General features: G+C 37.8%; 2 protein-coding genes across 2 annotated transcripts; one reads left to right on the forward strand and one right to left on the reverse strand.

Moving 5' to 3' along the window:
• Positions 1-5,086: 5,086 nt before the first annotated feature.
• On the forward strand, positions 5,087-15,888 carry LOC139713518 (uncharacterized). The gene is made up of 6 exons (XM_071625245.1): positions 5,087-5,322; positions 8,570-8,644; positions 10,488-10,559; positions 11,050-11,149; positions 13,653-14,288; positions 15,655-15,888. Exons 1-6 carry the CDS (start codon positions 5,087-5,089, stop codon positions 15,886-15,888), a joined length of 1,353 nt encoding a protein of 450 aa, XP_071481346.1.
• An 8,655-nt stretch (positions 15,889-24,543) lies between these two features.
• On the reverse strand, positions 24,544-54,666 carry LOC139713519 (uncharacterized). The gene is made up of 6 exons (XM_071625246.1): positions 54,293-54,666; positions 49,395-49,722; positions 46,386-47,557; positions 39,885-41,414; positions 31,236-32,691; positions 24,544-24,864 (listed from the first exon to the last, which is right to left on the reverse strand). Exons 2-5 carry the CDS (start codon positions 49,590-49,592, stop codon positions 31,254-31,256), a joined length of 4,338 nt encoding a protein of 1,445 aa, XP_071481347.1. The 5' UTR covers positions 49,593-49,722; positions 54,293-54,666; the 3' UTR covers positions 24,544-24,864; positions 31,236-31,253.
• Positions 54,667-72,089: the final 17,423 nt, after the last annotated feature.

Genomic DNA, 72,089 nt, shown 5'->3' on the forward strand with positions numbered 1-72,089 from the left:
TTTCGCTTAGCTCATTCTTGCATTGCACCTTTTTTTTTCTGTTTAGGCTCCTGGAGGGCATTTCATGAAGTGTTTTGGTCGGACATTTTTTCTTGACAAAATGTTACAACCTACTGAAATCCTTGCATCTGATTGGCTGAGAGCAACTTTGTGCGACAACTTTGTCGGACAAAATGCCCCCTGAACCTTCCTAAGACAAATTCTTACTATATGCATACTACTATACTATATGCATGTATATTATATATATATATATATATATATATATAGCAATAATAAAGTCACAACAGAGGAATGCAGGGAATGCATTAATAGCCAATCTTGATTTAATTCATTAAATTGTGACTTTATTATTGCTATTTCTAGTACTGCCAATACGCGGAACAACTACAATGCGTATATATATAGTATATATATATATATATATATATATATATATATATATATTCATTTATTTATTTATTTATTTATTTATGGCTCCTGAACAATTCCAAGACTTGCACCCGTATAATATCTTCTCCCCATTAGCTTCATTTATACCTTCCCCAAGTCAGACTTCGCCTATATTTTGTCTTCTCAACTCAGATATCGACTTTGATGACCAACTTCCCTGATATTGATTCACATAGTATGTTCCCAAGTAGAAACTACATTGATTCCACCTTCTCCATTCCCAAATCTACCTTTGTAAACACTCTGTTTATCCCTTTTATATTGCCAGCTCCTGGGCCTTTACGAGACTTGCATCTACCTTCTCCTCACTATCTGTAATAGACAGAAAGATACTACACAAGTGTACAAAAAGATACTACAGAAAGATACGTCTGTCCGGAGGAATCGTTATCATTATTATTAGTATTATTTTTTTTGACGTTATCGCTCTCCTGTACAGGAGGGGATCCGTGAAGCAGACGCAGTCTCCGCGGAACGTATATAGGGTCCGGTAATACTTTAATAGGTTATATCCCCGACGACCAGATACAGACCAACGATCTTACGGTCAACTCACTATCTTGCTTTTCCCCGAGTCCAACTTGGTATATAACATTTTCCAACTCGCATTTGCCTTTCACCAGTGATATATACGATGACTTAAATTTCCCTGATGTTGAGTCAAACTTCCCCAGAGGAGCCTATTGATTCCACTTTCCCTGTTTCTGACTCCTCCAGACCTTCTCAAACTCTGACTCCACCCTCTGACTGACCCAGCTTCCATCTTTCTCAGGCGCTGACTCTGGAGCATGCTGCCTTCCTCTCGTGAGCTAGCTCTGCCTTCATCCGGAGTCTGTTTAGAAGGCCGTCCGTGATCTGGAAGCCGGAAGCGCTTCAAATATTGGATATTGCTCAACCCATATAGATTTGTGTAATTATGATCTTTTCTCACTCATTTTTATCATACGTGTAAATGCTTTATTTTGTAACTGTCTGAATGTTTGTATTACATTGTCTGTATAGAGTATTTGTAATGTTATATGCAATTTAGCCCCTGGGCTACGAGATAATGATATAAATGAAGAGTTTGTTCGCAAAAACCGATAAGTCCATTTTTGAAGATTTTGAAGTACGGTCTATATCATAAAGTACAAAATAATACCTTTTAAATTATATATTGGTCACTACATATAAAGGTACAGTTTGAAGTTATGGTCAAAAGAAGCAGAAATTTTCTTATTATTCGCATTATTTTTCTTGACCTTTAATCGCAAATATCTCCATTTGATGGACTTATCGGTTTTTGCAAACAAACTCTTAAAATAAACTTTTCTATATACATGTAATATTAACGATTGGGCTCATAATGAATGCTGCCCAGCTACCGCCTTCAGTGAATAGTAGCTACAATTGTATTTTATATTCTGCTGTGAAATGGACTTAAGAGTCAGTTCCAGTTCTTACCGATCCAGGCACTCTGCTGCCCTGTGCATCATTAAATTGGTATACATGTGTTGACTGTTCTGTATCATCCACTCCCGTTCCTCCCGAGGACGTGCTATAATAGCCTTGTCTTCAGACTGATGCTTGCAATGTGCATTCATCTTGATCTGATTAAAAGAATAGCAGGTCTAATGAAAATGAGCACCACTGAAAAATACTGTATGAGCGTGCATATAGGAAGTATAAAAAAAGTTGTAGTGATTTGCTTGCGGCTTTCACTTCTGGCCAGCAGTTGACGGACATCACACTATTAAAACCATGCGGTGAGAACATGTTCAGAAAAGAAACTTTTCCCAATAAAAAGAAACTTTACAGTAAGGTAAATCCCCTCTAGATATGGAACACATTTCAATTCGATCATCAGTAAATACTAATGCAACTATAGCAAGCCTGTATGCATTATGAACATGAAGGCATCGGGCTCTTGAGCCTTGCAAGGAAAAATCATTCTCATCTGCACTCTCTTTAATAGGCAACATTTTTAAACAAGAGCTTCGCTACTTCAATCCGTGCTTGCGTCGAATGCAGATAACTAAAATGGCAGAGCAAATAAGGATTTGTAACTATCATAGGCCTATGTGGCTGTGGTATTTTGTATCTCAGACCATATAAAACAAACTACTTTGTAATGTATTCCAAAATTAACACATCTGATTAGTTCATCAATTGACACCTGACAGTGCTGTGCACCTGTTTATCATAATCTATATTACTGTTTGCTGGTCCTTGGGCATGGAAGAAGCAGGGAGGTGGAAAGAGAGAAGTGAGCGAAAAAAGTTAGTTTGTACATCAATCAGGCACGTCGACAATGTAGCAGCTATTGAGCATTCGTATAAGTTTGCATCACAGACAGTTACTGTGTTAAATGGTCTTTTTTATTAATATGATGGTGATCAGTTAATCTAAGCTTTTTCTAACCATCATTGCAAAATTGCCATTCACATAATGATGTCCATTTTTCGTCGATCATAAAGTAAGCCTATACATAATCTTATAAAGCTTTTACCCGAGATTTATGCCCTTACTAAAATAAAACTTTAAATGGAATGCAATTAAACTGCAACTTTCTGTGTCGCTATAGGCCAACTTTATAGTTCTCAGCACACTAGATTCATTTGCTTTTCAGAAGTTTATTACATGAAAATCAGTTCTGGAATTGCTGAGACATCCAAAACAAAGTAAAACAATAAAGCGATCCTAATAAAAGGTGGGTCCTGCTTTTCATTAGGCATGCTCTTTTTTGGATATCTTAGCAACTTTAAAACCTATTTTCATCAATAAACATATTGAATCCCTCTTTGAACCACAGGCATTTTCATGTTTCATGAGAGGTTTTTCATTATCTCACCAAAATATTAGAAACCTGAGTTAATCTGAACCAAAACGATACACTTCCTTTAACCCTATAAAACTTTGTTATTGTTTGATGTTTCATCATCATATTTTGGCACATGGGTAGAGCAACTCGTACTCTATATGACCACATATACTTGAAATTTTTCAAGGTCACCCATAGAGGGCGCTATTTACCAAAATATAAAGAAATACATAGGAAATATGCTAAAAACATGATTTTTCTGTATAACTTCTTTATCCCCAGTATATATGTCTTATAGACCAATATTTTTCATATTTGCCACAAATGATGTGCAAGTCAAAGCTCATTATTTTTTATGGTTGAAATTTCTCAAGGTCGCCACATGGGGGCGCTATTTATAACAAAATAAAGAAATACATTATGAGACCTGTGATGTATTTCTGGGATAGGTACATGCATAGTTATCATATTTCATATTCCCATAATATTGGAATTTTAAGCTTGCAGATTGATAATGTGATAAACAAATGATACTAGAGGTATAACTTGTGTGAAGGAATCAAAATGACACAAAATAGAACTGCGGTCTTTAGAAAATACAGTTATTTTCAAGTATCTCTATTATATCTATTGTTTTATGCCGTTGTCATAGAAAAACAAAGGAAATAATAGGAAAAACATTTCAGGGCCATAATTACTTCACATCTTCCTTCTTCAGCAAATTTCAGCCAAGAAACGCCCAAGTTCATACATTATAATATCGTTTATTGGAATTGGAACAGAAAAATACGCAAAATCTGACTAACATGGTTGTCAGTTTATGATTGCCATGGCAACCAGCAATATCAAATATTGCTAAATTATATATCAAAATGTTTGGAATAAGATTTTAGGAAAAGTCACCCGGAAATTTGGTTAAAATTGGATTAAGCGGGCGAAGGAGTGGCGAATGAAAATCTGGTAGGGGGGGGGGAATGTGCCCCCTTGGGCTTTATAGGGTTAAATTGTGTTCAAAAGTAATCGATGGATTTGTATATGTTTTCTTTTCTTTCTTTTTTTTTTTTGGGTTTGCCCTGGTGTTCCAATATTATCGAGAATCACGTAGTATATCCATGTAACAGGATTAGTCCTGTATACCTTTCCCAGTTAAAGCCACTTTTTTTTTTTTTTTCAACGAATCTATCGTACGCTGATAATTCTTATCGCGGCCATATAATCATAGGCCCATTAGGTTCCACGCCTCTTTTTTATTACAACATACACCCCCGCGCACCGTCGATACGTTGGAATATTGATTGCAAAACAATTTAGTATTCATGCACGCATGATATTACACGGTATTGTTTCATACATAATGATATATCCTGCATGTACATATCTGAGTGTGCACAGAGTACATTGAATGCACTAACTGCGAGATATTACATTTCTACATGGAAATGGGTAATCTTGCCACTGATGTTCTCGATCGTCATTCAAAATTATGATTCACAAAGGGAGATTGGTCGCTCAAGCACCTATAGATCGTTACATTTCATGCATTTATGTCAGCTTTGGTGAGTCACACTGCATCGTAGATTGCCCTTTTGATGACCCGCAAGTGGCTTGTATATATCCGCGTGGTCGACGCGTCCACGTATCGTCGAATATACCACGTACTCGCAACACACATAATATGTAACGGCGAGAGAGAGAGAGAACGACAACACACATTACATTTGCTGTTTGGGAACCCGGCCACGAATGTCATATGAATTTATGATTCTTTCAAAGCGATAAACTACTGTTTTCACAATTACATTTCAGGCTGGATACTGCATTCAACGTACGGAAATGGAAGACGATTATCCTGCAGCGAGAGTAAAACGCAAAAGAAAGCGACGCGTAACAGACATCATCATCAAGAGGAATAAGAAATCTCGCGATGCAAGATACCAGAGCACCGTTCACAGACTACCCATTGACAAAGACGTGTGGAAGCGCTGGCAAGAAGTATCGGCGGAGTTAGATGTAACACCACGGGAGCTGGCTGGGGTGCTACTGGACCACTTCGACGCTACCCAGCCGTCGTGAGTACATTCATTCAGGGGGATCGCTTTGTGGTCCTATCTCTGACCCGGGGTGTAGGGGTCTGGGAATTGGTGTCATGATATCATTAAATGATGAATAACTTCCAATTCTGGAGGTATACACGGGTTACGTGCCTATATTCAACCTGGGCTTTTGTGAATTATCGCTCGCATAGCATGCTTTGTCAAAATAATTTCACGCAGGTTGTTGTGGCTGAATAGGAGCAGCTCTGCTATATGGTACACTGTTGGACGGCGGAGCGGACCCGCTGGCGCTATACATGATGGGTTTGAAGGCGAACATAAACTCCACTTTACTCCACCGTAAAGCATTCCTTCTTGTACATTTAGGGAAAAAATTTAAAGGGTATCCGTTGTTCAGTTAATGAGCTAGTATAACTGTTATATTAATCGAAGGGTGACGATGTGTATAAACTGCTTACAATAACAGGGTCAGGTGAAGAGACTAGCTATCTGTTGTGAGAGAAGTTCGCATAGCTAGTGCGTGTCAGTGACCCCCTGTAGTGTGACCTACATGTACTTTATTACCAACACTCGAGCCCTCCAACCAGGGAGGTGGGAACCAGAAAGTGTGCACACCATAGATTTATCAATATTAATATGTCAAATTTTCAGATAAAAGTGTTTTCAAAGCTAAATACAAACTAAAGGACAGATAAACTCGGCTAACAAAAATCTTGAAGAGATAGCATAGTGCTGTGTGTCGTACATAGGCCCCTTTGCATGTCTGTGAACGTGTCGTCTGTGTGTGTGTGTGTGTGTGTGTGCGTGCGTGTGTGTGTGTGTATGTGTGTGTGTGTGTGTGTGTTGTGGTTTTGTGTTTAATATAATAGAAATTTTATTTCCTGTTTTTTAGTGTTTGGCTAAATTGCTTACAATTGCATATGAATTTTTCTTGTTTATTTTGTAGTTAAAAAGGAATGATCGGATAATTCATTCTATTTTCTTTCTTCTGTTTGATTTCTGCCTTAAAATGAATTGAATGATTATTCTTGTTTTATGGATTATGGATTATGTCTCATAACTGTAGGAACATTTACATGATTTATGACAGATGTTATGTAGAATGTGTGTATTTTTTTTAATTGTTATATTCTCAAAGGAAATGGAATTAATAAAAAGATCACAGTTGAAAACAAAAAAAAAGTGGGGGAGGGGGTGAAAGGGTGAAAGAGTTTCATGTACAGGGTCAGCAGGAAGAGTGGGTCAGGGTATAGGACATACAGGTCTACATATTCTAGATTTAGATTTGTAGATAAATTTCCAATGTCCATTTCATCCCATCAGGTCTCAAATCACATTGTGTTGTGAATGTGATACTTGCTTAAATTCATTGTAAAGCCTATGAATTTTTTATTGCTATTCATTTTCAGTATTATACATAATTGTATGTAAGGTAGATTTAGAATCTATCTTTTGTTTGAAGCCCTTTTTTAGGTTGTCAGTTGCAGAATCATGAAAGACATTGAAGTTGCTGGATTAATGACAGATCCTCAAATAAGCAACGCATTCATGATGACTAAAGTTTGCGATTTTGCATCAAATTAGCATTTTGATCTTTGCTCTGATAGTGCACATTAAATGCATTTTAAGACTAGCTCCAACTAGTCTTAACAATTGCCTATAGGCATCCATAATGATCCCAGTTTTTATCATCATTGTCGTCAGCTATTATTATTTTTTTACAATCTTCTATAGTTATGTATACAGTGTAACTTTGTGAACTTTAATCGACTTACTGGAGAATGACACCCATATATATATGTATAGATACTCCCTTTATAACAAAGTCCTTGGGACTGGCAGGTATGTTTTGCTACATTGAAATTTCGTCATAACCTTAAAAAAAATAAACAATAAATATCAAAGAGTGGACTGAATTTTTACTCTGATGTAACCAGAATTTCATTATAACTGTGTTCGTTACAACAGGAGTGCACTGTATATAATAATATATCAAAACATAGGCCTTTTATCATACATGTATGAATCCCACTATACATACGTACTCTTGTGGATTGAGTGAATGCAGCAATATAACACATACAATACAATACACAGACAATTTCAGGGCTGCCAACTCTCACGCATTGAGAGTGAGAGTCACTCATTTTGGTCCTTTCTCACTCTAAAACTTTATTTCATTTGGATGCATTTCTATTGATCTCACTCATTTTGACTCCTAAATTACAGCATTGACCTATGGGAGTCTCACTCTCAACTAGTTTCCAATGTTGGCAGCCCTGCAATTTATTCAATAGTTCTTAATTCTTTAAATATTTTGTGCCAACATCACTGGATGAGAAGACTACAACATTTTGTGGTGGTTTGCTTGGACAATGATTGAAGAAAATATAAAAAAGAATTCAACATATTTTCATCTTTATTAATATAGCATAATAAAAAGCACCTGATTTAGCTTTTTCATAAAATGGGGAAACACAAAATCATATTACGCTCAACATTATATGGAAGTATCAAGAGAGGGAATTACATACTTTTTCTCTTTAAAAAAAAGAATTTTGTACCTAATTTTGTGGAATTCTTGAAATATTATATATCATCATCCACACATGACATCCAAAGACGTTGTAGTCTTCTCATCCAATGATGGCAGCATGGAAACTTACATTGCACAAAATTCATAATTTTTCAACAGATTGTCCTACTTCCCTCAAAATTCACTGTGTTTTTAAGATATTGCCACAGATAATCAATCCATATGTACCTGTACATAATATACATTTGGGTTTCATTTCCCTTTACTGATGGGCCTCACATGCCTTGGGAGGAGTATATCAACAGTTTTTTTTTTGTTTTTTTTATTTTTTTTATGCAAAAGCATCCAATTATCATACCACCTGATACCCACTTCCTGTGCTATGTAATTGTGCCAACTGTCATCCATTTATACTGTAATGTCAAATCATTTTGGCATGTACACAGGAAAGTACTGCCTATTTTATTGCTTTGTTCAAAGCATGTATTCTATACAGGCTGTTAAATTGTTAAATATATATGTGCTGGCATTGCCAGGAATCCTATCAATGTAAGCTACATATTGATAGACAATTTGGGGACAGAGTGCATGGTTTTGATGGCTCTGTGGAATGGGTATCCCATGGTTACTTTGTTATAGTAAAAATGTAGTGACTATAGTATGTGTAGCATGAAAGCCAAATACTATAAAAGTTATTCCAAACTTTCACTTGTGTGTATCATAAAGGAAAGAAGATGGAAAGGTACCACCCAAACAGGAAGCAGAGGATTCAAGGAAGCAACGTTCATCAACAACTTCAAGGTAAGCACATAAACTCTTGGTAAAACTTGAGAGTGAAGTTTACCCAAGAGGGAAGTGATAACTTAAAGGGTGTGTACAGTTCTGGTTGAGGTGAGGATTTAGCTTTTAACGTTGTGCGAGATATTCAGAAACCACTCCATGAGATGTCAAAGAGCATGCAATTCTAAGGGGTATCAAAAGTTTATTTGATGAAAGTCGGTTTTGAAATGGCTGAGATATCCAAAAACAAGGTGAAACAATTTAGAGATTCTAATAAATGGTGTGGCCTGTCGCCTTTTATTATTATCACTTTTTTTGGATATCTCAGCCATTTGAAAACCAATTTTCATCAAAAAGTTGAATCCTTCTTGAAATCACATGTTCTTTCTTAATTCAGAGGTTTCTCATTATCTCACTTAGGAATGTTCAAAACATGAATCCCCACCTCAACCAGTACTATACAGTCCCTTTAAACTATTTTCTCTTTGGTTTCTTTTGCTAATAATCTTGTCTGTCTGATCTTCTTGATTTCAAAACACCAAGTATTTAATGGGACCTGCAACTGATTGAACTGGTTTGCTTTTATTTGAGCCCCATCATATTTCTTTAACTTCCCTTGGTACTCAACATTACTGTATCACTGAAAACTTTGCCCATTTTTTGTTTCTGCTCGATTTCAAAACACCAAGGATTTAATGGGACCTGCAACTGATTGAACTTTCTTGCTTTTATTTGAGCCCCATCATATTTCTTTAACTTCCCTTGGTACTCACCATTACTGTATCACTGAAAACTTTGCCCATTTTTTGTTTCTGCTCAAGATTATAGAATGCAGCTGTGTTGTATCAATTTTGTCCTTGAGATATATGAAAAGAAATTGAATGAAAAAAAATGAAAAGAAGATCATTTGTAGAAGAGAGACTTCGAATTATAACTGGATTTTTTTATATAATAGATTTGGACAGATGTTAACAGAGAATGTTAGCAAGTGATAGAAGACGGTGGTATTTGGGTACATAGAAGTGATCAATTGTCTTGTTCATGTGCTTAACTGTGCTGCTGTTGTTAGACTCATATGGAGTGTACTACATTGTTGCTTATCTTGACACCAACATATTGTCTTCATATTTTCTGCTCAAGATATATCATAAACAGTTTAGGCAAGGCCAGGAGGTACACTACTGTACTGTAGGTCAACTTGGCTGGTACCTCTTTGGTTTAAAGGCAAATGAAGTCACCTCCTCACTAGAATGAGTTTCCACTCATAATCATATTTAAATATTTATGCTTTTACACAGCAGATAAGAAGTTCACCAGATAATTCAGATGCTAATCATTTCTTTCTTTTTTCTTCTCTGTCTATGATATGGAAAAATGTGATCTTTTCAGAGATTTACAAATTCCTAAACAAAAAAGAAGAAAACAACTTTTATATTAGAACCTAATCATATGGAGTTCCTAGCAAATTTAGTGAGATAATTTTAACTAATAAAACGGGTAAAAAAGCAAAGAAAAATTGGATGATATCAGAAATTCAGTTTCCTTTGCTCATGTTTAATTCATATTGTATACTATATTTCTGGTCAATTTCCTTTGGTTTGCATTTATTATAATTTCATTAAGTATACAGATGTATTGTCTCAAGGTACATGTTATATAGCTTAATTCCGATTGAAGGAACAATAATGATTGCATGGCACTTCATTCATCGCAGTGAAATCACACCTTCATCTCACTTATATTGTGACATTTCTTGACACATCAACCAATCCACACACAATATATCTTTGCACATCACAAATCTAAATAATATGAAAAAAAAAATGCAGAGTCTAGGAAATCTTTCATATGTTATCTCTTGCAGCAAAGAATTTGCACAGGAGTCTCCTGCAACTCTTACTAAAGAAGAGAGCATTGCTCCAGCTCCAGAACCGTGGTAATTGTAATAAGAATGGTACAATTTCCTTGGTAACCAGCACGACCAATTTTTATTGTTAGCTCTCAAACTTCCAATGTGCTTGGCCATAATACGCCACATTATGTCACATTTCTTCCACAACACCATATTGGTTACCAGAAAATGAGAAATTTATTCTATCTATAATAATTCAGCATATACATGTATAATGCTCCTTAGCTTCACATCCTAATCAGTAATTCTTCAGACTTTAATAGAATTTGATGAGAAGGATGTAATTAAAAAATCAATTATTAGTTGACTAATCATAACTTTCTTGAATACAGATGAAAAAGGAAGAAATTTAGTCAGGATTATTCAATGTGTATATAAGTAAGGCTTGTAAATCTACAGCTCAGTAAGAATCTATGTCATTTCTTTTTCTGAAACTTAACTCTGAAATAGATATAAACTTTAAGATAGAGTGGTAGTTCTCTCTAAGTGGCATGTATGTCTCTTTTTATCACAGGAAAGCAGTCCCAAGAGTGCCTGCTCAGGGAGTCCCTGAGGACCAGTTACCTCTAACTTTCATTCCAGCCAATTTCCCAGAGGTACCAAAGAAGAAAAAGGTATCTTTTGACATGCTGAATATATTTCAATCTTCCTTTGTGTTCAGTTTTTAATCCCAGTGTCTAGCATGAGAACTTCCATTTCTTTCTTTTTTTTCTGAATTTTCATCCTCTTTCTCATCTTCAAACTTGTTCTTTTGTCATGGAATGAAGAGAAAAATGAGGGAATAATATGTATTTATGTATGTATGTATGTATGTATGTATGTATATTATATGTTTTTTTCTTTCTATGTAACTATGGATCAAGCTTGAGAGAATTTGTGTCTCCTCAACATTTTTTTTTTTTTTTTTTATACCCCCGCCAAACGAAGTTTGAAGGGGGTATATAGGAATCAGCGGACGGTCGGGCGGACGGTCGGGCGGTCGGTCGGGCGGTCGGGCGGTCGGTCGGGCGGTCGGTCGGGCGGTCGGGCGGTCGGTCGGTCGGGCGGGCGGTCGGTCCGTTGCAAATCTTGCGTCGTGAACTACAGCAGTTTTCAACCGATTCCCATAAAACTTGGCACAGATGTGTGCCTTGGGTTGTAGATGTGCAAGACGTATTTTTTGACAGTACCCAAAAGTACGTTGCCATGGTAACGGCATATTATGGGCAAAAATGGGTACAAATCTTGCGTCGCGAACTCCTCCCACAGTTTTTGATCAATTTTTATGAAATTAGGTACAGATGTTCATCTGAATATGTTAATGTGCAAGACACATATTTCTGCAGTGGCAAAAAGTGCGTTGCCATGGTAACGGCATGTTATTGGTAAAATATAGGGCAAAATGCTTCATGGCAAAACTGCTTCATCAGTGTTCTTCCAATTCTCATGGAATTCATATTGAATGTTTGTCTTAGGATATAGGTCAGCATGACACATTTCTTGACAGTGACAAAAAGTATGTTGCCATGGTAACAGCTCACATATTATGAGCCAAAATGATGGAAAATTTTGTGTTGCAAACTACTTCCTCAGTTTTTGCCCAATTTCCATGAAACTTGGTACAGATGTGTGCCTTTGGTTGTAGATGTGCAAGACGCATTTTTTGACAGTACCCGAAAGTACGTTGCCATGGTAACGGCATATTAATGGCAGAAGATCAAGGAAAGATCTTGCGGATTTAACTACTTCCTCAGTTTTTTGACCAAAGCTTATGAAATGTGGCACACACCTTGATCTTGGTGGGAAGATGTGGAAGACATATTTTTCGGACGTGTCGGAAGCTGCGTTGCCATGGTAACGGCATATAAATGGCAGAAGATCAAGGAAAGATCTTGCGGATTGAACTACTTCCTCTGTATTCGACTGAAGCTCATGAAATGTGGCACACACATTGGTCTTGGTGGGAAGATGTGCAAGACATTTTTTTGATGTGTCGGAAGCTGCGTTGCCATGGTAACGGCATATTAATGGCGGAAGATCAAGGAAAGATCTTGTGGATTGAACTACTTCCTCAGTTTTTGACAAAAGCTTATGAAATGTGGCACACACAATAGTCTTGGTGGGAAGATGTGCAAGACATATTTTTCAGACGTGTCGGAAGCTGCATTGCCATGGTAACGGCATTTAAATGGCAGAAGATCAAGGAAAGATCATTCCTTGGGTAAGACTGTCGTCACGGGGCGGGGGTATTAATCACCTTCAGTGATATTTTTAACTGCGGTATGTTATCATTGCATTCAATAGCATATTTTAATGCCGACATTGCTTATCTAGACACATTGTCTCCCTAAAGCTTGATCCATAGCTATATCTTTTAATACATCTATACGGTCTGCAGGCAGTAATATTCAGAATATGACTCCTTGAATTCTGCCACTGAATGGCATAGCTGTATGTACACTGTCAAGGAAATGCTTGAGCAGATCAGGGTAATTGCCCCCCCCCCCCCAAAAAAAAAAAAAAAAAAAAAAAAAAAAAAACCCGGCTAAATACTGGTTAGTGGTTAGGTTAGGGTAAAGATTAGGGTTAGGATTACAATGTATGTTCAGGACTAATAATGATAATGATAATAGAGACTCTTATAAAGTGCTCATTCTACCTGAAAAGATACTCATGGATTAGGATTAGGATTAGGGCCAGGGGAAGGGTCTGGGGTAATTGCCCATGGAATAATTGCCCTAGACTCATGCTTGAGAGATGCATGAGCAACTAACTACAATTTTGCTTGAAGCATGAGCCATATAGACCAGATAATGTTGCATTGTTTCTGCAGTAAGAAACACCAAGTTATGATGCAGTGGCAGATCTAGGGGGCGTGCACCAAGCATGCATCCCCTTTCATTTTTGTTTAAACATAAAAAAGAAAAAGAAAAAAATGGGGGGGGGGGGTGTGCATGTTCCCCTTTAATTATGTAAAGGCGCCCCCTCTTTAAGGAATTCCTGGATCCGCCCCTACAATTGGATATTTTAAGCACAAGCAGATCCCACTATAATGGTATTGTCACAGAGTTGCTTTCATCCACATTTGCAACTGGAATGTTGGAGGAAAATTGAAGTCCCTTTTTGATTGCATTTCAGAGAGGCCGTCCAAGGAAGCACAAAAGGCCAGAGGATCTTGGCCTTCCCAGCATAATCTCTAGCTTTGACCAAAGACTGACCCATCCAGATGCATGGATGGCTGGTGCAGGGGTCAGCCTCCCAGCAGAGAGTCCCACAGTGGTTGGGGGACTGCCCTCTGTTCAGTCTGCTCGTCTTACTTTTTCCAGAGTCCTCCAACAGTCATGCCAGGCCATCCAGGGGGCTCGAGATTCGTCGGTGCAGCCCTCTGTAATCAGCCACACCAGCACTGTAGGCGGGGACAGCGAGGCCTTGTTTGTTACAAGCTACCAAGATGGAAGCGAGGGCCAGGCTACAACGCATCTGATGGGCATAGTCCAGCAACCAAACGATGGCACGGGACACCAGAATGAAGTCCTGCTGGTACCAGCCATGAGTGTTGCCGGTGTAAGCGAGGACCATATTAATGTCATTCCTGCCATAGTCTCAACAGAGACTGAGCCATTATTCCATGCCTTGCCCCAATCAGTTAGCCAGACTGTTTATGACCAATCGCAAAATGGCAGATCTGAAAAGGACATATTCCAAGACAGCCCCTGTGAGAGTTCTGAGTCTTTGCCACCCAGCATTCAAGAGAGCAGTGAAGTGGCAAATAGTGTAAGTAAATAGATTTCTCCAGCAGGCTAAGAGGAAACACTCCATCAGGAAATGTATATTCAATGTGTACTGTGACATTACAGATCATATCAATTGCTAAACCATGCACAACAGCAGTAGAGCAGAGAAATATTCCAAAGAGTGCCCCATGTATGCAAAAATCACAACTGTATATGTTACATTAATAAGAATTTTAGTAGTTATACATTCAATGTATTTTCAGCATGAACTTAAAAAAAAAGCATGACATAATGAATGTGTTCTCTCAAATCTAAAGTAAGGGCTTCTAAGCCTCTAGGTTGAGAATATCAAAGGAATTTTCACTGATTATACGAGTTAGAATGTGTTCCATCAGGGGGACTTTACTTCAAAGGGACTTGTGTTTAAGTGAAGGCCATGAAGCATGAGGATAAGGTTGGTTAAAATTTTGTTTGAAATCAGACAATTCAGTATAGTGAAGAATTTATGATGATTTAACCTTTACTGTACTGTGTTCACCCATTGGACAAGGCAAAAAACAAGAGATGTCTCACCCGTATATCACAATTTGTGATTATAGATTTTTTCGGTGTCAGTTCATTGGCCCCCTTTGACCTGTGATCTTGTCTGACACATTTTAATTCAATCTGTAGGGTAACTGAGGTGTGAGTTTGGTGGTCCTTGCTCAAAATTGTTGGAAAGTATATTGAGAGCACACAATAATATGAAGCTTAAATCAGGGGAGTTCATCGACATTTCGACCTTTCACCTTGTCAGAACCCTCCAGTATTCCAACGTGAATTATATATCTTCAGGTGATGTAAATAAGATGTGAATTTGGTTGTCATGGCACAAAGCTGTAAAAAGTTGTCGGAGAGTAAACCACAATGCTACTTTACAATGCTTTATCAGGTAAAGTTCTTTTTGGTAGTTCAATCCGGAAATTTTTATAGATTTATGAAGGATTTTCGATATTTTGGCAGGTAGGGTAAATGAACTTGGAGTTTCAAGCTGCGCATTTTTGAAGTTTTCAGACGCACACTAAAGTGTGTGCTCTAGTTTCTGCTAGGGCAAGGCGTGCCACACAGCTGAGGGTTTGTTTAAAAAGGCTTCTATGGGGAAATTGGGTGATTTTTCAGCATGCATACGTATGGGTGAACAATATTGAAGTGCACGATCATCGATGGAAGTAGCTGCTTAGTGGAGGTTTGTGCTCTCAGTGATTTTCTAGTCTACTGCATTTTTAATAGTTTGATGCTTTCAACTGACCTCAAGTGAAACCTGAAAGCAAATCACTTTAACATTGCTCCCTAAATACTAATTTTCTTCAGTTTCTGTGGTGCTCACCTTTTTTCAACCTACTACTTTTCTTCCTTTAACTATACAGGTCAAGAGGAATGCACTATTAAAGCAGTGTGGAGACAAAGCTAGCATGTCCTTGGGAGCAGATGACACTGGACAGTCAACAGAGGATAACCTGCTACTCATTGAAGATGGTAGCTCAGCAGCGTTCAAGGTGCCCAATCAAATGAGGCGCTCCCGGCTCAACCAGATCACAGGCGGCCTCCTAAACAAACTCCAGATGAAGGCAGAATCTCACTTGAGAAAGACAGCAGAGTGATCAGTCCCTTGGGAGAAAGATGGTGCCAAGGTCAGACAGGTCAAGGAGGGTAAAATTGGAGTTTGAGACGGTGGAATCAGAAATAGGGAATGTGGAATCAATAGGCCTACTGGGAAAGGTTGACTCGACATCAGGGAATTTTCAGTCATCATTGGTATCATTGGTGAAAGCCAAATCTGAGTTGGGGGATACCAAGTTTGACTTTTGATGAAAGGAGAAGGCAGGTGACAGTCTTTGGGAAGCCTCATAGAGCTGGAAACAGAGAAGGGGTATAGTGAGAGCATGGGAAGGCAGATTGGGGATAGAGAAAGGAGACATCAGTACTAGGGAAGGCTGACTCAACATCAAGGAGGATATGTCATTGATAGTGAAAGCCCAATATTAATTGGAGTAGATCAGAACTGACTTGAAGGCAGGTTAGGTAGGTAGGGAGATTGCAGGTGCAATTCTGGGAAGGTTCAGGAGCCAGGAACAGAAAAAAAAAATGGTTATTCAGTAAAGTCAGAGTGTTGGAAGACAGATTGAAAGTTTGGGATGGTAGATCAGGATTACAAGAGTAGAGTTGAAGGTACAAACAAATTACAAGCTCTGGTTCAGGGAGCACTGGAGATGGTTAAGGGTTCACAGTTTCAGATTTGCAGGAAAGGAGGTTTTTAGTATGGTGAAGTGAAACCTGCATTACTGAAGGCAGATTTAGAAGTCAATGTGGGAGTCATGGGACACTTCGGAAATTGAAGGCAAGGTCAGATTTGGTACTGGACACTCTAGACCTGAGGTTGCATCGAACATCACTCTAGTGAAAAGCAGAATTAGAGAAAAGGGAATAATGATTGAATTGGAGTGAGAGTGAGTGCTGGTACTCCAGTCTTTACAAGAATCACACTTTTGGAGTCACTTGTGGAATTTCCTCTGCCTGTAGTATTGCACCATGAATGAGAAAAAAAACCCAAAAACTCAGTGATTTTGTGCACAAGTAAAGTGCTAAAATATTATACAAGTGTATGAACAAATGAAATTAATTATGTTCCCTGCTGTTTCTTGCTCAGTTATAAATTGTACTTTCTACATTTTAGTTGTTGGCAAATATCCTATATTTTCAAACCTTTATTATAGGGGCTGATACAGAAACCACAAATTGTTATATGTTTTTAATTTGTATTGAAATGTAGTTTTCTGATATCTTAATGATTTTTTTCATATCCTTTTATGTCTCTGCCATTACAGGAAATAAAAAAGGGCATGTTAGAATGCTTGCACAAATATCTTACGTTTAGTAATAATGCCTTGATCGTTTGTTCCCTTTACTTGCCTTGGGAGTGAAATTCTTGACATGAATCATTAAGTTGTCTACCAGTTAAGCACAAAGGTTCTTTTTGCACAGTCTGCAGTCTACTGTAATGTGGTGCTAACTCAAGAGACTCTATTAAAAAAACTTGTGAAAGAAGATACCCTTGGATTATTTCTCTAGTGTGATTAGGGTCAACACTATCCTTTCCTACCTGTAGACAAAGGTCATCAGTGTATCACTCTTTCTAGGTACACCTGTACATTCATGAAAGCGGTCATGTTCAGGTCTCCGTCTTGAACAAAAGTTGATAGTAAAAATGCGACCCATTGAGGACAAGATGGTTTTGATGTTTTCCATTGACACCTGCCCAAGTATCCTCAGGACTTCCAGTCTTCAAGAGGTTTAAACGCAGTAAACTATCAACGATAATAAATGGTTGATCAAATAAAAAAGTGATTACCTTTACAATGTATCAGGTATCCTTCTTGTGTCAATTACCTCGCGATGCAAATCAGGGATATATATATTAGAATACAAAAAGGAGTTGGACCCAAACACTTTTGATTTGATTTGATTTCTACATCCCATACATAACACAAAGTCATTTGAACAAAAATTATCTTTAGACTTTCTCTGTACTAGGTCAGTGTTGCCCACTATTAAAAGTACAGTTAAACTCGCATAAGTCGATCTTCTCGGGACTGAGCAAAACACATCGACTTAGGCGAGTTTCGACTTGTGCGTTAGTCAAAAAAAAAATCGACTTTAATACAGTTACACCACGCGTACACACGTATAATGTACATGCATGTTGTCTACTCTGGAGCCTAGAGCTGGAGCGGTGTGCCCGATATTTGCCCTTCAGCAAGACACTTTATCCACATTGAATATTACCGTCATTCATTTCCAAAATTAAGAGCAAACATCTGACATTTATTCTAGCATCTTATGGAGCCGATTGTTACCGCTGTTCATTTCCAAAACTGAAGGCAAAAATCTGGTTTTTTTGTTGTTGTTGGTGTTATTAACCATTCGCGAAATTGTGATTCGATTCGCGAAAAGACTCCGCTAAGTACATGAGGCATAGATGGCTACACTCGGCAGGGGCGATACGTCGTCCTTTCACCAGGTCTGGGTAACGGTAACCAAAATCTTGCGTGAGTTCTTGCGTTACCTATCGTTAATGTCAACGAAACATCATTAATTTGCGCTTGGGATCGTTTCTACAAACGTTAATTTTCCCGATCGTTAGTTTGTGTTATAATATCGATTCAGGTGAAACCACTTGCGTTAATGAAACGTCAATGTTTATTAATGCAAAGTTTCTTTTGGTATATACTGTATGTAAACAAAAACTGGCGTCTTGTGATTTTGACAGTGATTTATTACACAATAAAATCTTATTCAACTTAGGCACAGTGAATTCAATGGTTTTTCCGTGAAAGTGTTCTTGGAATTTCATCGACTTGGGCGAGTATTCGACTTAAAAAATTCGACTTGTGAGTGAATGAATACACGTAAGTCAATGGGGAAAAATCAGGACTTTTTAAAATCTTCGACTTGCGCGATTATTCGACATATGCGACGTCGACTTAGGCGAGTTTAACTGTATGTTCTTTCATTTTCATGAATTCTAGACAAGTAGCTTTGTTTGAAGGCATATTGCTTGTCGAATGAGTTCTTTATCACTGAATCTGATGACTTGAAAAAAAAAGCCATCTGGCATGGCCATCAGGTATTGCAGGCAGATGTGATTAATACTACATGTTTCTATTATTCATTTATCATGGGCATAATCTTATACATTTTTTTTTAAAAATCCATATTGTGTGCAGGTGTGTATTGTACAGTATATCGCGATTCATATGATTTTCCAGAAAATTGAAGCAGTTTGTAAATTGGTGAATGGTTTGTTAAAAATAAACAGACACACATGAACATGCTATAATGAAATTTTCATTACAAGAAGTAAAAAGTTAGGGCCTGTGTCTTAAAATTGTATAATCTTTCTATACCTGATTGTTTGGTTCATAACAAAATTTCAGCATAAAGAAATAAAACTGCCTAGCCCAAGAATTTTGTCATAACACGAGTCCCCTTTACTGCACAATGAAATTTGCCACTGCCATATAGTGTATTTGAAGTTGATTGCAGGAATTTTGGCGCTTCCCATTGAGATGCAAACATGCAACTTATTACGACATTATGTGGGAAGCAAATACATGTAAAGCCTTGTGAATGGAGAATAATAAATACATTGTAATTGTATGTGTTAAAACACAATCAATGCCTAATTTTGCATATATTGTATGTCTGCCTATATCCACTGTCCGTGTTTGTTATGATGTGTGTGTGATTGTATGCTCCCCCCCCCAAAAAAAAACAAACAACAACAACAAACAAACAAAGATGTTTATTTTCTGACATTTGATTTGCTCATGGCAATGTACTGTACATTGTACTATGAGACCCAGGGCTCTGTAACTATTGCATAAAAAAAACAAACAAACATGCACTAACATAAGTCAGGCATCAGCCAGTCAGCATGAGTATTCAGAGAGTTCCGTTTGATTTTTCTAACTTACAGCTGTATGTTTGATCTCAACTTTTATGCAACAGGACCACAATTTCTACATTCCCCCCCCCCCCCCCCGCCTCTTTCTCCATCACAAGTAAACTGTAGGCCCTATGTACAAATAAGCATAGACACACACCCATTCATAATCAGCAACACAAATAAGCAAAATTCAAACAAATGCAGCAGAAATGTAACATTTCTGGCAAGATCGTCCATCTTGTCTATAAATTACATGTTAGCGACATAAAAGGAAATGATGGAAAGGCAAGAGACAATTACTCTACATAACTTTTCAATCAATTGCCTGATTACCCTCACATTTTCACTGATGTTTTCTTCTTATGTATTGCTGCTTTCACTCTATCATTTAGTTTCATGTAAACCCCTCAAACTTCTCTTCTACAAATCCTCCCTGTATCCTCACATGTATTTGCACATACACACACATCTATTCACACTTCACAACACATTTATGCGCACAAATAAATGTAGCAGACATGTTACAGTGCTTTGTTTCTGGCAAGATTTTCCATCTTTATCTCAAACGATGACATGTTAGCAACGCAAAAATAAAATACACAGACCTACAGCCAATGAGGTAGTATGAGAGAGAGAGAGAAAAAAAAAGTACATAACAATGTTTCCTTTGCTTCATGCTTCTATAGAACATATCCATAAACTTGCACAAATTGCAAATTGCACTCTGACAACATTTCCTTGACAGAGATTGACATACTCTATATGTGTTTGCGAAGTCAACAGAATATGGGCAAGATAGAGATGTGAATGTAATTGTACCTTCGGTCCCATGAATAGTGATTGATGCTGGCACATTCTTGCATACACTCTAAAATGTGCTAACTATAGAAAACACTCTTGGAAATTTTTGTTGTTTGTTCCCCCCCCCCCCCCCCCCCCCCCCCCCCCCCCCCCCCCCCCCCGGCGGAAAATTGAGAACATTAATTCTATTTTTGTTTTTGTTTTTTTGTTTGATGTAACAAGAACTTACCATTTGGGTTTCTGAAAAAGTGGGTTGACACAGAGGGGTGATTGTCTCTCACCTAACTTAACTCAAGGATGCACATTATTATGTCACATTAACCAGCAAAAAAACAAAACAAAACAAAACATAAAATGATAGACAATTTGGCACCTATTCAAAGACCAATTATTGACATACAATACTATCAGAGCCTATGAGGATTATCTCTGTGTACTGTATTTGTATGCAAGTGACACATGAAAAGTACAGGAACTCAGTTACATGGTACATGTATAATGAGGTTTCCAGGACTGTCAATTTTACCTTGTAATAGGAGGTACATGTACCTTGTTATAAGAGCTAGAGTCAACGGACCTCTCCTAAGTCAAATCTATTTGGACTGAAGAAAGCTTCAACTTTGAGAAAATTTGGCTCATGAGGGATTAAAATCACTAGGATATGCTGAAGAGGAGGGAACTTGAAAAGAATTTTGCCTTTAACATTATGTAGGTGATTATTCAACTTCTGTGAGGTCGACTTCAGCAAGGTTCTCTATACACTGTACCTCGATCACTGCAAAACATATTACGTCAGACCAACAAACCAGTTTTTAAGGAAAATTGGGACCATCAAATGTAGTGATACACATGTACTACATTGCAAGTTTAAATAGCTGGTTATGACAAAATTTCTTTGACTTGGGCAATTTGTCGACTTCTTTGAAGTTCACTTGAGCAAGGTTCTCTATGCATTGTACAAGTACTTAAAGGGATGGTACAGCATTGGTGGAGATGAGAATAAGAATTGGATTGTAACTTTTAGCAAGATATCAAGAAAACACTTATGAAATAATACAGAGCATACCAATTTAAGAGAAACTCAAAAGTTTATTTGATGAAAATCAGGTTTGGGATGGCTGAAACACCCAAAAACAAAGTAACACAGAGCGATCGTAATAAATTGTGGGTCCCACACTTTATTAGAATCATTTTTTTTTCATATCTCAGCCATTTCAAAACAAATTTCCATCAAATAAATGTGAATTCCTCATAGAATTATGTGCTCTTTCATATTTCATAAGAGGTTTCTCATTATCTCACCAAAAAATGTTAGACACCTGAAATTAAGTCTCAACCAAAACTATGATCCCTTTAATTGCAAAACATATTACATGTACTGTACAATTGAAGAGACCAACAAAATACATTGTAGTTTCATGGAAAATTGGAACAGCCAAATTCCCTTTGTTACTAGTGATATTGCATTGCTAGTTAGCTGGTGATGACAAAGTTTCTTTGTAAAAAACACTGGTTAAGTGACTGTGACAGCAATTCTGAACAGATCACTGCTTTTCCTGTTAGAAGAAATGCTACACATGCATATTATTATACAAATGCAGCAGTATCAACCTGCTGAGAACTAGATGACTTTCCTTTAATATGCATTTCCCATGAACATCTGCCCAAGTATACTTGGGACTAGTGTTCAATGGACTAACCAAACCTCAACTGACTTATCATGTTGGTCCTCTAGGGGCTTACATGGTTATCTTCACTAGCTTTCATTCATTTGGAGAAAGTCAAAAGAAGATGTCCTGATTTTTCTCATGAATTAAAACTTTTGTTTCAAATGTAAAAAATAAACTGCAGTAACCGCTGTATATCAAAATGTACCACTAAAATAAAAGAAAAAGAAAACATACACACACTACATGTAATATACATTGTGAGAGTTGATATGCAATTACATAATATCTTATTTGAATACATGGCTTTTAATATGTACTGTACAACGTACATAAAAGTGACTTATCTGTTTGGTAAAAAAGAGGCTGAAATCAAATCATTCCCAAACTTTCACCTCCTTGTAAGTATAACTGGAGAGGAAATATGCTTTACTTATAAGACTGAAGAACAGCTCTTTAGTTGCACATCAAATTTATCAGCTTATTCATTTCCTCTAATAATTAAATATGAATCTGAAAAAATATACAGAAACTTCAGTTGAAACAAGTACAAATGATCTTTTTTACCCTAGCTTGTTGCTTTATTTAAAAAAAGAAAGAAAAAAGCTGATACTTGATTGACAACTGCCCATTTCATTCAAAAGATGTCAAGTCAAAAGGTATACAAAAAAATTGTAGTTGATGAAAACCCTAATACATTGTACAAACTTCAGGAAACATTCGTGATAGGAGTTGACTGACAAAGAATACCAAAACTGATTTGGCAGTATCTTCTAAAATGGATAAGAGAGCGATTGTCTGTACATTACCTACTAGTTCATAATACTGTACAGACATACATATAATCACATATTTAGTTTCAACTAATTCAGGAGAAAAAGGCATCAAGTTTGATGTTGAGATATTCAAAGCACACATCACAGCTCGAGCTGTGTGCACACCACTGTGATGCGCAAGAATAATAGATTTATTGAGCTATCAATCAGCAATTAGCGGGATATTTCTGTCTGTGCGAATGCTTGCAAAATATTGTGAGATCAGGAATGCAATCGTTATTCTGCTCTTTTGTAAGAGTGCATGCAGCTTATGTCATACATTAGTAAAAAAGTGACAATAATTTTAAGAATGACTTACAGCGTGTATGCAGCACTTTCCATGTTACTTTCCTGTTTGTCTTCTTTTCTATCTATCTAAAGCGCATAGAAACACTGCCAAAGGTATTATGTGACTATATAAAGAAGGTAATAAGAACGATGATGGTGATGATGATGATGATGATGATAATAATAATAATAATAATAATAATAATGATAATAACAATAAAAATAATAACATCAATTGTGATAATAATACATGTACATGTACATCAATCCTAGGAACAGGACATAAAATATCTAGCATTCTACCTGGGTGGCCCTAATACATGTACATGAGTGTGTGACTTGAACTAACAAATATGTAAGCAACGTGGGAAAGAAAACTAGCCACCAACTATATTTTCTACATTTCTGTTTTTCAGTCAGCATCAAACAGCCTCTGTTCTACATTATCAAATTTGAAGCAGTACAAAGAATTTGAATTTAAGTGTGCAGTTTGGAAACAAATTTGTGATGATCATAAGAATTATGAAGATTCAATGCAATTCCATTGTGAATACGTGTAATTCTCAGTTTTCTATGCAGAACTCAGTAGTAACTAAATTCCACATGAAGTTGAAATATTCAAGTCCAGAGATAAGCTTCAGTACATTTTACATAGATTTTCATCCGTTTTTTAATCGTGTCATGTAAAACAGGCATATGCCAACAAACAAAAAGACTGGAAAGCATCAGTGTGTATGAGTTCTAAGGTAATGTACAGCATGGAGCTAGCAAAGTCAGTGTGATACATGCACACATCATGCAGTATATGGAAATCAATACCATTCATATACTTAAGCAGTAAATAAGCCTGGTGGGTAAATGTTTGATGTTATTGTTGCAACTTTGATACTGCCATCACAAAGGTCTCAACCTATATACATGTAAACCTTCACTTTCAAACAGAACTTGAAGCCAATACATTGTACATTGTCGTAATTCATGGAAACTGCAATCAACTTCCCGTGCTACAGAACCTACACGTATTTGACATTTATGTAGGCCTATAGCTTATGGGTAAACAGAACGAAAATGAGAAGAAAAAAACACACATATATCATATGTAAACAAATGATTGTACATACAGTGTACATAAGAACTCAAAATGAAAGAGGAAAGCTCAACCAACCATCGCCTTCTACTCTTAACACTTCTCTGCTCAGAGAGAGATTTGCCAACATACATGGCATCATTTGTGCATGTAATATATTATTCTTAAAGAGTCATGAAAGTGTGTGAATCTTTGAACACACTCTGAATCAGGCCTGGATCCAAGTTGCACAAACTTTGACTGTACACTGGCTGCATCTGACACATCTGCATGGAAATTCAGGTATTGGGCAGCTGACCAGAAATGATCCTGGCTCAAACTGAAGACGTTGTGACTGGTTCAGTGGAAAGCAGTCATATGATGTCGGCTCATGCACATGCTTCTTCTTCAGATGGTAGACTTCACTTTCACTGCTGAACATACTTTGTTGATCAGCTAGTACAGTGGTCCCCTGGCTCCAGCATTTGTCATCTCTGTATTTGATAGTAAAGGATTCTTGTGATATCATTACAATTCAAAGGGACTGTACAGTTCTGGTTGAGGTGAGGATTTAGCTTTTAACGTTTTGCGAGATAATTCAGAAACCACTCTATAAAATGTCAAAAATTCTAAGGGGTACAGTATCAAAAGTTTATTTGATGAAAAGCGGTTTTGAAATGCCTGAGATATCCAAAAACAAGGTGAAACAGAGATCTTAATAAAAGGCGTGGCCTGTCGCCTTTTATTATCATCACTTTTTTGGATATCTAAGCCATTTGAAAACCAATTTTCCTCAAATAAATGTTGAATCCTTCATAGAATTACATGCTCTTTCATATTTCATTAGAGGTTTCTCATTATCTCACTAAGGAATGGGTTACAGCTCGTTATTCCGAAGGTTCGTTATTCTGAAGGCTCTTTATTCCTAAGATTCTTTATTCCGAAGGTTCATTGTTCCAAATTTCATTTTCAGATTAACCAATCTTCGGAATAACGAACCTTCGGAATAATGCCACAATTTTCGGATTAACGAACCCCTTTTCATTTTTGGATTAACGAACCCTTTTCATTTTTGGACTAACGAACCTCTAAGTATAGGGAATTTGCGTGTTTCGGATTAACGACCCTTCGGAATAACGAACCTTCGGAATAGCGAACCTTCGGAATAACGAACACCACCCGAGGAATGTTATAAACCTGAATCCCCACCTCAACCAGCACTGTATGCCTACATGTACAGTCCCTTTAAGAAAAGAGCCGTGTGATGAAGATTCAACATTTCTTCATCTCACTGTTACGAGGAATTTACAGAAAGACATACATACAATACCATGCTCAACATCCAAAATTAACATACATGTACAATGTATTTTTAGGTGCACACCTCTGGATATTGTACAGTGGACTATTATTAATAAGGAAGTCCTCGGGACTGGCAGTTTTCAGTCGTTATATTAAAATTTAATTCAGATAAAAAATTAAAACATATAGAGTGGATATGTAATAAATGGCCTGCATTCTTACTTGTAACTGGAAATTTCTTATAACTTTGTTTGTCATAACAAGAGTGCACTGTGTCTTGAGTCATTTCCAAGATATGGAGAAAAAAAGGTCAAATTCTAGCAGTTTTACTTGACCTGTGCAATACTCCCCAAAACTAATCATTTCCATCTAGTACACTGGATATACAAATACGTGCACACTAATACCTTCAGGTATTGCAGAGACACAAGAAAAATAGAAAAATTCAGAATTCATCTTGAGTATGTGCACTCAGAGGCTGATGGGTGCAGCTGCATCCATATATGTGACCGTGCACCTCAAAACGAACATAAAGTCGCACACACTGATTTTGCGTGAAGACCGAAAATACGTGAAATGGGTCAACCTAGCCGATCTTGACTTTTTCATATTTTCTGAAAGAGCGGGTCTTCTTTTACATTATGCTAACATGTGGTATCATAAAACGGGCAGGAAAGTGTGCTTTTTTAGCAGTTTATCTCGAACATTTTTGGTAGAATAGTGTGATTAGGTGTGTCTTTAGAATCCCTTTTTCATTTCTGAAAAACCTTGTCCACACTCTTCACTTTCAACTCTAATAACTTTTGAAAGGATAGTGCTACTGCTTTGAAAGTTGGCATTAATTATGAACAGAGTGTGTTAATGAGGCATGCTTAATTTCAGTTTAATCTGATAATCCCTGCATTCTTGTTACTCTGGTGGTTTACTTCCTGTTTTTTGTCCCATTCATCGCACAGCCAGCACGGTTTGGTAAAGATTAGGTGCTTGAATTGACACTGTACTTCAGAGCCTCTTCTCTCAGTTCACACTTTTCCTGAGTTTGTGCTTTCTTTCCAATATTTAGATAGGTTAGGAGAGTCCATTTGATTTGAGTTATACATCATTTTAAAGCTTAAAGTCTGCTCTTTCAGAATATGGTCTTAACTAAAAATTCATGAATGGCGACTTTTTGTTTGTTTTGAGGTGCAAGGTCACATATACCATGTAAAAGTTTAAATGGTTTAAAATGGTTCATAAGTACAATACTTTGTACACAAAATTGATTACAGATGGCAGGAAGGATGGACTGAAACCTGAAGCATAAAACCTCCCATGACACTTTGTGGCAGAAGCATACCGGTAATTACACTGTATAGTGACTACTGTCCATAACCACCTAAACGTAGCCACTCTAATGTTTACACAATTGTCTATCTACATACATTGTATGTACTTTTTAATTTGGATAAAAAATTTATCCTAGTGATTGGTGGAAAGAGCTTCACAACATGTAATCATACGCAGTTTCAGCTACAGTCAAACTCGGATACCTCGAATTCGTCGGGACTGAAGAAAATGGTTCGACGTACGCGAATTTCGAGGTACGCGTACGTCGAATTTTCTTCGACTTATCCGATGTTTATCGATGTTCGACGTTTATCGATGTTCAACATGGTGTCTGTTATAGTTCCTATACAGATTGTTTGCATGCTTGTCAAGTGGAATTGAATCAACTTTTATATGAATGAATTGAGTGAAAATCGGAAATGATATCAAAATTTCAGAAATAAAGACTTTGGTGGCCCGATCGCGCCGCCAAAAAAAAAAAAAAAAAAAAGGAGTAGGATGTTTGCCTTTACTTTTGAAAATGAACAGCGGTAACAATCGGCTCCGTAAGATGCTAAAATAAATGTCAGAGGTTTGCGTTTAATTGTGGAAATGAATGAACGGTAATATTCTACTCGGTATGATACTAAAATAAATGTCGGAAGTTTGCTAATACTTTTGGAAATGAATAACGATAAGACTCATCTCCGTATGGTGCTAAAACTAATGTCAGATATTTGATTTTGCGTTCGGAAATGAATAAGGATAACATTCGGCTCCGGAAGACGCTGAAAGAAATGTCAAATTTTTGCTATGACGTTCGGAAATGAAAAACAATAACATTCAACTCCGTACGATGGTTAAATAAATGTCGGATGTTTCCTTATACTTTCGAAAGGAAATAGCAATAGCTTTCGGCTCCGGAAGATGCTAAAATAGATGTCAGATGATCGTTTTTATGTTCGGAAGTGAATAGCAGTAATATTCTGCTCCATCATGTCCATACGATGCTAAAACAACTGTCTGATGTTTGCTTTTATATTTCGAAATGAATAACAGTAACATTCAGCTGCGTTTAATGGTAAAATTAATGTTTGATGTTTGCTTTGACGTTCGGAAAAGAGTAACAATAATATTCAACTCCTTGCGATGATAAAACAAATGCTGGATGTTTGCTTTTACGTTCGAAAGTAAATTGCAATAACATTTAGCTCCTGAAGATGCTAAAATAAATGTCAAATGTTTGCTTTGATGTTCTGAAATGAATAACAATAATATTCAACTCCGTACGCTGACAGAATAAATGCCGGATGTGTGCTCACCTGACGTTCGAAAGTAAATGTCAATAACATTCAGCTCCGGAAGATGCTGAAATACATGTCGAATGATTGCTTTTACGTTTGGCATGTTTGGAAGTGAATAGCAGTAACATTCTGCCCCATACGATGATAAAAAAATATTGGATATTTGCTATGGTACATTTCGAAATAAATATCAGTAACATTCAGCTATACATTTGAAGGTCCAAAAATGTCTGATGTCTGCCTTGACGTTCAAAAATGAAAAACAGTAACATTCGGCTCCATGCGATGATAAAATAATAATAGTCAGATGATTCATTTCACTTTCGGAAGTGGACAGCAGTAATATTCGGCTCCGTTCGATAATAGAATAAATGTCGGATGTTTGAAATGAATAACGGTAATATTCTGCTCCGTACGATGCAAAAATAAATAACAGATTGTTGCTTTAACATTTAGAAATGATTAATGGTATTAATCCGCTCAGATACTAAAACAAATAGCGAATGTTTGCTTTCACGTTTGGAAATGGATTAGGATAGCAGTCAGCTCCGTAAGATTCTAAAATGAATGTCGCTTGTTTGCTTTTACATTTAAAAATGAATAACGGTAACTTTCGGCTTTTTACAATGCTAAAACAAACGTCGGATGCTAACAAATGTCAGCAAATGCTCCCATTTTCTCATTTCAAACGTAAGTTTTGACCTCCTAAATATATAGGCATCAACTTTTATAATAATCTCTACGCCTATTTGCCAAATCTTAAAACACAGAGTAAGATGATTGAATTTTCTATTCATTTGTTTTAGACATGGGCATCTGTATCACTTCAATAATGTTTAATATTAATTAATCTATGTTTAGGAGGACCGATTTAGTTTTTCTAATGTTTTTCCTGATTTTTTTTTTATGTCACCAGATTTTACTTTCGACCAACAGAAAATAAAAATCAATGATATAGGTGACCCGATAAAAGTTAGTGCGGAGCCCTGTCTATTTTACTCTTCATTGTGATCGGCCTAAACTTCCAGATTTTCATTATCGCATTGATGGAAAAAAAGTGCTTGCGTTCTTGGGGAAGAATAAATGAAACAAACTTCGTGAAAAGGCAAAAACAAAGTTTTAAAAAAGGCACTACGCAGGAGATTGATGTTTTGACAGTGGAGCGTGATTAATGGCAAAGATAGGGTACCTATAACTGTCAACGTAAGCAGGTGCGCCACGACGGTTGAGAAATCTACGCGCACGGTATGACTATCTCGGTCAAAAATCAGAACACAGTGGTTAAAGAACAGCAGATGATGGGCAGCGCGTAGTGATATCGTAAGTACAACTCCATTGGCACGGGTGCTATGTGCATACCATGTGCGTGTGTTAGTAGGTGTTGGGGATTTTTCTTGTCAGCTGTGTATCGGGTATTTCTTAATTGGGCGCGCGATTGTTCTGGTCTCAGAATATTTACAATCGAGTGTGAAAACATTTGTGACATGTCTTCGCTGTCCACGCGCGCTCAATCGGAGATGCTGAGTGATGTTTGCAATTTCGATTCGAGCAACATGCTGGGAAAAACAATAAGTTAATTAAGATTGGGACATTAGATTTCCCTTCGAGGTAACCGAAATTCGAGTTATCTTTTTCGAGCTACGCGAATTTTAATACACGGAAACTCCATAGGAACAATCGGGACTTTCATTTTGCCCCCGAGGTAAGTGATATTCGGCTTATCCGACGTCGAGGTATCCGAGTTTGACTGTATGTCAAAATTGTTGGCATATCTGACACTCCAAAGCGTACTATTTTCCAAATGATGTCACTTTTATGATGACATCTTGCCTATGGTATACTATTTGCAACATGATTTCAGGAAGCAAATGTGACATCACAAAGCAATTCTGACATCACACACTGGGAAATGTAACGATTTTTGAATAGCAAATAAATTTTGAGCAACATCATGTGCTGCTTTCTATGGTGAATGTAGGATCCCTCCACAACATCGCATCAACTACATGACTTCCTGCCTCGCATTTCCCCCTTTTTTTGCTTAAATTTTTGATAAAAAATATGAAATAAACATACTCTGCCTAATTTTTAGTTTCCAGTTATTTATTTCCAATTTAGTTTCCAGTAGCTTATTTGATAGGCTTTGGTGCTTCCAAAAGTACTGACAGAGGCTGTGCCCTTGAGTGAGTATTATTATTTTGGAGTCAATTTGCCCATAGTTTAGAGTAATGGTACGGTACTGGTTGAGGTGAGGATTCACCATTTACATTGTAACATTATATGCGTTTTTCAACAACTCCAAGGGGAATTGAAAGTTTATTTGATGAAAACTGGTTTTGAAATGGCTGAGAAATAAACAAAAACAAAAACAAAGCAAAAGAAAACACTGAATGAATAAGGTGTTAAATGAATTAAAAGGTTAGAGAGTGAAAAGGTACTGAGAAGGATAAGGAGGGAGATGAGAACATGAATGTAAAGGGATGAGATGAAGAAAAAAAAGAGTGAGTAAGGGAGAAGAGAAAAGGAGAGAGAGAGAGAGTTAGAGGGAAAGGGATGAAGAAAACAGAAGAACAAGACATAACTGTATTATCACAATAACATTACAATTACTACAATTACTGTGAACGCCGAATATTTCGCGAGGTTTTTATTTTCGCGAATTTCGCGAGTCAGGTGCTATTCGCGAATTTCGCGAATCAGGTGCTATTCGCGAAATTAAAGACACGTGAAAATATTGACTCTGATCAAGCTATGAATGTGACGTACATGTATACATTTCTCCATTCGGTACAGGACTACACGATCGTGAATTTAACCACTCGCGAAATCATCGGGAAGTTCCGATTCCCGAAAATTTAGACTCGCAAAATACATGGCGTATACAGTATAACAATCTCTTTATAACAGGATTTCCGTCTATAGACCATTGATACATAACAACTCAAGTCACTTACATGTAACTGTGCATGCAGTCACTTCACTTTTCTCCTCTGCCTTTTCTTTGGGGTTGTTTCTGTGTGTCCCTCTTTTCTCTTCTTCCCAGCTTTCTTTGGTCTTCCTGTAGACCTACTTGGATTCAAGACCCACATGTCGATGCCATGCTTGCGCCAGATGTGGTTTTTAAGGCTCACTTTGTGTGTAAAGGCCTCAGCGCACATCTCACACTGAAACGGTTTCTCCTTTGTGTGCTGTCGCATGTGGCCTTGCAAGTTATTCTTCTGGCTGAATCCACGTCCGCACACTGTGCAGGTATAACTCTTCACCAAGCTGTGAGACTCCATGTGCCTCCGCAGATTCGAGGACGAAGAAAAGCTCCGGTCACACAGCTTGCAGGGAAAGGACGTCCGTAACTGACTATGCATGTGTCTGATGTGCCTGGCAATATTTTGATAGGACTTTCCACAAATCTCACAGACATAAGACATGTTTTCTGGTTTCAACTTATTCATGTGTTTAGCTCTACAATATGCGAGATGATCTCTGTATACATCATAATCTGCATACCAGTGATAACAATACTTGCAACGCCTCACTTTTGTATGCATGTTCAAGTGCCTGCTTATCGAAGAAAGAATGACATTTGTCTTGCAAAAATTACACTCCAAAAAGATGTCACTCCAGCCTTCCATCCAGTAAACGATGTCAATGTCCTGATCAGGAGAAAAACTCTTGGGCTCGTCCTTCAATTCAGACTCTACACTTGCTACATTTTTGCTTCCATTGCCTGTTTCAAAACTCTCCTGCTCATCATGCATTCTGACGTCCATGGAATGCTCTGCATTTTCCTCCTGATTCACCAGAGTCCTGTCTGGAGATCCTTCCCTCCCCTCACTGTTTCCAGCTTCCAATTCTCCGATGTCCAACAACCCTGCATCACATGTTGTACCAAACTGCTCATCAATCATCGCACTTGACAAAGTTTTCTCCTTGTGGATAGTCCCTACTTCTGCAGGATGGATGTTGTCAGGTTGACCCTCTCCAGAGAGATGACCACTGTCTCCTTCCCCTTCATCCATTCTCTTTACTACCATCCCTTCCTGGTCAGTTCTCCTTTTTGATGCCCTTGTTTGCATAAATGTTCTCCTTTCAATCACTACGGGTGACAGCTGACATTCACTTAAATCTTTTGGCTTCTCTAGGCACTTACGTCTCTTCAGCTCTGCTTGTGGGTTGTACCCTCTCTTCCAGAGCTCTTCCTTGTACCTCTCCAGGACCTCTGGTGTCTTCTTCTCCTCTAGCAGCTGCAGCAGCTCACTCCTGAATACCTCGCCCTGCACTGCATGACTGCTGTTCATGTGGTTGCCAAATTCAAGTATGGACAAAAACGACTCCACACAAATTCTGCACCTGTAACGCCTTGCCAGTCTCAGATGTTTTTTCAGCATATTCTTTCGCCACTTATGTCCATCCCTGCACACAGAAATATAAAACAACTAGAAATGTCGCTATGGCGACTGGTATGCCTCCGCCATAATGCATGATTCTCCTAATAGGTCTATAGTACATGTGGACAATGTGTGATTACATTTTCACAAAATTGGCAAAATATTGAAATGACAAATGCATTGAATGTTTACCTTCTTTGACCTGTGTTTAATTGGGTTAAACATGCATACATCAAGTTAAAAAAAATAATCCTGCTGGCATTGCATAAGGGCATTTCCGTGAGTTGTGCGACATGACCACCAAAATTTTACCCGCATATTTCAGGACAACTGATAATCTTACTTTGTTAGCCATAGTTTGAAGTGTGTGAAACCAACTTTACCTTTAAGAAAAGTTCCCTTTTGTGCATTTTTATACCTTTTGAAGCCAGAAAGCATTTTTTTACCTAAAAATCCCTAAAAATGCATTTTTGTTGCTCTTTGTGATTATTTTTTATATTTGAGGCTCAAATCAAACTTTGTTTGGTTTTACAAATCAAAAATATATCAATCTAGCAGAAAATAAAGTGGAGACCTCGATATAAGATATGTACTTCGGACACCAGCGTGCTCTTACATAGCTCGAGAAGCTGCTGTAACGTGAGTTACCGAAACATGAACTTTTTAACCTACCAATTTTACTATGCCCAACTGAGACATGGTATTTTGGATTATCAAATAACTATGCAGCACACATCCAAGAAATATGATGGGACTTATAGTCTTTGCTTCAAATTCTCATAGCAGAGGTCTTAAAATTGTAACGTGAGTTACCATGTAACGTGAGTTACCACAATGTAACGTGAGTTACCGACATGATTTTTCTTTAATACCAAGAAATGATATGAAGGTTGTGATTGTAAGTAACCAATGAGTACATGATTACTGAACTCTTGTATTAAGATTCTATTTCCAGTAGATTGTTATTCTCTTGGTCTCTCTCCAACACCAAACCAACTGGTCTACATGTACAATGTATTAATTACACATGTTCATCACATGTTAACTTCTGAAAGAAACTGTTCCATATTTACTATTTAATATTACAGTGCATGTATCTGTTACGAAATCTGTTACGAAAGTTGTTAAAAGACATTTCTTCTAAAGCTGCATGGACCTTGTTCCAGCAAATTATCAAAAGTTTGTGATAACTATTAATAGCCTCCTGATTGGGATAATCACTGCATGATTACTCTTGAAAAGTTCTTGTTTTTGTAATTCAAGTGATTACTATTTGACATTTCATAGTTTATACCTACCTGTATAGACCAAAGCCATTGTTTATGAGGCTGAAACATTTACATGTATGAACAGAATTTTAAGATTGGAGCTCGCTTCCTGCTGTTTTTTCTGAGATTTTTGAGAACTGAACATTGTGAATTTGACACGCTTATGTGTTTTATACTATTCTACTCTGAGGTTTTAGCTATATTGCTGCAAAATCCTACAATGAAACTTTTCCATGTTTACTATAATTTACTTTACATGCTGATCTATTACCAAAAACTTGTTGAATGTGAACCTCATTATCAGACATTTTCTTTAAGAGCTGGACAGTCATGTACCTTAAAGCAAACTATCAACATTTTGTGATATTAATAGTTAGCCTCCTGATCACAAAATGTTTACTATTCATGTTTTTCATTGGGATTTACTGCTTCAGTCTGCTTGATTACTCTAGAAAATACTGGTATATACTTTTTACATGTATGTACAATTCAAATAATGGCTACTTGACATTTCATAGACCAAAGCCATTATTTTTTAAGGCTAAAACATTTATGAACATGTTTTATTAAACTGATCAATACTGGTAGCAGATAACTAAAATTTATCTGCAGTTTCTGTAATTCAAGTCCAATTTCTGTACCAGTTCGTATAAGAATTTGTAAACAAATCAAACATACAAACAATTGATTATTGAGTAATTCAAACAATTATCAAATAATTGGAATATAAATTGCATTGTTTAAAAGTTAAAAGGTTTATTGAAATATTTCATTTCTGAACCTTTAAACTCTCCACAGACTACATGTACAGGTCTCTAGTCTCATGACTCAGTGTATTAAATGGAATAGTTTATGGATGACTTGTTTTATCTAGATAGCCTGAAATCCATTTAAATCTAGTAAAATAAAAAAACAATCAAATCAAATTCTCAATTAAATCCTCAATTTCTGATGCATTTGTTAACTGGAAAAGAGTGTAATTTAATGAAATAGACTCTGTTTCATATCATTTTGTTGAATACAATTTTTGTCTCAGTACAAATGAAAGCTTGGAAAACGACTCAATTAAAAATGAAATTTATCTTCAAGTTGGTATTCTAAATGTAAAGTTTCCTGCCTTTTGGTAATCTCATGGATAATATGGGATTAATTACTGTCAGATCAATGTTCAAATCAATTTAGATTCATTATTCATGGAGTTTGTTTGTGAAAAAAAGTTGTCTTGGTAAGTTTTCTTTGGATTATTAAGACAAAAAATCGTCTTGTGATCATGTGGACAAACTGTAACGTGAGTTACCGTAACGTGAGTTACCGCTTCACATGACAATACCTGGAGAATGTAAGACAATTTGAATTTTTACCATACTCGGTGATGTATGTTGTTAGTCCATGACTTTGACACAATAGACTTTAAAGTCTCTCTGTTTCTTGTTTGAGGAAACTTTTGAATATAAGACATGCCAAATTTTTGCATGTCCAAATTATGTAACGTGAGTTACCGACATTTGTAGTGTTTTTTCTCATAGTTCTCATAAGAGTCTGTGGATGTAATGTTGCTGTGAGGTAGGATGGAGGTGCATGATACTCATTCACATATAGTAACTCATATCACTAATTAGGTTTTAAGGATATTGATCTCAACAACCTAATTTTGAGTTCAAAATGTAACGTGAGTTACCGTGGAAATGCCCATAAATATAAGGAAAATAGTAAAAATTTTTGAAGTATTGCCCTTAACCTTTGACCCCTGACCTTTGACCCCATGCACCCTAAATTCCCTAGATAACCACTGCCAGTCAGTAGATGCATATATACTATGTTCCATGAAGATACCTTGAACAATTTCCAAGATACAGAGAAAAAAGTAAAATTTTAACATTTTACTTGACCTTTTGACCTTTGACCTTTTGACCTAATGACCCCAAACTTTCACCAGAGAATCTTAATTGGGTAGTACATGTATACACTAAGTTTCAAGAAAATATCTTCAGGCATTGCATAGATATGGGGGAAATAGTAAAATTTTAAGCATTTGACCTTTGACCTTGAGCATGTGCACCCAAAAGTTGATAGGCACAACTTCACCCCCTAATACACATACATGCCAAGTTTCATTAGGATACCTTAAAAGGTTTTGGTAGTTACCCTGTCCACAAAAGTCATTACGGACGGACGGAAGGACGGACGGACGGACGGACGGACGGACGGACGGACGGACGGACGGACAGACGGACGGACGGACGGACAACCCGAAAACATAATGCCTCCGGCACCACTTCGTGGCGGAGGCATAAAAACAAAGAATGAAAGATATATTGTAAGGGGTATCATAACAAAAGAAGGCCAAGTACAACTTATTCCCATCACAGGCAAAGAAAGTGACTTGGGGGGGGGGGGGAAGGGAAAAAAAAATCATCTATCCTCATTTGCGAAAATATCTGTACGCAAAAATAACAGTGTATACAGTATATGGGTCAATCCACGTCAATCAACCAATGCTGTTAACCCAACCCCCTTCAAATTTCTTTTAACTCGAGCCAAATGTTCACCCTGCCTGATGTAAGATTCTGAAGTATTTTTTATATTATTATATATTATTCAATGTATATGAGTCAATCACAAATAGCGAATTCTATTTAAACTTGCTGTTCGACAATGCATTGGTTGCTAAGGGAGGCAAAATCTTAGCAACCATTTGACCTTGGGGGAACATTCGGTTCGAGTTTAAAGAAAATTGAAGGGGGTCGGGTTATATATAATTTGAAAATTGATTTGATTTGACATTTGACATGTACATATATAATATATGGGTCAATCCACGTCAAATCAACCAATTTTCAGACAATTTGTAACCCGACCCCCTTCGATTTTCTTTAAACTCGCACCAAATGTTCCCCCAAGTGTCTGACGGAAGATTCTGAAATATTTTGCCCCAAGGTCAAACGGTTGCTAAGATACAGCTTCCCTTAGCAACCAACGCGTGGTCAAACAATCGAGTTTAAATAAAATTTGCTAGTTTTTATTGACTGCTGCAGCCAAGTTAGATGAATTACATTGCTCATTTTCTGTAAACTGGAAGAACTTTATGACCCTAACATGCACATAATATTATGGCGCGGATATGACTATCCGTTATTGCGCACGAGGTCACCGAAATTGGTGTTAAGCGTCAAAGCTAATGTTTTTGGGTGCATGTTTGGAAGCTGATAACTTGAAAATTCAATTAGCTTAGAACCCAATATTATGCATATTTAAAGACTCTCGCTTGTTCTACAGACCTACCAAAAATCCGCCAAAAAGTATGCGTTGTTTTCTCGTAGGGCGCCCTCACAGTTGGATTTTTGCAAAAAGTTGCCAAGTTCAAGGTCACAAATCAACACTAGTACCTACACCAATTTTTGTGTATTGATAGACATTTACCTATATTTTCATGGGTTATGAAAAAAATGTTGTTACCGAAATGTTTAATAGCTGGTTAATGCATTCGAAAATGGTCATAAACATCCAAAAATTCACGTAAAATGACATGTGAGATTTTAAGCACATTTTCAAACTGTGATAAATCAGAGATGAAGTGCCAAGACACGATGGTATCTTCTGGGATGATAGTCTGTAATTAGTACCAAATGGGTATACATCACAAATCATTTAGTCTTATTGGCAATGACCTTTAAAATGCAGCTGAAAATCACAAAAAACAATAAATCGGTCAATTTTCCGTACCATAATGGTGTTAAAGTGTATTTACGTTGATTTTTAGTTGTGTACCCTTTCTATATTAATGATGACTTTAAGCTGAAAACTGCAAATCATGTTCTATTTTTATTCTATTTTAAGCTACAAATAATATTTCAAGTCATCTCTAGATCTTTTGACCTTGACATTGTTCTGAAAATAGCTGTCTATAATATTATCATATTCCCAACACACAAGATTTATACCATATTTCAAAATCAATTTTCTCTCAGACAGAATGCCTGATCATGGTTATATTTGCAGTATTGGTAGTCTGTAACAAGTATTTAGAGGATCTGGTGTGAACTGATTTGTGGAACATGACAATGACCTTGAAAATACAACTGAAAAATGTAAAATTAATAATCGTTCAAATTTCAAATATTTATGGTGTTTATACCGACTTTGAATTAGGTGACATTTTCATATCAATAATGACTTATGGCTGATTGTTGCAAATCACATTCTATTTTTGTTTTATTTTAAGCTCCAAATAGTAGCTAAAATCATATCCACATCGTTTGACCTTGGCATGATTCTAGAAGTAGCCATAATGCCTTCAATATTCACAACACACATGAGCTTTACAGGATACTTTTAGAAATTGAGAGTCTGTAGATATGCATAATATTGGGTTCTAAGCTAATTGAATTTTCAAGTTATCAGCTTCCAAACATGCACCCAAAAACATTAGCTTTGACGCTTAACACCATTTTCGGTGACCTCGTGCGCAATAACGGATAGTCATATCCGCGCCATAATATTATGTGCATGTTAGGGTTATAAAGTTCTTCCAGTTTACAGAAAATGAGCAATGTAACTCATCTAACTTGGCTGCAGCAGTCAATCAAAAATAGCAAATTTTATTTAAACTCGATTGTTTGACCACGCATTGGTCGCTAAGAGAGGCTGTATCTTAGCAACCGTTTCACCTTGGGGCAAAATATTTCAGAATCTTCCGTCAGACACGTGGGGGAACATTTGGTGCGAGTTTAAAGAAAATCGAAGAGGGTCGGGTTAACAGCATTGGTTGATTTGACGTGGATTGACCCACATTTATTATATACAATAGCTGTGAATGGTTTGATTTTGAAAAGGGCATTCCAGCCAGTGAGAGAGGTATTATATCATATTGCCGATGGCTGGTGGAGGTATTTCCCTAACATGGTCAAATGGGCATTTAAATACAAGGGCCCCCATGTTTATCAACAGGCTAGTATCCATCCATTTAACTCGATCCTTTCGAGAACCTGGTATACCAGGGCCCCGTCTTATTAAAGACTTGTGATTGATCTAAATCAATCACAACTTTACGACTGAATGCAAATCCATCTTACAAAAAAAGTTATGATTGAAATTAAGAGGAGAACTGCAATCAATCAATCAATCACAGGTTGCCAATGATTGCAACTCTCAAGAGATTTGTGATTGATTGATTTCTATCACAAATTGTATGAGACGGGGCCCTGGTTCCCATGGCATCAACTGACGGGAACCTGGTATACCAGGTTCCCAAAATGTAGACAGAAGTGACTGCATTTCATGTCAATTTGTGTTAGGATGCCCACAAAAAATTGCTTTAATGGAAAGATAAGAGTTTCTCCTATAAATATAAATCTGTTTTCTTTCTGTATGAAAGCTGTGGGTATCACAGTATGATTTGTCTTTTCTTCAATGCCGTGCACTTGTTTTGCTGTAAAACTCGTATAAGGATGTACGTATAGCAATCAAGGTCGAGCTCAGTAGATATCTAATTTTGCTGACCCCATTCAGGTGCATCTTTTGTGTATAACATAACAGTTTGTGAGCCCATCAGCGCACACTCTATTCACACCTTGCGCCTGATCTATACTTCTATTGCTTGATGATACATGTAGTTGACCGTGGAAAGAAGGTTCTATGCACTGTTTGACTGTTTTTGCACAAGTGGGTTATCAAATTGTACGTTCTCTGTCCACCTGCATAAAGAATCTTGTTTTGGGGCATTAAAGGTACTCAGAGAATTGCGGGAGGAACAGGTTCAAAGTTAACCAGGTGAGCAAGTGGGTTAGTTTTATTATGATGAGTGCAAAAATGATCAATGTCCCCATTGTGATCTTTTTATCAAACTACATCTGATTTCAATTATATCGGGGGGGGGGGGGGATACAGATAGAATACATATATATAGGCCCCCTATTGTCAAAGATGAGAGATATTAAGATGGTATGCTCACCAGCTTTCTTTCTTCTTTCGAACTTTCTCCTTGGAAGGTGTGCTGTGCATCAGACTGATGTGCAAGGGTAGATTTTTGAAGGACTTTCCACAGTACTCACAGGCACAAGGTTTCTTCTCTTCACAACCTGGCAGGTGACTCTCATACTGCGTTTCGCTCACGAACCAGTTATTGCAAACCATACAATGTCGCACTTTTTCATGCCTCAGCATATGGCTCCTCATACGAGAGAAAGAGATATCTCTCTTGCATACATCACACTCAAAACTAATGTGACTCCAGCTATTCATCCACCAAATGATATCAATGTCCTGGTCAAAAGAAAAACTCTTAGGCTCATCCTTTAATTCAGACTCTGCATTTGCCACATTTTCACTCCTACAAGCTGTACTGTATGTTTTCAAGCCTTCCTGCTCATCATGCATCCCAATGTCTGTACTTTGCTCTGCATCATCCTCCTGGTCCATCAGAGTTCCATCCGGAGATTCTTCCCTCCTCTCACTGTCATCTGCTCCCAATTCCTCCTCCAAGTTCAACAACCCTGCTTCACATGTTGTACCAAACTGCTTATCAGTCAACTCACTTGACAAAGTCTTCCCTTCCCCAAGCATGCTGGTTAATAAATCACTGATATCATCTCGAGCCATTTCTGCAGACTCATTTGAGACAGGGATGTTCACAGCATCTGTACCCTCAACACTGATGGTTTCTTTACCACCAATTTCTTGGTTCTCAAATCTTGAAGAATTCTCCTGTGCTGGGCTAGACACAACTGCTGAAACAACTGCAGCTTTGTTTTCTTCTGCACAGAGAGGTGTTTCATCATGTGACAATAGACAATGATCTTCTAGTGATTCTTCCAAAATTGTTCTTTCCCTTGAGATGGACTTTTCTTTTTTCTCTCCTTCCTCGATGCATAGCTCTTGAAGATTTTGTAAATCTGTTGCATCACCAGAGTGATTCTTGCTTATCAAAGATTCAGTGTCATTACAGCAACCATGATTTTGGACTCCTCCATCATCTTTCCTCTGGCCTTCTTTTCCCCAGATAGTCCCTACGGTGCCCACGTCTGCAGGATTGATGTTCTCAGGTTGACCCTCTCCAGAAAGATGACTCCAGTCTCCTTCCCCTTCATCCATTCTCATCATCATCATCCCTTCCTGATCAGTTCTCTTTTCTGATGCTCGTGCTTGCATTCTTGTGCCACTTTCAATTGTTACAGGTGACAGCTGACATTCACTTATATCTTTTGGCTTCTCCTGGCACTTACATCTCTTCAGCTCTGCTTCTGGGTTGTACCCTCTCTTCCGGAGCTCTTCCTTGTACCTCTCCAGGACCTCTGGTGTCTTCTTCTTCTCTAGCAGCTGCAGCAGCTCACTCCTGAACATCTTCCCTTCCTTGTCATGATTGCTGTCTATGTGTTTGTCAAATTCATGTACGGATGAGAATGATGCCGGACAACTGGTACACCTAAAACACTTTGGCAGAGTCATAAACTGTATCATGTAGTACCTCTGCCTTTCAAGTCGGCTGCACAAAGAAATGAAAACAGAACATAAAATCAACATTATCAGAAATATCAAAATGCAAAGTACAATTTTCATCAAAGCAACTTGGAATTCTTTTTAAGAATGGTATGCTCTTTAACATTTCATAAAGTGGTTTCTTATTCTCTTGCAAAAAATTAAAGGCTGAATCTTCACCTCAACAGATACTTAACCATCCCTTTAAATGTGCATATCAATATGGAGTACTACAAACTTGTAGATATACATCGTAAATAATGCTGTTATGAACATATATTTAAAAAATAACTAGAAATGTCGCTATGGCAACTGGTATGCCTCTGCCACAATGCATGGTTCTCCTAATACATGTAGGTCTATAGTACATCTTGGCAATGTGAAATGACAGTTCAGTGTAATTGTAGTGAAATTTTAGGCATTTAATCTTCATCTTCGGAAATGACCTTCGACCTCGAGCATGTCCTGCCAAGTTCACCCGCTCATGTAAAATTACATGCCAAGTTTCATTAGGATACAGTGCACTCCCGTTATAAATGAAATGCTCGGGCCCGGCAGTTTTCTTTCATTATAATGAAATTTCATTAAAACCAAACAATAACAAAAACAAGGAAACAAGGGAACATATAACAAGCCCTATTTCATTTCCGAACTAAAGGACATTTAGGTGTATCAGAATCTGTGTGTTTTGTAATAAAGAACCTTCAAAACAATTAAACGAACTTTATTTGATTTCAGATTATTGTATTACAATAATGCAAGTTCTCCTCCAAAAATGTGTGTGACACACAGAGCGAACACACAGTTACTGTATATGAAGCGTTCACCCATGCAGAGACGCTCTATGTGAATGCTTGTTCCGCTATGTATTTTCGAAAGCGATGCCCATTTCGTTATAACGGAACACACTTCTTTTGTTGTTCTTTGTCAGTGGCGCTCGGAAAAGACTTCGTTAAAACGAAAATTTTGCTATAACAGTGTTCGTTATAAGCGGATTTTGAACCATAGACTTTAATGGCGATAATTTTGGGACCAGAAGTTTTACTTCGTTTTAACAAATTTTCGTTATAACCGTGTTCGTTGTAACGGGAGTGCACTTTACCTCAAACTCTTTTTTAGTTATGCTATCAACAAAATTGATTACGGATGGAAAGACGGACGAAAGGACGGACGTATTGAAGGAGGGACGGATGGACAACCCATGAACGTAATGCCTATGGCAACACTTTGTGGCAAAGGAATAAACAAAGACAGAAAAAGGAAAAGAATACTAAAAAATGAAAGCCCAAAATGATACAGCTCTCAATCCAGTCTTCAATAAGTTAATACAGGGGAAACTCGGTATAACGAACACTGCTATAACGAGATATCGGTTATAACGAGGAAATTTTCCCGGTCCCAAATTTCCTTCCACACAAGTCTATGTAAAATGCTACTCTTATAGCGAGATCGGCTATAACGGAATAACTGCTATAACGAGATAAATTTTGTGACTTCCAAACAAAGAAAAACATAGCCAATCAAACCTGCTATAGCGAGGTAAAGCAAAATGCCTTCGGCAAAGCTTTACTTCGCCTGTGCTATCATCTTCCGAGATTGTCCGGCTTGATGCGCCAAAAACTGTCTTGTACACACATAATCATTTTCTTCAGTGCACTCCAGCTAGCACTGCATGTTGTACGTGTAAGTGTGTGTGTGCGCGCACACTGATACATGTAGAAAATGTGGTGGGACGGCCATAATGTATACATGACATCATCATGACGTTTAGCAGGAATGAGGCAATCTGATGCTGTGATTGGCTTTCTACATAGGGATTCCCCATCTTCACACACACGCAGTCATAATGTACATACAGAATGTGTCACATACACACACAACATTGTGCAGACCATGATTATTCAAGCTTCCATACAACACACACCCATACGATAACCACATACCAATCCACATACGATCTTGATACAATCGCAAGCTATATAAATTTACAAATTCAAACATCTACAATTAAAAAGAAACACATTCTTGACTTGATATTGGATTTCCTTGGCGAACAACATCTTCTTACCCATAAAGGTGAGTAATTCCCTCACACACAATATCAAATTATCAGTATTGATTGAAATATGATGGGTAGTCCCACATGTGCAAATTAATGTCTTTATGTTATGCCTTTTTTTTATGTCTACTGATATAACGAGATATCGGCTATAACGAGGAAAGTGACTCGGTCCCGACCATCTCGTTATATCGAGTTTCCACTGTAATATCATACATTTCTTTTGCATTCATTTTCACATCTTACTAACGTTTACAATACGTACAGAACTAGAAATGTCACTATGGTGATTGGTATGCCTCCGCCATAATGCATGATTCTCCTTATACATTGTAGGCGTATAGCACAATGTCTTCACAATGTGTAATGACAGTTTCACATACCTAACTAGCAAAATACTGAAATGGTAGATTTGTCACAAATGTGTTGAATATTCACTTTCCTTGAACCAGGTTTGCTATATTGTCTAAGAGTGCAGGTAGATACAGTGCACTCCCGTTACAACGAACACGGTTATAACGAAATTTCGTTATTATGAAGTAAATCTTCTGGTCCCAAAATTATCACCATTTAAGTCTATGGTACAAAATTCGCTTATAACGAACACTGTTATAGCGAAATTTCCGTTAAAACGAAGTCTTTTCTGAGTGCCACAGACAAAGAAAAACAAAAGAAATGTGCTCTGTTATAACGAAATGTGAATTGCTTTCGAAAATACGTAGCGGAACAAGCATTTATAGCGTCTCTGCATGGGTGAACACTTCACACCACTGTGTGTTTGCTCCTTGTGTCACGCACAGTTTCCGAGGGGAACTTGCGTTTATTATTGTAATACAGAACTTTATCCCATCACATTTCACATACATATTGTAGCTTTCCAGTGTATGATGAGTATTCAGCAAAAAGAATATAATACGTGGTTTCCTTGTGTTTGTTATATATTGTATTTGTTCGGTTATAACGAAATTTCGTTATAACGAAAGAAAACTGCCGGTCCCGAGCATTTCGTTATAACGGGAGTGCACTGTACTTGTACTTGGGTATATTTAAGGACTTTTACTTGATTTTTTACCCTTCTATAAGTTTGAGTAAATTTCCAGGTACGAAGAAAAAGTGTAATTTTAGTAGAAAATAGAAAATGTTTTGCAACTAAGCCTGGCATTTGACCCATAACCTTTGACCTTTCAACCTTTTGGCAGGAAATTCCCAGGAGAATCTCCATTAGGTAATACATGTATTTATTAAGTTTCAAGAACAATACTGCAAGCATTGCATACTGTAAAAGTGGAATTTTTTACGGTGTTGAAACTTTCACACATTTCAGGCAACCAGAAACTAGCGCAAAAAAAAAAAAAACACACAGAAAAATTGTTGCTTGCCATGTGATCCAGTAGCTGATGGCTTGATTCCGCGGAATCAAAAACACGCAAAACTCTTCGCACCCGGCCGAGCGTGAAAAAATAGTCGGGCAAAAATATCCACTTTTACAATATACATGTATGAGGAAAATAGTGAAATTCTGAGGGGTTGGCCTTGACCTTTGACCCCTAAAATCCCCTGGATAATCCCTGCCAGTCAGTGCATGCATATGTACCAAGCTCCATGAAAATACCTTGAACTATTTTTGAGATATGGAAAAAATGAAATTCTTACATTTTCACCTGACCTTTGACCTTTTGACCTCCGATCTCATGCCCTGAAACTCTCTCTGGAGAATCTTTATTCAGTAGTACATGTCTACACTAAGTTTCAAGAGTAACTTCAGGCATTGCATATATATGGGGGAAATGATAAAACTGTTAGCATTTGACCTTGACCTTTTGACCTTTAACCTCTTGCTAATTTCACCCCAAAACTATCTTATCTGTGAACGGGTACAATTTCATAAATTTGACCTTGCCTTTTGACCTATGGCTGATTTCACCCAAAATCTAATCAAGTAACTGCCCCATCACACTAATACTTGGACCAAGTTTGGTAAAATTCCACAGTATACTCAAGTTATCGCATACACGAAGGGGGACGAACTTACGGACGGACCACCTGCAAACATAATGCCTCCGGCACCCTTCGGGCAGAGGCATTAAAAACCCTTAAGCAACTACTACATTCTAGTTGCTGTAATTAGTTTTCAACTTGTAAGTTGAAAATGTTAAAAAACAACAACAAACAAACAAGAAGTCACTTTGTCATACAAGATTTCTGTCACAGATCACTGAACGTTTTGGTATTTGTAAAGTGTGAACAGAACGGACATGTCTCTTTACAAAACTTGGGAGGAATGTTTTTTCATCTTTGCAGGAAAGGTGAATATCCACTTGACCAAGGAGCAAACATGCAATGAAGTTACCATTGAGTTCTGTTATGAAACAAACCAACATCTATGTACTTCATGTTCAATTGTACACATGAAGAGTTTGTTCGCAAAAAACCGATAAATCCATATTTGCCAAATGGAGAATTTTGCGATTAAAGGTCAAGAAAAATAAAGAGAATATTAAGAAAATATTTGCTTCTTTTGACCATAATTTCACAAATGTACCTTTATATGTAGTGACCAATAATCATTTAAAAGGTATTATTTTGTACTTTATGACAGAGACCGAACTTCAAAATCTTCAAAAATGGACTTGTCGGTTTTTGCGTACAAATTCTTGACATAATCATACATGGATGACTGATATAACTAATGTGTGTTCACCTGAGGGTGACCCAACATTTGCTCACAAGGCACTTGCTCCCGTCTTATTTTCTCCAACAAGTTAGGGTAGGGGTTACAGTAGTGATAGGGTTTACATAGGCTTGAAGTGAGCATGAAGATTAGGGACAGGGTTATGTTTTTGGGTAGAATTTATGTTGGGCTTAGCATGCAGATACCTCATGGGAGGAATTGTTGCAGGAGCAAATATTGAACCTCACCTAGGTGCTCGCTTTCCTGTAGCCTTCCTCTTGAAAGGTCCTTCAACTTTCACAGTATCCTTTCTATCAGCTGGATATGGAAGGTAATCTGGATCTCTGGAATCATATTGCTCTTCTGATTCTGATTCTGACCACTCCAACCACTCCTCCTCCTCTTCCTCCTCCTTCTCTTTCTCCTCCTTTTCCTTTTTCTCCTCTTGCTTCTCCTCCATCTCCACTTCCTTCAATCCTGAGCTTTCTTCATTAGCTTCATCTTTCACCTTGCAGACACTGGTACCCCGAACTGTTACATCAGGCCCTGGATCAAATTTAATAGCAAGGGTACTGCGCTTGTGTACTAATGTATGTGCCTCTATTAGCTTCCTATTTCCGTCGCGTGGCTGGGTGAAGCGATTTGCCAAATCAACTCGAGGTATCACCCTCGATTTTCCAGTGATGCCTCTTGGCAGCCATTTCATGCGCTTTTCTTGTATTCGTTCTTGTATTCGTTCTTGTCTGTCTGTAGGGATATCTGGCAATTCAACTCGTGGTAGTAGTGGTGACTTTCTTCTGTAGCACCTTGATCTCCCTTTTTTGAACATGTCTGATGTAATGCAGTAATCATGGTCCAAAGAAGGTAATTCATATACCTCGCTGTGATGCTCAGATGATGTGCTATCATTCCCCCAGCCCACTACATCGATATTTTGATAAGCACTACACAGCTGCTCTGCAGTATCCGACTTGACTTGACCAGAGCTAGTTGTGATTTGTGAAAGAACCTCATGCACTCTTTCAGATGGAGGAACAGTACCACTTACTGGTTCCACATCATTAGTGTGTGGGTTTAGGTCAAAGCATGCATTACTGTCCCTTGTGTCTTTTTCTGGTGAACATGCAGGTTCAGATTTCAATACTATGAGGTCAGCTGCTGGGTAGTCCTGTGGTAGACCTGACTCAGACACACTCTCAGATATCCTCGTTGAGGCTGCCACTGTGCCCGTTTCATCTTCTGGCACTGTTCGTGGATCAGAGTTTGGTTGAAAGTCCTCCCCAGTCGACAGGAAATTATTCATCTTTGAGGACAGGTCATCGGGTGTGGAATTTGGTGGTGAGCCGAGCCTCTCCAAAACTTGAGCTGGTGTGGTGTTGGATGACGGTGTAAGCAGAGACGATCCGAGCCCAGTATTCCACTGCAGATGGAAACATAAGCTATCAGTGAACACACTATAGGAAACAGCATCATGCTACTTCTTCCTTAGTGTAACTTTAAATGTTACAAATCTAAACTGTGTGAATTTGTATGCTTGGATACACATGACACTGACATCACATCGTTCACACTACATTGCTGGGTGAAAACTTGAATGTGAGAAAAAAGAAAAAAAAATGGAGGCATTGAAGGTTTCCTTGTTTTCAAAAATTTTAACTTTCAAATTCCAAAGGTAATGCTATGATAATATAGATGTATTCACCAGAATGACTACTTAAAGGAAACCAAAGCCCAATGAGAAATGTGGATTGAGTGAAAGCAGCAACATTAGTAGAACACATTAGTTAAAGTTTGAGGAAAATTGGACAATCTATGAAAAAGTTATGAAATTTTAAGGTTTTGATGAACATTGGAACCGCTTAATAAGGAGATTACTTAAGTTCATGACATCATGTATGGACAATTGTAAAGAAAATATAAAGAAAATTCAACATATCTTATGCTTTCACTTTTCAAGCATAACAAAAGAGCACTTGACTAACCGTTTTCAGAAAGCAGGGGGAACAATAACAAGATGATGGAATGTGTAATTTTCATGAAAAATGCATTTTTGTGGAATTCCCTTCAAATTTTCTTTATATTTTTGTCCACACATGATGTCATAACCTCTAGAAGTCTCCTCATTCAGCGGTTCCAACTCCAAAAGTTTTAAAATTCATAACTTTTGCATTGATTGCATTTCATATAATGGGAATGCACTACATTTGTATATAAACATCACACTACTTTTAAAATGAAAAGGTGCTAAAAAATAGTGAAAATATAGATAAATTGCAGAAGCTTCGAAAGCTAATTGGTGCTATCATTGCAAAGTTTGGATCCTTAAAGGACAAGTTCACCTTTATAAACATAAGGATTGAGAGAATGTAGCAACATTAGTAGAACACATCATTGAAAGTTTGAGGAAAATCAGACCATCGGTTCAAAAGTTATGAATTTTTGAAGTTTTTGTGCAGTACCCGCTGGATGAGAAGACTACTGCAACGCATAAATAACTTAGATGTCACATGCGTACAACAATATAAGGAAAATATAAAGAGAATTTCACAAAATTCCATCTTTTGAAAAAAGTACACATCCCCCTGACTCCTTACCGACAAATGTTATGGGTAATATTATTCCCCCTGCCTTTAGAAAGAGGCAAGTCAAGTGCTCTTTTATTATGCGAAAAAAGTGAAAATATGTTGAATTTTCTTTTACATTTTCTTTATACTGTTGTACGCATATGACTCACAAGCTGAAGTAGTCTCCTCATCCAGCGGTTCCAACACAAAAATTAAAAAAATTCATAACTTTTGCATCGATTGTCCAATTTTCCTCAAACTTTCACTGATGTGTTCTACTGATATTGTTGCATTTTCTCAATCCTTATGTTTATGAAGGTGAACTTGTACTTTAAAGTCATCCTAGACACACATCCTCCTTCATTATAAACTCCTCTTTTCTTCTGCTGCCTGCTGTTCTCTCTTCATGAACCTTGTCTGATCTAATGCGGTAATTGTGGTTCATAAAAGGTGTGCCATAAACTCCTCGATATACTCAGATGACGTGCCATTACCTCCGCTTTCCACTACAATGGTCTTTTGATGAGTACTAGATAGCTGCTGCCCTGCAGTATCCAACTTGGCTTGACCAGAGCCAGCTGTGCTTTGTGAAAGAATCTAACGCACTCTTTCCGATGAAGAAAATGTTGCACTTACTGGTTCCACATCATTAGTGTGTGGGTTTAGGTAAAAGCATGCAGTACTGTTCCTTACCTCCTTTTCTGGCGAGCATGCGGGTTCAGATTTCACTACTATGAAGTCCGCTGTTGGAAAGTCCTGAAGTAGACCTGACTTCGTCACACTCTCAGATATCCCCGTAAAGGCTGCCACTGTGCCCTTTTCATCTTCTGCTATTGTTACTGCATCAGACTTTGGTTGAAAGCCCTCCCCAATTGAAAGAAAATTACTCATCTTTGAGGATAGGTCATAAGATCATCGGGTAAGGAATCTGGTGATGAGCAGAGGCTCTCCAAAAATTGAACTGGTCCCGTGTTGGATGATGTTTTCATCAGAGTTCAGAGATTCCACACCAGGCATGCCACTGCAGATATGGAAAAAGACATTGTACACAGTACCTGTATGGGAAACAGTAACTGCGACTAGCAGCCCCAAACGCGTAGTGTAATGGGGCTGCGGACTGTATAGCATTGAGGATCATGACAGGGGTAGTATCGTGGATAAATATCAACTTAATATCAAAAGATTTCTTCAATTTGGGGACTTACAGGTGAAGTTGAGGTGTTGACAATAGGTAACGTGTAACATTTGGTTCTGCCAATAGTCCCTTTCTGTTCAAATTGATGACTCGGTTGAGAGGAACCTGAGAGCTACACTGAATTGACGGCCAGCGCATGCGCACACATTACATGCACACAAATTTCAAATCCATTGACCAGATAAGATATCTGTGTGTGCAAAAGAAAGATAAATATCTGCCAACTGCACTGTTGAGGCTGCAGCAGAGCAGTTCTAGAATTTACATCTCTACAAATTTCAATCCATTGACCAGATAAGATATCTGTGTGCGCAAAAGAAAGATAAATATCTGGCCACTGCACTAATGTTAGAGCAGTTCTAGCTAGAATCTACATCTCGATCATAAAGTTACTAGTCCCTATCTGAGATGCCGCATTTCGTACCATTTACATGTGGTAGAATTTTTGGCACGGGAGGTCGAACCTGATTATGGACAATCTGCTTTAACGGTTGGTTAATAGCCTTTATGGCCTTTTAGATCTTGTCAATACAATGTATAACGTTAGAGGCCATCTTTAGTACATTCTTTAACTTTCTCTTTTTTGTTTGAGCGTGTACCGCTCCACGGATACGGGTAGACTGCTAAACGTTTAACCTTACTTAGTCTTAGACCTATAGAATATATTTTTATAGAATTGTTTTAAATTTAAGTTTATTCAAATGTCTATTTATTTCATAGCTTTTTAGATCTTGTCAATAGATGCCTATAAGGCCAAGTAAAAAAAGAAAGCAGTTTCTCGTCCGGGTTTTTTGAGCCAGGCGATGAGGGAGGTCCTTACTATTTGATATCTTACTATTTTTTCGAGGATTGTCAAAATGAAAGTAATATGTGTTTCTCGTCCGGTAATTCTGAGAAAGGTAACGAGAGAGGGGTTTACTATTTTCTATATCCAATTTATGAAATGAAATATCACTCTGGTAGCTGTGTTATGAGAGACCAGGTCCCAAGTGTATGTCTTGCCTGCACTCTGTGCATTTTCAAACAAATAGATATATTATGTACCATACTTGAAACGAAACTTCATGCATGCAGAAATACATTTGCTTTTTCTTTCCACTACAGATGTCAAGGGAAAATGACCATCTTAATACTGGTATTTCTGATACCAGTGTACTTGCAATTCTGATGTATTGTGCTATTAATTGAAACAGGTATAAAACATGTCTTTCAACAAATGTACGACTGAAATTAATTCCATGATATTCAAAACACTACTTTATTTATCATTTGTGTTTATGACTTTTTGAGTCCACACAGCTGGTATGTATAGTTCTTCACAGTACAATTGTAGCACATTCAACTGGAAACTAGCTTGTACAATTGCAGATGGATGTCAAAATGATACTGATGTGGCATTATAGCATTAAACATTTAAAGATGTTTCTTCATGTTCTAAAAAGACATTTGATAATCACTCATCATTTGGATGATGAATTATTGTATACCAAAACTACATAAATGTAGTAAAACATGTACCTGTGCAGGTAAGTCACATTCTCCCTTCATTTCTTCCATGGCCATCATTACAGTGATACCAAGAAGCAGCAGTGATATAAACAGCAAAATACAACGTGTAATGACAATTTCAGTTCACGCTCATCAAAACTGCTTATTACTTTTCAAAGTTTTGGCTATTAACATTCGTTTGTGGGTGTATTTTATTTGTTTGTTTTGTGTGTTTTTCCCTCGTGAAAGACGTAATGATTTCTTCGTATCGAACGTAAACTGCATGTTTACCGTAAATAAGCCATTCAGCTCAGCTCAGCTACGGCGCATTCGATTCATCGAACTTGCAGTAACCTCTTATAGGCAGGAGCACATGGCGCATTCCTTTAAACTTGAAAGTGAAGCCACGTGTTTGTACATCGGCGCTTCCACACACAGCGCGGCATTTTGCGATCATCGTTATAGCAGACTTTCCGATTCCAGTCAGGGGAAAAGGAATTGGAATACTTCGGAAAAGACTGATGTTTAAAATCTAATGAAATGAAAAAAGCCTGAAAACAATGCGTGATTATGTTTTCATAGTAAACGATAATTGGAAACACGGAACAGAGTACCGGTATCGCATCCGCTCACAAAGAAGCTCTCTTGAGAAGATGAAAGCATTCCACGTCCCCTGCTAGATAGTGGAAGCTTCCATAATCATCCCAGCAAGTTTTTGGAGGTACATACTTGCACTTGTACACATTCACTGCGAGAAAGCAATCAATCAACGCTGAACATTGCGTAGTTTGGCATCTTTATCGTGCTGGTGACCAGCTCCATACTTCTGCATGTGTCGTAATGTTATGTTTAGAGCCTGTAGGCCTCATAAGTCGACGAGTTTAATTCAAAATAGCAAAAAGAGGGAGATTGAAAAAATACGAATTCTGGTGGACAAATATGAATTTTGGAGCTGCTGAGTACTAATTTGTGCTTCCAAAGGTTGGCAGCTCTGGGCCCCGTTTTATGAAGAGTTAGAATTGATTATGAAGTCGATTTCAACTGTAAGTCTATGGCAGACTGTGTAGTAAGGAAAATTAAAATTGATTTATATCTTTTGATAAAACGGGGCCCTGGTATTAAAGCCGTTCGCTGTGCACACGTGCGCTTGAGATCGGTTCTCTCCATCACTGCACTCCACTATTTTTTTTCCAGCTCCAGAACGCGCGCATGCTATGCTGGCTGGCTGGTCTCCTCTATGACTAGTATGTGGTTACATCGCGCAATCAATCTAGCAGCATATGAAGCGGGCAACAGCACGAGAAAAATGTACAGAAGGTGCTCAACGTCCTGTCTACACCACGACGTACCGAGTGCGCTGTACATCACAGCCCAGGCCGCGCCCGCCCGCGCCCATCCAATTACAGTTCAACTGCTTTGTGGGTCATTCCTTCTTGCCGAGCTCGCAGTGTGAAATGCATGCGTTATTACATACGCACTACAGAAGCTACAGCTGTACTACAGCTATAAAGTAGAGGACGCAAGGCGTAATTAGAAATGAGACATCACGATTGGTAGGTGAATTGTCGATTTTTTTTTCGGCGGCCGAAAAAATAGTAAAATATCAAAAAAGTCGATGCGGCAACTGAAAATCGATGCGAGCGGGGAGCGGGCTGGGACGAGAATTATGAATTTCTTGGTATTTTCAGCGCCATTTTGAAAATAGTAAATAGTAAAAAAATCGACGCGGCGGCCAAAATCGATGCGCGCGAGGACGAGAAACTGGTTTCTTTTTTTACTTGGCCTAACATTAGAGGCCATCTTTAGTACATTCTTTAACTTTCTCTTTTTTGTTTGAGCATGTACCGCTCCACGGATACGGGTAGACTGCTAAACGTTTAACCTTACTTAGTCTTACTCTTAACAAACCTATTAACGTTTAATAGTATAGAATGTATTTTTATAGAATTGTTTTAAATTTAAGTTTATTCAAATGTCTATTTACTTCATCATAGTGCACAATTGCCCTTTTACAGAGACTCCAACTCTCCCGTTTTCGACGGGAGATCTCCCGCCAAAAACCCATTTTTGCAAAATCTCCCGTTCTCCCTTTTGAGATTTAATTTCTCCCGCTCTGGCTCTTTGTCTCCCGTTGGAAAGGATTTCTTACATATTTCTATCGTATGTTGAAAAAATAAGCCTTGACGGCTAGATAGCACCAGAGTCTGAGAGCATCTCAGTCCGGGAAACCCGCTCATGAGGACTGCTCCCGCGTACGAGGACTGCCCCGCCTCATGAGGACCGCCCCCACGCCTCATGAGGACCGCCTCATTGATCATGAGGTCCCCTATTCATTTCTATTCATCTCACATCTGACGTATAAATTGTCGCAACTTTGCACGGTGATTTTTTGTTACACACATGTTTTAATGGGCGCTCTGCATCGGTTGATTAAAACTCGATTTTTGAAAAAAAAAAATATAGTGGACATGTGTGTGTAACAAAAAATCACCATGCAAAGTTGCGACAATTTATACGTCAGATGTGAGATGAATAACAGTTAGAAGTGAATAGGGCCTAGGGGGCCTCATGCCTCATGAGGCGTTCCCCCCCCCCCCCCCCCCCCGGGCCTCATGAGGCGTGGGGGCGGTCCTCATGAGGCGGGGCAGTCCTCGTACGCGGGAGCGGTCCTCATGAGCGGGTTTCCGGACTGATCTAGAACCCTGGGAATTTCGCGCTTCGCACACATCAACTTTGAGTCTCCCGTTTGCTAGGGTAGGGGTGTCAGGCGGGAGAATCTCCAGATCAGAAGGTACTTTGGGTTGGAGTCTCTGCTTTTAACATGTTGAAAAACTAAATGTAGACAAAATAATTATCTCACATATGATCTAAAAAGTTAGATCTAACATGTAGATACACATGCACTTACAAGTATACGGTATGAACCAGTGACTGAGTCTGAGTGAGTGTTTTCAGAGAGTGTCGGGATCTGCAACGGGTTGAGATGCAGTTGCAGCTGTATTGCAGCTTCAGTTGTTGGACGAGGTCTGTATCAGTGAGTGTGGTGAGACAGCTCGACAGCGGAACAACAGACAGCATCAGCGCTAGCGATATAGCCGCCTTGCCGCCCAGCTTCTCCAAACCCATCCGGACCGGACGCTACAAGTTCCTCGCTTTTCTTGGGATTTAACGAGGGGATGAAACGTTTTCCACTCGACTTTCCACTCCTGACAGCAACATAGACAGTGTACGTTTATACGCGTAGCATCTTATTTACATGCGCCATGCACGTACATTGGTATACGTACGTTTATACTGTATGTAGGGTGGGATATGGATGGGGGCGCCGGGATGTAAAGCCCATACCCACTGGTTGTATGGTAACACCTGTGTAAAGCCAAAGAAGCGCCTTTTTTTTAGCGCACGAGCTGTTCTTGCACCGCGTACCTAGTCCAGGCTAGGCTCCATAGAAAGTGCACTTAACCTTGTTTTTTGATATATACAATGTTTTTTGATGGATTCTTGTCAATTCGAGGGTGCTGATTCCAAATCCGATTGATGCCACTCGCGTAACCTTGAGCATTTTCGGCAAAACGCGAAAATCCAAAATGGCCGCCATATATGCTAATTTGGCCATGATAATCCCAGTTATGTCAATTTTATGACAAATTATTCCATCAAAGTTTTTTAAATTTTTGTTCCTTGAGTAATTCTACTTGCACATGCAAGAAATTTTTCATTTGAAGAGGTATATTTAGTATTTTAAGCTTATTTTCAATTCAAAATGGCCGCCACTCCTATACTCATGTACTATATGAATGGCAAAAAATATGCATAGAAATAGAAGACAAATTTTCAGTCACATACCTATGCTTTTATCAAGTTTTGCATGTGCAATGCAAATCTGATGAGTGCCACTTAAGCGAGCAAACAAACAAGCAAACGAACAGAAGGTTTATTGTTTTTAGGCTTATTATATTCTTCTTAATACAAAACTTCAAAATGGATGCCACTCATATACCCCTGCACAATATGAACGGCAGAGCGTGTGAAATAAACAAATTTTCTTTTTTTTTTCTGTCACTCAGGTACACTGTTTACCAATTTGTGTGCTGATTATAAATCAGAAGGTTGTTACTAACAAAGGCTGTTTTATTTTTTGATGCAAACATCCAAATTTGCTACCTCAATCTGAATTTTTCCCTAGGTATTTGGACAAATCCACCAAAACTTGAGTTGACGCCAACATCAAGATCGTTTATCAGGAATTATTATAGATATGAACATTTGATACATATACTTGCCTTGAGATGTTCAACATCAAAATATTCATTCTGATTTACTGAATTAAAAGGCTGAATCCTAGATGATGACACAAATGAAATTTCCAATTAACTGTCCTGTTCTACATTATCTAAAAGCGATATTATACAAACTTTTCAGTCCCCTCATCCGAGAAAGAACACGAGGCAGGGGAAAGTGGAAAAAGGGACCACCTCACTTCCTATTGTCAAATCTCTGAAATGAAAACAATGCCCCAAAGTTTTTAATGTTAACCCAGATGAATTACATATGGTAGATGAATTTTATCTGCGGGTTTTTTTTTTCGGAGTGAATGTGTTTGAGTATAGGCCTATGATGTCGAGGGAGACTCTGAGATCTGTACAGTGCTGCCTCATTCTGAAAGCAGTGTTATAACAACTTCACACTGCTTGTTTTTAATCTTCAGCATTTGCAGATTCAGGATTGCTCTCGGTAACCAGACCAGCTGTGTTATGGCCTCCTTAATGGTGGCTGTAAACTAACTCCAGAGGTCTTTTTAACATATTATGTGGTGACATTACATTCACTTCACGTAGGAAGTTTGCAGATGATCTTGCCTTTACGTCTCATAGAAAGTCCTTGGATGACATGAGCCGAGTACTGACCCATCTCAAGACAATAGTGGAGTACTTCATCTTCTGGAGACTTTCCCCCAATCTTTATTAGATTATCATCAGACCCATGCCTTCCATATTAGTAACCATCTTGCCAACGCTATGTTCAAGGTAGCCCTCTGTGGCGAGCCTTCCAAGCATAGGCTAAGGAAGTCCATCCTCCTTCACTGGCACTCGATCACTCTCCCTCACTCTGGAAGGAAAAGATGGCAAGTGTCACCAGTGCCGTCAACGCATACCCTGACCTTCCAAACACGATAGCATGGGGGGGGGGGGGGGGGGGGGCATTTCATGAAGCGTTTTGTCTGACAAATTTGCTCTCAGCCAATCGGATGCAAGGATTAATAAGCTTATAACAGTTTGTCAAAAAGAAAAGATCTGACAAAACACTTCATGAAATGCCCCCTTGAACAACCTCCCCTCAATGCGCCTGAAATCCCACAAGCCTAGATTTCCTTACTGTAACTTGAAAGCTTTGACCCCAAAACAGGTTGGTGCAGATGCTGGTCTGATGTCATCTCTGATACCACCCAAGTTACCTACAACACTGTCTCTGGCCTGGCAACAAAGCCACAGGGCTTCAACGGGTGGTGATCAAACAAGTCTTCATGTCTTCATCCTGTTTCTATGGCAAATAATTGCCCTCTGACCCCTGAGGAAGTGGTGAACATCACCAGATGTCGTTGCAATTAAAACAATTGCAGGACTAATATGCATCTTTAGCCTGAGAATTCTGCAAATTTGGGGCTGATGTCGCCTGCTGCTAAACATACAATTAAAGGGTTCTTTAAAGACAATAAAAATGACAGTTTTAGTTTTAAGACAAGACTGAATGAGATCATGATGTCAAAGTGTATATTATCAACACCTTGGAACTGTGAGAGAACTGAAAGAGGTACCTCACATTACTCCTTGATTGATGTTTAATGAACAGTTTGTACGGTATTGCATTAGGACAGTTTCGTTTATGCCTTAACAGTTTTTGTTGTTTTAATTCAAGAAGAAAATCAGGTTTGCTCGGTAATATCAAGGCGGCACTTCTAAATTAAATCATATCAAAGTGATGGAGGTTATGATCCATTTCGAACTCGCCTCAGGACTGCTCCCTCCTCCCCCCCCCCCCCCCCCCCCCTCAACTCCTTGCTGGAAAAAAATCTACAATGTAAAGGGTTTTTAGTTGTGTCATTAATGTCCGATGTGTTTTTGTCTGCATCCATGTATCTCTGCACTTACTATATAGGATTTTCTGTACTTTGTTAACATGGTTTTAGGGGAATGCATAATACAAGCTTTGCTTTCTAGCTTTCCCTCCATTTTCAACATTATTTGATAAATACCATGTATTTAGGTTCCTTAATATATTGTGTTAGCATTACATTTTTATATTCAACCGGCATGTAGAATATGATGGTATATTGATTCCTTGCGAGACGTTTAGTGAACTTATATTGTTGAGAATTTTGTTGAGACAAAATGAAATATATACGAAATTGTGTTCAACATCGTAAGGTTTATGAATATTAAATGCTCATATATGTAGGCCCACTATATATTGTAAGTGACACCTAACACATTTCACATGCAACACTTTATGATAGCGTAGGTACGGGACTGGAAATACAGTAAATTTGTTCTATATTTCCATATGTTTTTGCCATTCATTACATAAGCATAAGAATGGCGGTCATTTTGAATTGAAAATAAGCTTAAAATACTAGTGAGGTGGTCCCTTTTTCCACTTTCCCCTGCCTCATGTTCTTTCTCGGATGAGGGGACTGAAAAGTTTGTATAATATCGCTTTTAGATAATGTAGAACAGGACAGTTAATTGGAAATTTCATTTGTGTCATCATCTAGGATTCAGCCTTTTAATTCAGTAAATCAGAATGAATATTTTGATGTTGAACATCTCAAGGCAAGTATATGTATCAAATGTTCATATCTATAATAATTCCTGATAAACGATCTTGATGTTGGCGTCAACTCAAGTTTTGGTGGATTTGTCCAAATACCTAGGGAAAAATTCAGATTGAGGTAGCAAATTTGGATGTTTGCATCAAAAAATAAAACAGCCTTTGTTAGTAACAACCTTCTGATTTATAATCAGCACACAAATTGGTAAACAGTGTACCTGAGTGACAGAAAAAAAAAAGAAAATTTGTTTATTTCACACGCTCTGCCGTTCATATTATGCAGGGGTATATGAGTGGCATCCATTTTGAAGTTTTGTATTAAGAAGAATATAATAAGCCTAAAAACAATAAACCTTCTGTTCGTTTGCTTGTTTGTTTGCTCGCTTAAGTGGCACTCATCAGATTTGCATTGCACATGCAAAACTTGATAAAAGCATAGGTATGTGACTGAAAATTTGTCTTCTATTTCTATGCATATTTTTTGCCATTCATATAGTACATGAGTATAGGAGTGGCGGCCATTTTGAATTGAAAATAAGCTTAAAATACTAAATATACCTCTTCAAATGAAAAATTTCTTGCATGTGCAAGTAGAATTACTCAAGGAACAAAAATTTAAAAAACTTTGATGGAATAATTTGTCATAAAATTGACATAACTGGGATTATCATGGCCAAATTAGCATATATGGCGGCCATTTTGGATTTTCGCGTTTTGCCGAAAATGCTCAAGGTTACGCGAGTGGCATCAATCGGATTTGGAATCAGCACCCTCGAATTGACAAGAAACCATCAAAAAACATTGTATATATCAAAAAACAAGGTTGGGTGCCTTCTAGCCTGGACTAACCGTGCGAGTCCCGTGTTTACTGCATAGAGCGAACGATACTGTGTGTAACACGTGCAGCGCATGTTGTTTTCGGGGGCGGGAGGGGGGGGGGGAATCTCTACACTCTGTATTATACAGTACACCACGACTATCTGGGGGTATAAAGACTTAATTACTGCAGTAAAATGCTTTCTATTCAGATAAAAATGCTTGAATATTTCTACAGATAAATGCGCTGTTTCATCATCACCCACACACACACACACACACACACACACACACACTCTCTCTCTCTCTCCCCCCCCTTTTTTTTGGGGGGGGGTACATGTAGGGGGCATAATGCAGAGTATAAAAAGATGTATTCATGACATTATTGCACATCGATATCAGTAGCATTTCTGTCAAACTGCTAGAATTTGCTCTTTGGATACTTGTCAATATGTATACTCAGTAGTTCCTCCAGGGAGGTGTATAAGAAAAGGAGAGACAACTCTTCGCAATTCATGCAAACACATGTTTGGGTTCAAAGCGCTATAAATGGGATACGTCTAGCATTCCACTATACGCTTTGAAGTCATGCTCTGCACCGCTCTAGTTGCAAGGCGAAGTTCGGAGACGAAGAACGCATTTCACCTTTCGTTGAATATACAAGCTTTATTTCCCCGTAAAATTTCAAATGAGATACTGAAGTAGTTTAGGAGAGAATTCAATATCATAAACATATATTTATAGTTTCTTCGTTTTATAATGCGCAAATCGAAATGAAATGAAAATTAGACCCTCTTAAAAACCTAATATTTTTCTATGATGGGCACATTTCTGCATGTTAGTTTTCTATCTCTGTTAATTATGCTTCAAGTGATGACATCAGCCCTTTCATCATTACTATATACTGCAAGGTGTATAATCAATGCTATTCTCGATTTCTCAGGGGTACAAGAGTTATGTTTAGTATTTTTGGCAAAACGCGTACGTTGTGCTATAGGAGCTACGTGTATATAGGGAGGATGTGGGAGGGGAATGATCATCTCCCTCTTTAAACGCCATGGAGCTTTTGCGCCTATTGAAGATTGACGACCTGGTGTACACAATCATGTTTGTTTAGTGTCCAATTGTGTAACAATTTGGGTTTTTTCTTTATGTTTGTGTACCAATCCAATTATTCGAAAATGTGTAATGTGTAAATCCGCACGAGGACGTTTTGTACGTAGTAGTAGAATCTAAATTTTAACTATACACTAGTTCACATCTCTCCCTCTTTCTCTCTTTGAAATTTGACATTAAAAAGGACTTTCAGCATCACGATATTGAAGGAATTTTATCATAGGGCTTATAAGAGCCCCAAAATAAACTGTATCCTGTAATAATTGCGTGATATTATCATCTATTGGTCTATTGAAAGTATATATCGCCGAAAGTTTTAATGCAACAACAGTTGATAGTATTATACCAAAGTAGGCTTTATAATTACGCAAATCATGTTTTACTCAGGAAACCAATGATAGCTCGGTAACAGTAATGGTTCACATTTTAGTATACGATTTTTTTTTCTTCTTCTTCTCAAAGGCCTATTTTTTTTTTTTTTTTTTTGTCAGCTGATGAATCCCGGAAGTGGAACCAGAAATATAAACTGCGCCCCCCCCCCCCCCCCCACACACACACTTTTAAAACATGACGGCGGCCATGATACGAGTCTTGAAAGGAGGGTGGGGGGGGGGGGGGGATTCCTCCTAACGGCATACATGTAGGCCTATACTTATTTTTAAAAAAATCAGAAACTCCTTTGTTGCATTTGGAAATTTAGAAAGAAATTTCAGTTTGGTGATCAAGCAGTCCCTATAATGCTCACCCTGATGCGACTAAAGTAATCGAAATGTGATTACTGCGACTCTAAAAATGGAAATCGCATTTTCTTTTTCGCGTGACCATGCAGAAACTTATAGTGTATAAGAATAAATCAAGTTAATATTTTTGCATGTTGTAGATCCTGCGTACCGTGTATACTTGTATATCACCCAACAGCATTGGGTCAAAATATGCTGGAACCAGGATAGGTCAAGAAATATGTCTAAATATAGAATAACATACAAAAAGTTCTCATAAATCCTCTTTATAAGCGTTTTTCCGCAATCCAAGATGGCGTCCAAAATGGCCGCAATTTCTTGAAATTCATATAACTTTTCAACCAGGTAACCAAAATAAAAAATTCAAATGTCTAATATTATGTTTTTAAGCATGAAAAACTCAATGATACCTATAGATGCACACTAATACCGTATTCCAAGATGGTGTCTAAAATCGCCACCATTTCCTTAATTTAAATTGAGTGCTTTATTTGTATTGCAGAAGTTCAGACTAAGTATTTTATTTGGTTCCTTGTGACTTAAAACGTAAATGTCGACATTTAAAGTGTGTACAGGTGAAATCTACTTGTGATTTAAGTTATAATAAACAACATGCAGGAAATTGTGGCAATTTTGGACGTCATCTCGGATTGGGGTGCGTGCATGCTTTTAACAACTCTCAATATAAATCTTATTGAGCCATTCCTGCTTCAAAACATTATTCAGACATCTAAATTCTGTATTTGGGTTGCCTCGTTAAAAAGTAATACATGTACGGCCCTATAAGAATTTCAGAAAATGGCGGCCATTGAATTCGGACGCCATGCATGTTGGATTGCGGGAAACGCTCAAAGAGGATTTATGTGGATTTTTAGTATATAGGCCATACATGTATGTTATTGTATAGACATATTTCTGGAGCTATCCTGAAAAATTAGCTTGTTGCCAAGTTTAATGTCCAGGTAGTCTTGGACTATTGTCTTGATTCCGCAGAAATTACAAACGCGCGAGATTCATCTTACAACCGGCCCAGCTAGCGTGGAAATTACTCACATGAATTTTAAAGGCCCATATGGAACATTAAGTCAAGGACATGAAGTTAAAGCACATTTAAAAAAAAAAAAAAATCTTTTTGATACAACATACTGCATTGCATTTCCTGATTAGATCGGGCAATTCCAGCGTTACGGACATTACATTTAGAGGTTTTTTTTTGTGACTTTGTGGGCTTACTGAATTCAAGAAATCAGCATTATATTTAATCATTCTGAAACCATTCATGGTTTATTCTAACCCAGTCATCCTGAAATGTTTAACAGTCCGAGTTTTGATCAGTGTTACAATAAATCATTTGGTAAACAAGTAGATATCACACGCAATGCTTACCGTTATATAGACATTACATTTTGTGGACATGCTTATTTACCTCCATGTGGATATGTTGAGAAATTTATGAATCAGAGCATTAAGTAAAAGGAATTTTCTTCTGAAACGAATGCTCAGGTCTTGTTTAAGTTGTAGATTGATAATTGTGTACAACACATTCAGCATTTTACTCTACAGGTTCACAAATACATTACAACTGTATGGCATTACGGACATAATATTTTTAGCGTTACGGACATTACAACTTTGTCCACTTTTGAAGTCCCAATATTCATACTTTAACACAGTTCCTTTCCTAGATAAGGATATTGTTATTATTGTTATTATTATTATTATTATCATTATTATTATTATTATTATCATTTTGTAGTTCATTCTTCACCAGAAAATACTTTGAAACAAATGCTGGTGTTGCTGAATATGGAATGAGAGTAAAAAACTGTGCTTTTTACAAAAATCATCAAAAATTTTGCCCCAAAACGGGTTCTTTGAAGAAAAGAATGCCTAAATGCAATTCAATTTTATCAATATACCACTCAAATGAAAAAACTTGACAAGTTCTAGCATTTTATACTAAATTTGACCCTGTAGGTCACAGGGGCGGATCCAGGGAGGACCGCAACCGGCGCACGCCCCCCTTTATTTTTTGTTGAAACAAAAGAAATAAAAAGGAAAAAATGGGGAAGGGGTGCGTGCGCCCCTCCTTTATTTTTGTAAACACGCCCCCTCTTTACGGAATTCCTGGATCCGCCCCTGAGGTCATATATTTGTCAAATTATTGCAGATTTAGGATTTCTAGGAAAAGTAACATTTTTCGCGGAATCGACCATTCATAATAATCTTCATGAGAAATTCAAGCAATCCATACTAAAATTTCGACAAACTAAAAATTATTAAAGGATTTACATAATTTCCAGTCAAAACTCCTGGGATGTTTTACATTTTGTAAAGGAACACACACACACATACACAAACATTTATTTATACAATATGCACACACACACATACATAATACTGTATGCTGTTTGCCACCGACATACATGCCGTGTATTTGTATGAAATTATTGTTAACCACTTTCTACATTTACAGCTGTATAGGCCTAACAACACAATCTTATTTGAATGATAACATGCGCTAATTGGTGACGTTTACATCATTCAAATTATTTCAAGAATTATATACACATGTAATTCTATAATCATGACTCAGGTATGTTTTTAAACTTTGTAAAGACACACACATTATACAGTATATATATATATATATATATATATATATATATACACTGTATATGAATATATATATACAGTTTTATATATATATATATATCATGGCTCGACACTAACTTGTTTGTTTGGTGGCCCGATGGGGCCACCAAAATCCTAAATTTCAAATTTTTGGTGGCCCGAGAAAAAAATTTGGTGTCCCGAAAAAAAAACCCATAAAAAACATTAAAAGTCCTTTTTTTAATGAGTCAAATATCTAAGATTTATGATAGAATTAGAAGTTGGACATATCTACTCATAAATAAACTTCAACAAACTTGCAACACTCACTCTCAGGCACTCATTCAGTCCTTTTCATCCATCCTTTGAACAAATTTAACTGCTAATTTCCGGCGCAAAAAGTTACGAATTTATTGACATACTTTTCAAAAAATTTTGGTGGCCCGAAGCGGGCCACCAAATTTGCCCTTTTTTGAAATTTGGTGGCCCGACTTTCATTTTTGGTGGCCCCGGGCCACCGTTAGTGTCGAGCCCTGTATATATATATATATATATATATATACAGTTGTATATATATATATACAGTCAAACCTGCCTTAGCGGCCACCTCTCTATAGCGGCCACCTGTCTATAGCGGCCACTGAAAAATCCCCCGAGAGAAAAGCCATGTTAAAGACCCTGTGTATAGCGGCCACCTGTCTAACGCGGCCAGCGGCCACAAATGTTGTTTCCCGCGGTAGATTTTAACCTGTCTATAGCGGCCAAAAACCCGATGGAGCCGTAGCCGAGCGGATAATTCAGCGTGTTTTTCTGCTTTTTAGCCGTGCCAGTCATTCCCGGGCAACGTTCAGTGATTGCCAAAGCTGCATTCATCACTCATTCAGTCACAGTAATGCACTAGTGTTAAGCGTTCTTCACGACTGTGCACATGCTACATGTACTGTGCAACAATTTCATAAACACCGGCATTGTGTTATGCATGATACACACGTGTGCATACGTACACACATAATATGTACATTGTATGTAAGTATTTATAGATGTATACACTGATGATACATGTACATTGTACATGTAGGCAATGCACACAAAGTTGGATTACCTGTCTATAGCGGCCACCTGTCTATAACGGCCACTTTTTACGTATCCCTTGGGTGGCCGCTATAGACAGGTTTGACTGTATATATATATATATACATATTGTATATAATATGTATACGTGTATACAACGTATATATTTGAAGTGTTTGTTCGCAAAAACTGATAAGTTCATATTTGCCAAATGGAGATATTTGCAATTAAAGGTCAAGAAAAATAAAGAAAATAATAAGAAAATTGTTGCTTCTTTTGAGCATAACTTCAAAAATGTACCTTTATATGTAGTGACCAATATATCATTTAAAAGGTATCATTTTGTACTTTATGACAGAGACCGTACTTCAAAATCTTAAAAAATGGACTTATCGGTTTTTGCAAATAAACTCTTCATTTATATGTATGTACACGTATATTGTATATCACACATGTGATGTTTGCCACTGACATACATGGCTTGCATTTGTATGCCATGATTGGTAACCACTTTCTACATGTATAGTTGTATTACACAATCTTATTTAGATGTAAACATGCACTAATCAAAAAATATGAAATACAATTTATTCCAAAGCACACACAAATTCCGTATGCCTGAATTGAGGTTCATAAATTTAAAAATGAAAAGGGGTTTGTTAATCCCAATATTTAGGGCGTTCTTCAGGTTTGTAATTCAAGAAATGAAATAAAAGTAATGATTTTATATTCCGAAGGCTCGTTAATCCGTAATTTCATATAAAAAATATTTTTTCCAAAAATGAAATACAGCTGTACAGTGCTAGAGTAATCCGGAAATATGAAGACGATGCAAACTGACAAACCTGCGGTAGCAATTAATTTTGTATACCATATATGTATTTCACTTTCGAATTAATGAACCTTCGCAATAACAAACCACAATTTGTCATTTCTGGAATTATAAATCTTTTCAATTTCAGATTTGCAAATATACCATTGTATGAACGACTTTCATCTTGGGAATTGAAAACCTTTGTAATAATGAACCTTGCTTCATTTTCGAATTAACAGACCTTCTCAATAACAGCCTTTGGTCTAACGAACAGCAACCATCACTAATTGTACCCCATCTACCCCTGTGTGGAGTGTTATTGTAACATTTTCAATATGCATACATTAAACTAGGAGAGCCAAGTTGTTTAAAAAACCAAACTTCTAAATTCATCCCCCCTCTCTCTCTCATATGATGCTCCCTCTCTATCTCGCCATGGAGCTTGTATACAGATGTAGCTCCATGCTCTCGCTCTCTCTCTGCAACACAATGTACTATATGTGAACATATACACACACCCATTCATACACAAGTACAAAAATAAATGTGGGAGACATCTTACACTTCTGCTAAGTATAATTATTATCTTGTCTCTCAAACACTGACTTGACGGTACATTGTAACGTCAAAGGGTAATGACAACAATTACAGGTACACTCAATACACATACTGGGTACTTTCACTTCCTCCAACTGCGTTTCAGTATTGTGTCATTATCGTCACAATATTCTTACACATATATCTCAATTCACGTGTCGTTTTTTATTACACTGTTGTCCTGATGTTTCATTCTACTGTGTAATTATATCTTGTTGAAGATGAAGTAAGCAAAATGAAAAATGAAATGAACTACAGTATATCATGGCAGTGCTTGCATACAGCTAAAAAAGCTGTCATACATGCACATGGAGGAGAAACCAGAAGGTAGAATCTTTCCCTTCTATCCACTGCAAGCTTTGTGCTGCTATAGAATGCATAACTTTGCACAAAATGCAAAGAGATTCCACCCCTACAATCATTTTACTGATACACAAAAGGAACACTCTGTGTTTGCAATGTTGAAGAAATATCCAAGATAAGAGATGGTCCCACAATGATTATTCAAGCAAGCATATTCTTACATACAATGTACTGTAGGCATACTGTTCCCAGAGTATGTGACACTCTTTGCTTGCTAGTCTACAGCAAAGGAAGAAAGTGCACAAAACATCGCTACTTTTTTTTTTGTTCCTCTTTTTTGTTGTTGTCGATGAAATATAATTGACTGATACCATTCATAATTTCCAATCAAGTGGAATGAATTCTAATGCAGTGATGGTAATCTTCATCTTAAATCTGGGGTACATAATGTACATGTAGGCTACTGTGTATGTCAGAATGATTGACATTGGATTAACACTCCTCGCAATTGTAAAAGACCAGCTAGAGATTGGTGCTCGGCGGGTCGCGCACATGTATCCCCCGAACCCACAGCATCATACATCATCGCAATATATAGAGCTCACACAGAAATTCCATAAATAAATACAGTTCTCATGGCAACAATGATCCTGTCCACATTTTGCCTCTGGGTACCAAATTTGATGACAATAATATGATGCAGCGGTGTAACTCTGCAGAATCTAAAGTATCCTCTGGTAGTACCTGTGAGGGAATACTATTATAGAGTAATCTGGATGCATTGTAAACCTAACCCTCTTCCAATCTCTGATTTGGATGAATTTTGGATAAAAATGTATGATATGGCAATAGGTGACAACAGGTATCAATGCAGACAATTTTTGGGGGGTTTTTATTTCCACTTCTAATATTTTATTGTTTTGTTAACTGACAAAGCGGGTTCCATGACAAATGTTGTGATGACAAATGCTCCGGCAAGGAATCCTAGTGTTGAAGCGCACATAAAGCTTAACGCTTACCCTAATCCAAATCTTTAGTCTGCCTTGAACCTAACACCCAATAATACCACGGGTAACCATGTCTCCACCAACACCAAAAACAATAGGCGGCTTTGTTTTTACAATAAAGGATCTTCATGCCAAATTTGAAGATGATCATAGAAGAAATGCAGCCAGTAGAGTGCTCACAAGGAAATTATGCTATTTCCACAAAAATTCTTGTTACCATGGCAACAATGTCTCCGCCCACACCAAAAACAATAGGCGGCCTTGCTTTACCATAATGGACCTTCATGCCAAATTTGAAGATGATTGGAGAAGAAACGCAGCCGGTAGCTGGTAGCCGGCAGCCGGCCCAACGAGGCCAAATCCACAGTATCCTCCAAACTCTGTTCGGGGATACAATTATTCATAATTATGTTATTGCAACTATTTGTGAGCACATGACACATAAGCTAAATTTAAAGCCAAATTCTTGCAAACTAAGGGAGTTAGCTGAATCTGCAATTTTTTGTATGGTTTTCATTTAAAATAAGGTGTCATCATGGCATCGCATTGTTCTACAAACACAAGAAATTAAGTTTCTATCTAAGTACAAATAGCAGTCACATGTGTGTACATTGTAATTTCAAGTCAAATACTCAGACTGAGGGAGTAAGCTGAATCCACAATATTTTTGTAGATTTCCATTCAAAGTATGTTGCTACCATGGCAACACGTTCACTAATGACAAAAGATGTAGTTTGCCCTACTGAGTAAAGAGTGGTCAAATATGCCAAGTTTCAAGCCAAATGGTCACAAACTGAGGGAGTCAGCTTAATCTGTATTTTCATATGGTATTCATTCAAAAAATGCTGTTACAATGGCAACATGTTCACTAATGACGAAAGATGTAGTTAACACAGATCAATACTAGTGATCACCTGTCAAATTTCAAGCAAAATGCTGAGGATTTAGCTGAATCCACTGTATATTTGTGTGACCTTTATTCGGAATATGCTGTTACCATGACAACACACCCTGTAACAATGACAAAAAGTGAAGTTTGCACAGCTATATACAATGTACTACATGTATCATGGTTGCATGTGCTCTATTTCAAGCCACATACTCAGACTGAAGGAGTAAGCTCTGTCCACAATATCTTTGCACACTTCTATTGGCAAAATACCGTTACCATGGCATCGCATTATTCAACACTGATGGAAGACGTTTTTCATATCTATATACTGTAGCAGTCACATGTGCAAATTTCAAGTTGATTGCTCAAAAATTGAGGAAGCTCAGAGAACCGTAATTTGTATGCTTTTCATTACAAAATTTGTTACCATGGCAACACACTGTTCAACAATGAGGAATAATGAAGTTTGCACGTTTATTTTTTAATGTGGTCAAGTGTGGCAAGATTTAAGTCAAACACTCAACAACTGGGGGAGTAGGGTAAATCCACACTTTTTGTATGATTTGTATAAAAACTGCTGTGATCACATGTACCGAATTGCAATTGAATTGCTCTTAAACTGGGTGTACAATGTAATTGGATATGACAACATTTTGTGTGATTTTATAAAAAAATATGCAGGTGCCATGACAATGCATTAAATGATAATAACAAAAAGTTGTCTTGCATATCTGCCTTTGATAGCAGCCATGCATGCCAAGTATGGGGTCAATTACTCAATAAATGAGAATACATTGTACAAGTGTAGTTCAATCAACAAGATGTTGCAATTAACGTATCAACTACTCAACCATCTGACTTGCCCCAACAGCCCAGCCGCCAGACTGCCAGATCAACCTCAGTCTGATTTCCATACACCTCCATACACACTATGTGTGGGTGGGGATATAATTAAGTCCACCGAGTATTGGTCATTGTTATTCTGTAAGCACAAAGACAAGATATGGTATGAACTTTTACATGGACATATTACGATACAAGCCAAAACCACCACAGGCCTACCTATGTTACCATTGGGGAGAAAGGCAATGCAAAGCGGAAGTGCTGCTATGGCAACTTGCTATTATGTCTCAGCCATTACATGTGGTTTTCCCAGTAGGTCAAAACAGTTGACTTCCGTTATAATGAATAAAAAAAGAAGAAACAGATAATGCTGCGGCCTGAAATTTTACTTTGTTGTAACTGGAACTTCATTATAACCATGTTCGTTATTATGGGAGTGCACTTGCAGTGCATTGTATGTCTTGACAATGTGACATGACAGTTTTTAACAATACATGAATGTTAAACAAAACAAAACAAAAATGAAATGACTTGTTTGAAAGTTTGGCACAACCACAAAGGTGATGAGTGTTAACATTCCTTAAACCAGGTTGTGTTTCGATGGCTAAATTGCTCCGAGACCAAGCATTTAGGAATTTTAGCATTTTCACTTGATCACTGAGCCGTACCCTTAGCCCCCCTGACCGAAAATTAAAAAATAACTGGTAATACATGTATCTGTTTTTTAGTCAATACTTTTGAGCTATTAGCAAAAGTTGTGACCGTTAAAGATTTTCACTTGTCCTCTGACCGTATGGCCCGAATTTTAAGATAAATTGTGAAGTACAGTAATACAAATGTACATGTCGATGTAACCGGTTTGAATAAGTGTATGCAATGAGTAATCACCAAGGCATCGAGAAAGTACATTACATGTAGATGTAGTGTATATTGTCGTGTCAGCATTAAATAGAATTTTAGCGTTCTAACCTGACCTTTTACAAAATGACCATAAGAACTCCCAAGACAGCCATCGTCAGGCAATTACTGGCATAATAATCATGCTATAAAACTTCATAGAGCTACCCTGAGCCATTTCTGAGATCAAATGAACAAGAGACCTGAGGGTCAACCTTAATGTCACCAGGGTATTGCAAGTCCACCTTTCACAAATTCTTGCAGACTATTACAGTACCTTAATACCTGAGAATATTGCAAACTTAGGGCTGAGAGGGGGAGTGTAGTCATACTACTCTTTGCCTTTGATTTTTCTTTGGGCTGACTCTGTGACCACCTCTTTTTCCTCTTTCCCAGCTCTCTTTGTTCTTCCCGTAGAATTATTTGGATTCAAAAATCACAAGTCGATGACAGATGTGGTTTTAAAGGACAACCTCGTTCATCAGGCAGTGCTGAGCATCTAACACTGAAACGGTTCATCCCTTGAGCGCTGTCCCATGTTGCCTTTGAAGTCACCAGTCTGGCTGAATCCTTGTCCACACACCTTGCAACAATACTCTTCACAAGCTGTACTAGGACCTCATGTGCTGCTGATCAATTAAGCTTTGCTGAAGGAGAAAAGTTCTGGTCACAGAGCTTTCATGGGAAACTCTGACTGTAACTGCCCATGTGATACTCTGACGTGCCTCGCCACATCTTTATAGGACTTTCCACAAATCTCACAGACACAATATCTTGGTATCAACTCATCCATGCCTTTAGCTTCACAATTGGCAAGATGATTCCTAAACTGTTTGAAAGTCGAAAACCTGTGATTGCAATACTCACAATGTACACCTGTTCCATGTGATTTTGCATGTGCGCACATCAGAGTGACAGGGAAGTATATCTTGCAGATCCCACACTCACAAAAGATGTCACTCCAGCCGTCCATCCAGCAAATGATGTCAATGTCCTGGTCCAGATAAAAACTCTTGGGCTCATCCTTCACTTGAGACTCTACATTTGCCACATTTTTGCTCCCATTTCCTGTTCCTAAACCTTCCTCCTTGTCATTCATCCGAATATCTTTCCTCTCTTCAGCGTCCTCCTGGTCAATCAGTTTCCTCTCTGGATATCCTTGTTTTCTCTCTCTGTCACTGGCTTCAATTTCTTCCTCTATGCTCCACAACACAGCTTCACTTATTGCACCACAATGTTGATCGTTCGACCCACTTGAGACAGTTTTCTCTCCTCTGAGCATGCTCGCTAAAGCATCACCCACTTCTACACGATGGATGTGGTCAGGTTGACCCTCCCCAGAAAGATGACCACAGTCTCCTTCCCCGTCATCCATTCTCTTCATCATTGCCCCTTCCTGTTCAGTCCTCCTTTTTGATGCCCTTGCTTGCATTCTCGTGCTCCTTTCAATTGCTATGGGTGAATGCTGACATTGACCTACAATATGTAAATCTTTTGGCTTCTCTAGGCACTTCCGTCTCTTCAGCTCTGCTTCTGGGTTGAGCCCTCTCTTCCGGAGTTCTTCCTTGTACCTCTCCAGGACCTCTGGTGTTTTCTTCTTCTCTAGCAGCTGCAGCAGCTCACTCCTGAACACCTTTCCCTCTGCCTCATGATTACGGCCCATGTGTTTGTCAAATTGCTGTACAGATGAAAGCAATGCTTGACAAATGGTACACCTAAAACACTTTGGCAGATTCATACACTTCATCAGGAAGCTCTTCAGCCATCCTTGTCTCCTGCATAAAGAATTAACAACAGAGAAGAAAACAACACAATCACAGATATCCAGAAAAAAAATGGAAAGTACAAATCATTTGCACTACAGGTGAAGACTTGAAATGTTGCTGTGGTGACTGGCAAAATATTAAAATGACAGGTTTGTCACTAATGTGTTGACTGTGCACTTTCCTTGAACTAGAAATATATTGGATGAAAGGCCTTATTGTCCAAGAGTGATTGTATTTGGGGATTTGACTACTTGAATTTTGACCCTTTTATAAGTTTATGCATTGAGTAATTTTGGAGAAAAGGTACAAGTTCAGTATTCTTGATACTGCAGTAAAGTTTTAGCGTTTTAACCCAGCTCTTGACCCTTGACCTTTGACCCTAAGATTCCCAAGAGAGTCTCT

This window comes from Diadema antillarum, unplaced genomic scaffold (assembly GCF_040938485.1).
Source record: "Diadema antillarum isolate AM-2024a unplaced genomic scaffold, OU_Dant_1.0 seq00001992_RagTag, whole genome shotgun sequence".
Classification (NCBI taxonomy): domain Eukaryota; kingdom Metazoa; phylum Echinodermata; class Echinoidea; order Diadematoida; family Diadematidae; genus Diadema; species Diadema antillarum.

Excerpts from the sequence above, each read along its gene's own strand:
- LOC139713518 (XM_071625245.1), top strand. The coding sequence starts at position 5,087 with ATGGAAGACGATTATCCTGCAGCGAGAGTAAAACGCAAAAGAAAGCGA. Across the intron at positions 5,323-8,569 it reads TTCGACGCTACCCAGCCGTC|GAAAGAAGATGGAAAGGTAC; the intron begins GTGAGTACATTC and ends TGTATCATAAAG. Across the intron at positions 8,645-10,487 it reads CGTTCATCAACAACTTCAAG|CAAAGAATTTGCACAGGAGT; the intron begins GTAAGCACATAA and ends TATCTCTTGCAG.
- LOC139713519 (XM_071625246.1), bottom strand. The coding sequence starts at position 49,592 with ATGAGTAATTTTCTTTCAATTGGGGAGGGCTTTCAACCAAAGTCTGAT. Across the intron at positions 47,558-49,394 it reads CATGCTCGCCAGAAAAGGAG|TGGAATACTGGGCTCGGATC; the intron begins GTAAGGAACAGT and ends TTCCATCTGCAG. Across the intron at positions 41,415-46,385 it reads ACAGGAAAGCGAGCACCTAG|CCGACTTGAAAGGCAGAGGT; the intron begins GTGAGGTTCAAT and ends TTCTTTGTGCAG.